Source organism: Lactuca saligna, chromosome 4, assembly GCF_052625555.1.
Source record: "Lactuca saligna cultivar CGN05327 chromosome 4, ASM5262555v1, whole genome shotgun sequence".
NCBI lineage: Eukaryota > Viridiplantae > Streptophyta > Magnoliopsida > Asterales > Asteraceae > Lactuca > Lactuca saligna.
Genome location: NC_136420.1, coordinates 143,915,904 through 143,987,992, shown reverse-complemented (window position 1 = coordinate 143,987,992; position 72,089 = coordinate 143,915,904). Strand labels below are relative to the sequence as shown.

Below are 72,089 nucleotides of genomic sequence, written 5' to 3'. Positions count from 1 at the left end.
TCCTGTAAAAAGAAAGTTAAATACAAGAAAAGAGTCTCAATGGAGGTTTGGAAATTAAAAAATGTTGACACGGGGCAAGTTTTCAAGGTTAATGGACATTGTTTGAAGTCATTCTATGAAGGTTTTGATTCAAATGGCCAAGATGTCTTCCATTTGGACGCCCCAAAGTGTTAAAGTGAAGTTTGGAGGCGTCTCACCAAAGACGTTAAAAAAGGGCATTTTTGGGAAGCATTGTTCTTTCGTCTTTTATAAACCGAATAAACTGATTTTGATTTTTTTTTTGTTTTGAAATTGTTCATTTTTGAAAAATTTCAAGCTTTATTCTCACCTTTGGTCCAAACTTTTTATTGTGTTTTTGAAACCGGGACTTTACAAGAATCGTTTTGGCCAAAAATCAAGTTTTTAGAAAAAATTCAAATTTTAAGGTGCAGGAAGTCATGCGGCCCGCGTGAAAATCCACGTGGCCTACGTAAGGTCATGTGCGGCTTATGTGCGGCCCATTCCTTGCCCGCGTAAAACAATCACCTCTAGCCCTGTTCAACACACGCGGCCAGCGTGCGGGTTCCATGCGGCCCGCGGGGCTGGTTTCAACACTTAGTATTTTTTGAGCTTCAGTTCACGCGGCCTTTACATGGCTCGCGTGTTTCGACCCAAAATTCTTTTGAACCTTCTGTGAACTCAAGAGGAAACCAAGAATGTTACACGCGACCTCTATGCGACCCGCGCTCCATATAAAAACTTGATTTCCCGGAGATCTACCGGTCGGAATCCCGGGAGACCTCCACCATTATTCACCATTTTTACTCCTCTACAAACCTCTATGCTCTACCCAACCCTCCGATTATGGTCATTTCTACCCTTTCCTTAAGCATTGAGGACAATGCTTGTTCTTAAGCTTGGGGTGGGGCATTTCCTTTTCTTTTAATTTTTCATGCTTTTTTTTGTTAGGTTGCATATCATATTAGTTTAAGTTAATTTGTATTCAATTTTTTTTTTTATAAAATTTCAAAAAAAACTTTTATTTTCTTCTTTTCCACTTTTTATTTTTGCATAACATTTAGCCTAATGCATTAGCATTCATGCATTTTCGTTGTCTGTTTATTCTCACCTCTCTTGGATGCCATGGAATAGGTTCACAGTTATTGTATCATTATTGGTCCAGGATCTTGTTGCTATCTCACCCATCGAACCGAGACCACTAGCTGCAGTTTGGGATTTCATACTTGGGATCAGATGTTGGTAGCTTAAAGGGGTAAGTGATCATGGCCAGGTAGTTTCATGAAGAATTATGCATACAATACTAACAACTGTAGGATATACTATAGAAACGGATGTTCTTAGCCTTGCGGTCACTACCGCTGAGAGGATCACACTTGATCATGTTTGAACTGCTAGAATGAAGCATTGGTGCTTGTCCCCGAGTAGAATCCATATCCGGTCTCTTTACATCACCATATCCTTTTTGCGATTTCTTAGGATTTTAGAGAGTTTTTTAGTCCATATTTGGACATTTTCATCATCTTTGAAAAAACACAGGTTTGAAAAGGACCTTACATTACATCTTTATGCTCCACACATGGTCATTTTCACACTTAGGCAATTCGGATTATATCACTAACCTTTCGGTTCCACTTTCACACTTTTGGGAACCTAATTTTAACTCAAAGGGTTTTCTTGTTAAAAATCTTGATTGTTAATACATTACCCTCAAGTATAAAAAAATGGCAGGAAAATTTCTAGTTGCAACTATCTGAGGAAGGTGACCGGTTCAATTATTAAACAAATTTTCCTACATTTTGGTCACCCCATGTTTGATATTCATTTGTATAGGTTAGTTTTATTGTATATAGATCGAGTTGTTTCTTTTCGCAAATTGGTGATGTTAGGGAGACTGTCGAGTCGGATACTACAGGAGGTTTGGGCCAAAATTAAGTGAACCGATTCCTACAACAGTGCCCGAGCGATTAAACCCAATTACACATGAGAGAAACCGGCAGACGTGAGATCAAAGTGTCCACTTAAAGAAGAGCTCCACACGAGCCCATCCAGCTGCTTTCTCCCTACTACATATGTTGTTCATTGTATGCATGTTCCAGTAGGGTTGCGACTGCTCATCCCTCCTTACTTACCTAAAGGAGTTGTCATGGATGTGGTTTGTGGTCCCATTGTCATCAGATGAAAAATTCATGAGGTAATAGCAAGATCAATTCTGACCATGTTGACTAACGGTGATCAGGTTCCACGGTTCTATCCATTCTTTTTGTTTTCCTTAGGGTAGTTCATCCCGAGTTCATTTTAGTCTTGTCTTACTTGAGGACAAGTAAGGTTTAAGCTTGGGGTGATTCGATAGCTTCATTTTATTTACTTCTTTTTATAGTTTTTTTAGCACATTTCATTCGCATTTTAGTTAATTTCCATGCATATTTTCCTTTTTGTTATTTTTATGACCATTTCGGGTACTTTCTAGTTTCTTGAGCATTATTGCATATTTTTTTGGAGACTAGCGGTGCGAGACTTTTGGGAGGCAATTGGACTTGAAGAGCAATGACGATTTCGTGCTTGCTGGCTGTGGAGGTGATTCATGGAGTGGGCTTGTCAATTGATTGAAGGTGTGGAAGTGTTGAGCTTTAAATTTGAAAGGGCACGAGAGAATTCTTGGGTGTGCAAGATCGATATTTAGGAGTTTGCGGAAGTTTTGAGTGATCTGGAAAGAAAAATTGGGCTCAAATTGAAGAAATATTGAAGAAAAATGGGCTAGAAGCTTATTGGACTCGAACTCGGCCAATGGATTAACTGTAGGGGCCCAAGACTTGAAGAAGCCCAAAAACCTGTCAGAGCCCGTGGCCCGCGTAAGATTCCCCGTGACCCGTGTGGATTCCTGACAAGGGCAATTTCAGGATTTCGCTAAGAGCTCTATATTGGGAAGGTTGGTGTGCCTGTTTAGCCTTATCTTGTAGGTCCGAGTTTGACTTGTTCTCTCTGAAGTTTGGAGTACTTTTGAAGGCCAAGAAAACCTCAAGAACATCTTGATTTCACCTCTTGATTATTGTAAAATGTTTGGTACAATCTCATCTAACTTTGTTCCTTTGAGTTTAGCCATGCTTGGCTAAACAAATCTTGGTTGATTTCTTGTTGAATCCTTTGAACTTTTGTTGAATGTTGAAGAATCCATGAACTTGTTGTTAAATCTTTATGGAAATGTTTTGTGTTTTATCATATTATCACTACTAGTATGTTTTTATTCATGAGTTTAAAAGTGTTTGTGGTGATTAGTTGGCTAATTTCTTGATTAAGTAAAGGATCCTCAAATTAGCAAGCAACAAATGATTTTTATGTTCTTTTTGCTTCACACAATCATAAAAACATTTTCTCCAACATGGTAGTGAAAGCAATTAACTCCTCTTGGATTTGGTGACTTTTTGGTTCTTAATGCTAGTTGACTTTCACTAATTAAATGCTATTTGGAATTAGTGACTTTGACTAAGGAAATTGTTATGAGCTTCTCTAGCCATTTCAACAATTAAGAAAAGTCTAGGTAATCTCAAGCTCCTTGGATTACTATAGCCAAATTAATGATTTAAATCAAAGTATTGCACCATTGGATTCTAATGATATGTTCATCAAAAGTCAAAGTGAAAAAACTTTAAGTCAACCATCTCTCCCTTATTGATTTTACATCAAACCCTTATTTTTGTTGAAATTGTCTATTTAAATCATAGTTAATTCTAGTTTGTTTCAAGTATTTCAAAACACCCCCCCCCCCTCCCCATTTTATTGTTATTGTTATTTTACAAGTATTTTTACAAAGAGATTTTTCATAGATTTATAAATTGAACCAATCTCCGTGGATTCGACCCCTTTACCACTATACTTTATTTTAGTGCGTAATATTTAGGGTTATTAATTTTGGTGGCCACGACAACCACCAAGGTGGAGGAAGTGAAGTATGATTTTCACTTCCACGATCCAATTGTGGAACATCATTTTCAAGAGGAAAGGTTATTCCAAAAGATTTGGGAAGACCATAGTTGTCTGAACTAGACATCTACACGGGAGAAATTCAAGTTAGTTGATTTCAGTCCTTAATATAACACCCAAATGAAATATTAAGGCTAGGAGCCAACATAATAGTTTACAATTTGGAAGAGGGATGCCGTAATCCAATTGAAAAATATTTGAAGGTATGTAAATGAAGATATATCAATTTGCACCATGAAAAATGAAATTGAACTTTTCAATAGCATGTTTAAATCTCGATTGTGCTTTTCATGTTTGTGATTAGGATGTCGAGGATCACAAACAAGGGGTGAATAACCATGCAAATTATCTTGGTACACTCAATGTTACAACTACCTAATCAATGTGTCGGTTAACGACACACGCTCCATTGATCTATAATTAACATCAAGCTACCCTTTGTCACGCATTGTTAGTCCCAGATTAGTGTGTCAGTTAACCACACATGCTCCACTAACAACTTAACAAGGTGCAAAGTTCAATTTCATGGGATAGCACTATATTCATATTTTTCCTAAAGTAACTAAGATTGAGAATTTTAATAAGGTTTAGTTACTTTATAATTATCATTATACTTATAAAGAGAATTAATGTCCTATCCTACCCATTCGGCTAACAACCCTCCACCAATCAAGGAAGCGGTGAGTGAGAGTGGACACCCATTAAACTGCCATTTTATATGCAGTAACCTTATTCCCCCTTATAGATCGACTTCGTGAATGAGGCCTACTAATGGTAAGACTAAATTTCCTTATACATACATACATATATATATATATATATATATATATATATATATATATATATATATATATATATATATATATAATTATTAAACTTATAATAATATAAAGTATACGAGTAGAATTTTAACATTTAAAACTCTAGGGTTTGGAACTAAGGTATTCAAAAGCGAAACTTTATAAATTCCAAAACTTGAAGGCAAGGTTTCAAACTTGTCAAAACTTTTCATTTCTCTAACTTATGAGTTTAATGAGGTTTTATGAAAAAAAATCAAGTTCCATAACTTGAGGACAAGTTATGGAAGACCTTAAAACCATTTAAGATGAATTTTAAAATGAGATTCTTGAAATTCCATAACTTGAGGAAAAGTTATGGAGTTCATAAAAAACATTTATGATAAACTTTTCATTTTCCATAACTTGAGGACATATTATGGAATTCATAAAAGGCATTTACATCAAATATTTCAATTAACACAATAATCTAATAATTTTTCTATGATCTAAATTAAACTCATAAGTCAAGATAATCCACATCAACTATTTACAAGAAATTAGTCTATGATATAAACTAATACAGATCTTGAAACTATGACAATTATGTAACGCTCGTAGATCCGGGCTAGTCACTTTAGAGATAATAGGGGTCGAAAATGACTTTTTGACAAAAGATTATTTAGAATAAATAATCTTAACCAAGTTGTAGAATATGTCTCAAGAGTTCCGTACATATAAAGAGCGCCTAAATCCGAGTTATAACGAAGAAGTTATGACCCGTCGAAGTTTTACGGCAAAACCGGCACGACACTAGGAGACGTAAAAAAAATGAATTTATGATAGAGCTTCTTTTAGCCTTAGTAATCTAAATGAAAGTCCTATAATATGTTAACCTGAGAGCATCCATAAAAAGAATGCCCAAATCTGACTTCTTATGAGGAAGTTATGATTTTTCGAAATTTCGGCTTAGCGGTGTACAGCTCGAAGTTCGAGTATTAGGTCGAGCGGTTTTTAGTCGACACAACCCAAACGAGAATCAAAGATCTCATTATTATTAGCGTAACGATAAAAAGACAGATGAAAATGGACATCGGATGAAGAAGTTAACAGATTTTAACGGACCAATCATGTCCCGGCCTGTTAAAAATATAACTTTAAAAATAAAGTCAAAATTAGCTGACGAAGTCTAAACGAAAGTTGTAGAGTATGTCTCCACCTACGCATGGATATAAAGAACGTCAAAAACGGAGTTCGTATGAACGAGTTACAGATTATAATAGCATATTTACGTATTAAAATAAAGTAGATCATATATACGTACACATATATATACATATGTATATATCATTAGAAAGGTATTGACGATGAGGTCATTATAAGACTAATGTTGAGTTTTTTCGACATTAGTTTAGTACAAATATCATTAAATACATTTAAAATAGTATTATAAATGGGTGTTTAGTTGTTTATATAACTAAAAGGTCATTAATTAAGTAAGTATGGAGGGTAGTTTTTGCAAATTCAATTAGTATAAGTAAGAGATTTGGGCTCTTATATTTCTTGCACCATTCTCTTGATTCAAGAGTGTTTCTATCCTTATCCCCCGAGCATTTCGGTCCCTCGTGATTCAACTTCTCTTTCTGTAGTTTTTAGTATAGTAAGGTGAGCGCTGAAGCGCTGCACGAATCTTTCTTATAAAGATTCGGCGACGAAGTTCTGCCCCTGCAGAGCCCGACTCCTAGCTAAAATCCCCTTTTAAGTAAGTTATGTTTATCCTATTTTAATATAGCTTATATTTAAAATTAATATTGTTATTATGAACTCATAATAAATATTTGAGTTATTATTATAATTTATATAAGTGTCATTATAATATCTTTTTAACTACTCGCGGTACGGGAATATGGTTTAAAAGGCCGCGTAGGATTGTTGGATTTCAGAAGTGCTATACGCCAAAATGGTCCTGCCCTCCGGTGTTTTATGTATGACCCCTGTCTGTACATAATGGTTGGAAAGTATTGTTTAAACGCTTATATAATAATAATAATAATAATAATAATAATAATAATAATAATAATAATAATAATAATAATAATAATAATAATAATAATAATAATAATAATAATAATAATAATAATAATAATTAGTCACGGTAAATATTGGACTAAAATCTAGTGGTAATAATACTAGGTTTCGTCGAAGGAAATTATTTTAAAGTAAATGAAGCGCTGTCCGAGTACCGAGTCACCACCTTCTCAGGTGAGTACATAGTTACTTTCATCTTACACACACACACACACACACACACACACACACACATATATATATATATATGAAGCATTTTATATAAATTACGTGCTATGTGTGCATATTATCTGAGTACTTGTTGTCTATGCTAGATAAACGATTTTATACATGTTTTAAATGATTTAAACTGTATATGTATTTTATATCTACGATAATGTTGGGGTAAAACATGGGTAGATGTAATAGATGGAATATGAGTTGGATGATGAGTTTAGAGGTGTTTTAAACCACGAGGTGAGGGTGAGGGGTGGACGATGTGAGAAGCCTTTTCCAAATGATGGCCCCGTCATTCATCAGAGTATGGATGACAACCACAAACTATTCTAGACAGTCCAATGGAACACTAGCATGCTCGCAACTGTAGGTGTTGTGAACGATGTGTTCACCCGGTGTACTGTAAACCCTGGCGTCCATGCAGACTTGGTGCCTAAACCTTGGTGATCATGCAGACTTGATGCCTAAACCTTGGTGATCATGCAGACTTGATACCTAAACTTTGGTGATCATGCAGACTTGATGCCTAAACCCTGGCGACTATGCAGACTTAGTGCCTAAACCCTGTCGACTATGTAGACTTAGTGCCTAAGCCCTGGCGACTATGCAGACTTAGTGCCCGTTATGTAAGCCGTGGCAACGATGGACTTCGTGCTGATTCCTTATGATGATCCTTAGGAATGAGTGAACGAGAAATAGCTGATTCTTAGGGTAGATCCTTAAGAATAAAGAAGATAATGTGGATGGGTAATTGGGTTGATTGCTTAATTGTTTAAACATAATAATTATATTATTGTGGGTTGAAAACCCTATGTACTCACCAGGTTTCCCAACCTAACCCACTCAGTTTCTTTGTATCACAAGTGTCGATATGAAGTTATATTACACTGAGAGATTTAAAAGAGATGTAGATCACTAGTGATAATGAATGTAAGTTCTGTTTATGCTTATGTTTATGTATTGACGATGACATCCCATATGTTTTAAAATGAATAAAAATACTTTTCTTCGAAAATGCTTTGATAGCGTATTTATCATGTTTTACTGGGAACAAATTCCGCAACAATTTTATTCAAAGAGGTACTCTGATTTTTATAAAGCATAAACAAAATCAGTCTTTTCTGACCGAGAAAATGGGGATGTCACAAATTATCTTTTAATTAGACAAGTATGATCATTACCTTATGAAAAAACACGTTTCATGGTTCAAAAAACAGTTTGGGGGTAATGATCCTAATCTAATTTCTGGCCAAAAGTCGAAAATCCGCCCACCGGAGCACCAACTCGGTGAGTACATGAACTGGACTCGTCTAGTAGGCCATTTTATGAGGGGACTCGGCGAGTCAGCCAGTGGACTCGGCGAGTTCACTGGGCAGAAGGAAAAAAATTTGATTTTTTCACTTTGAAAACTAATAAAACATCAAGTATAATAGAAAAGAATCCTAGTCTGATACCACTGTTGGGTTTTAGTATACTACAGCATCCTATGGTGCACATACAATCCTAAATGCTTTAGTTCTATGTTTTCTCTAATTATACATGCAAAATTGTTTCCAAAGCATTAAGCCTACAACTAGCATACAATTGGCATAAACAACATAAAATACTAATTAGGAGTTTACCTCTTGGTTGTGGCTTGTAGAACTTGTTATGTTTGGTCTTAAGAACTTAGTGCCCCAAGTGTTGCACCTCAAATGGAATCACAACACACCTTGGACAAATGATGACTTTTGAGAGAGTTTCTTGCACTAGAAATTGGCTCATGAACTTTTATAACATTAGGGCACCCAATTTTATCTATGGGGTCCAATATATATCTATATATATATATATATATATATATATGTGTGTGTGTGTGTGTGTTTGGAATCCAAGAGTCATATGTAAACCCTAATACATACTCTTGGGCTTATTATCCATGATCCATGATTCAAGTGGGCTAACTCTTTATGGATCCTTCCATAAACTTAGTCCATCATGTATCATAAGCCCAAACCATATATATATATATATATATATATATATATATATATATATATATATACCTAATTTACACAATTAGTCCCCATTGATTTAATTAGTCTCATTTGATCACGAAATTAATTCCAAATTAATTCTTGATCAATACTAATTAAATCATATTATTTCATATGAATATATTAGAACTTATAATATATTAATAAATCATAACTAACCTCTTCTCAAAAGTCTATCCTATCAAATTGTCCTGGTGATATGCAACCTAAATGGACCATGCTACTCTCGGGTCAAGTACATACCAATAATAGTTATGGGTTTAGACACATAATCCAATAGTACGCCCGACGTAGGAACCATTTTTGCAACAATTTATAATTTGAGACAAGAAGGAAATTACTTGATTTTGGCTGGGTGTTACATTAATACTATTTTGTCCTAAACACTTAAGATATATTTATTTACATAAAAAAATAATACATTCTTAATCAATAATTTCCTAAATATCATTATTTTCTTCCCGGTATCTTAGGCCTATCCAAGATCTTTAGCACATTTCAAGATCTTACGTATTCAAATTTTATGCAACTTATTTCAAACATCACACCATACTTATTAATTTGGTTATGAAATTGGTCTATCAATTTTGACCAAAACAATTTGGCGTCATCGGTGGGATAAGTGGTGTTATTATATTTTTCTCCTTAAAATTACTCAAAAAGCTCGTTTTCGGATTTTCAATTACTTACACATTTTGCACTAAAAATGTATTCTTTACCTAAATCCACTTCTAGCACTATTACATCCATCTCCATTGGTCAGAGCTTACCCCTACCTCCTGCTATTAAGCCACAAAGATGGAATGTCGAGACCCCTAGAAGGACTATCCTAATATCTTCACCGGTCCAATATTCATGAATTGTGGCCCAAGAAATACCAGTTATGGTCTCAAATAATGAGATCATATCCATGCTGACTAGAATGGACCGACATATCACTGAACAAAGTGAAACCAACAAGGTGTTGGTTGAAAGAATTGAGAGATTAAGCTTAGAATCGAGAAGGCCTATGGAAACTAAACAACCCTGTCACACCCCCAAACCGGAACGGCGGAAACGTTCGGGGCAGATGACTTCATATGGTAATGTAACAAATGAATACATAGTGAAGAAAGCAATACAACCATCATATATATAATTGAAAGTTTGCATTGTTAAAAGGTACATGTTCAAAACCAATTACAATATGATGCCAAAATATGAATTTAAACTGGCGCCGCAGCGTCCCTTCTTCAAAAGCTGTTTGTTACCTGTAATTATTGAATCCTTGGGACATACAAGTAGTTTTGAAAGAGTAGATCAACATTTAAGCTGGTGAGTTTCATAAGTATTAAATGACAATGGTTGTATGAAATGAAATGTTTTGTTTTTGTTTGTTTGTTCCTAGAAAATCCCATATTTTCTACTAGCATGAATGTAGCATTCTATCAAGACCAATGTTTGTTTCTAGAAAATGTATGCACGTATAAAATTTCCAATACATCTGAAAAACCCCGTAAATCAATGTGTTTTTAATACTCCATGTGAGTTTTATAACCATGTTATTGACTAGAATTGCCTATACACAACGTTCTTCAGGCATTGGAATGTTTTGACGTTTGTCACCCTAAATGGTGTACTGTAGCTAACAGTGAGGGTGCGGGGTTGTCAAACCCGTATAGATCTATACACAAACACCATGCTCCCCCTCCAAGGGATTCTGGTATATAATACAGGACTTGAAATGTGTACTCGAACGTACGTGAAGTTAATTTCTCACAAAACTTAGTATAAAAACAGATTTACTTGTGAAAATGTTCGTTTGTTCTTGTAGGTGAAAGTAAACTTCTTGAAATAGTGTTTCTAGTATGTAACAGTTCATGATGTTCTCGTAAAACTATATAGGTATATTTTTATGTAGAAGACAAGTTTGTAAACAAAGCATATATATGTATATGGTTATATATATATATATATATATATATATATATATATATATATATATATATATGTGTGTGTGTATAAATTTTAAAAGATGATTTGGTATGTTTCGTAACTGTTGTTCATATTCTTACGTTTTTATTAGAAACTTTGCATGAAATAATCCTTAAGTTTGATACTAAAGACCTTTTTGTACTTATCACTTTAGTAAAAATGGTAATTAAACATATTTAAATGATTTTGTTTTAACTTCCTTAATGTATAAACATTGCTCAAAAATGTTAGAAAGTGTTAATAAATCTATATACCACTTTTGATAGTTTTACCCTTTACTGTCCCTGTTTTTAGAAAACTCATAGAAAAATCATCTTAAGTCTAGTCCAAGTGGGGGAGAATTGTAACATCCCGATTTCAGGTATAAATTTAGTTAAAGAATAATTGGTCTTATGACCTACTCGGCGAGTTGGTTGCCCTACTCGCCGAGTAGCAGTGGGAATGGATCGCGTGTTTAGTGACCTACTCGGCGAGTCCACCAAAGGACTCGGCGAGTAGGAGGTGGCAGATGAAACCCTAAATTATGGGGTTTTACACCCTATTTAAAGGATCATTGGTCTCCACCAGCCTCCCTTTATGCTTTTTATCCCTCTCAAACCCTAAAACATGTGTGTGTGTGTGTTCTTTGGTGTCCAAGCTTGGAGGAGTAACCTTGGAAGGAAGCATTTGAAGAAGCAAGGAAAAGCAAGGCCAGGAGCTCGGGAAAACTAAGGGATTGCATCAGACATCACTCTCTGGAAGGTAATAGGCTATTCCTTAAGCCCTTTTCACTTTGAAACTCCCTTGGATGGGTGTTATGAAGGACTCTCCATGTTTAAGCTAAGATCTGAAGTTATAACGTCAGATCTGGACTTCCCTTAACCTCTAGATCCATAAAGTTCCCAGATTGTGCAAGGTTGAAACCCTCCCAAGGTGTAAAACTCCATTAAAGAGCTTAGATTGATCATTTCGGTCCTTTAGAGTCTTGCATGTACGTAAAGATTGCAACTTTACGTAATAAACGTGCCTTAGGAGCTTGGATCTGTAATTTGGGGCCTTGCCATGGCTTAAAGAGCATCTGCATGGATTAAGATCTGCATGGACTCGTCGAGTTGATTAAGGGACTCGGCTAGTCCGTTGAAGATCGCCATGAACTCGGCGAGTTGGATGAACAACTCGGCGAGTTCGTTGAAGATTGCCTTGAACTTGGCGAGTGTTAGGAAACTCGGCGAGTTGGCTAGGGTTTCTCCCAAAATCTTGGCCACATATAAACTCGATGAGTTAAAAGGAGACCTCGGCGAGCAAGTCGAGGATTCCACGACTTCTCGAACTCAGGAAGAACTCGGCGAGTCGGCGACCTGCACTCGGCGAGTCGAGTCAACATAGACTGTTGACTCTGATTGTGGACTTTGACTTGGACCAAGGGGTTGACCAATTGAATTATGTGGGTTTCTGGGATTGGGAGATTTATGAAAAAGGTCGTGTGGTACTTTTAGGTGGTGAAGTTCGTGTTGGACCCGGGAGTTGAGCTTTCTTATTTCCGATGACAGTTGTGAGGTGAGTTATCCTCACTATACTAAGGGGTCTAAGGCACCAAGGCTGGCCCATTGGATTTGATATCCTAGTAGTTATTGTTATGTTGAGTTTGAGTTAGTAATGCATGCCAGTTGATGTGCTAGTCGGGTAGATTTGTAGGACTGCCTGTGATACCGATTGATTACCTGTATGTGCATTTATCTGTTACATGTCGACATGTTATGTGGGGTGGGTTGAGGTTGTACTGCTCCGTGCGGTAGCCAACAAACCCGAGAGCATTCCAGATACGAGCTGAGGGCCCGGTAGGCATTCCAGACTCGTACTGAGGGCTCGATGGCATTCCAAATATAAGTTGAGGGCCCGGTAGGCATTCCAGACTCATACTGAGGGCCCAGGGGTAGTCCAGCTTGTAAAGTTGTGGACCCAGTGCATGCTATTGTGTTTTGATTGATATGATATGCTAATGTTGATATTGCTATGTGAACTGTATGTGTATCGGTATTTTGGGGGTAACTCACTAAGCTCTCGGGCTTACAGTTTCAGCTTATTGTTTCAGGTACCTCAGGGGATCGCGGCAAGGCGAAGGCATGATCGTACAGCTCCTCCTATTGTGTTATTTTTCTGGGAAAAACTCTGATATAAATGTATTTTGAAAACAAAGTTGTAATGTTTTGATGAATTCAATGTGTTTTTGAAAATTTAAATTTGGCTTAAATCTTGAGTGTTACACAAAAACTGAATCCATCACCTCTGAGAGTTTATAAAATGAGTCTACTTTGTTCCTAATTTTTATTATGATTTTAAGTGGTCTCAAACTAGTGTGAAAATGAACATCTTCACAGACTGGTCCGAAATCACTTCTGAAATGACAGGCAATTTTATAAAAATCTCCATAAATTGTAGAAAAATCGTATGAATGCATGCGAGTAGTCCTTAGAAAGGTATAAACTTGAAATATTTTCATATTGTACAGTTTTGAAAGATATTAAGTTTAAGATGGTCAAAACAGTCCGTGAACAGGACTCAACTTTTCTGTAGAAAGCTGTCATTTAAATTTAAGTTATGTTTAGTGTTCTAACTTGTATCCCCCCCCCCCCCCTAAAACTTGAAGAAAACATGAAAATGTAGGGGTATGAACTCACCTTATGTGAATACTTGAAGAATGGAAGGTTAAAGATGAAGAACTTTTGGGTGTTGGTTTGATGCTCCAAAACAGCCACTGTTTTGGCTATGTTGCTGTCACGAAAACTTCACAACAAAAGAGTAAGAAAAAGGGTAGTTTACTCACTGTTTTGAATCTATAATTTTGAGTAGCCTAACAACTAACTCCCAGGGGTATTTGGTGGTAAAAATATCAAGCAAAAAGAAGGTGTAGATGGGTGAAATGGTGGTTGAAACACAAAAGGGAGAGCAACCCTTTAGTTCATGGTTTTGATGGCTTAGGAAGGAAATTCTTGTGCTTGAAAATGAGATGAAGGTTGAGAGTAATTCCCTGGAGCATTGGTTGGTCACATGAGGGTAAAACGAAGAGGAAATTTCGTGGATATGAAGGAGGAAAGAGTGGAAGAGGATAAGGGGACAAAACATAGACTAGCTTGTGATGGGATGTAAGTTTAAGTGATGTGATCTTGTCTAGCCACTTGCATGGGTGGTTGCTTAGAGATAGAGTTAGTTAACTAACTAACTACTAGTTATTTAGTTAGTTAGGAGTTCTAGTTAAGGAGAGGGAAGGTCTTAATCTCGAAAATTAGAAGAGGGATTAATAAGCCTTCTTAGTAAAATATCTTAAGTGATTAAACACTTATTAGTTAAGTTGGCACATATCTCCACCAATTCTCTTAGCTTAATTGATTTAGAAATCATATTCCTTACATGAAATCACTTAAATCATGACCCATTACTAGTCATTCACTAGATAATAATACATATGTACAAATACATACATGTATACTTAGTATAAAATAACAATGTAGTTTTTGTGTATTTGAACTTTAATGTTTATGTTTTATTCTTTTTATTCAAAAACACTTAAATACATTCTAATTATACCTTATAATAATTCATTTTATATTTTTATTTATTTAAATATAAAATTTATTGACCAATGTATAATTTCGTGACATTTAACCGGTTAACCATATCGTTAAACACGTTTTGTCACTTTAGTTCGTATATTTGTCAAATTTAGATCCTTCACATCTATTAAGCAAACGTTTTACATAGAACCTAACTTACTTATCAACTAGAGACATGTTGATACAAAAATTAAGTTTGTTGCATTTAAATGATGTTATATGCTAATTTCACAAATCGGTGATGGTTCGTAGTCATACATCATAACGAAATTTATCAATAGTTACTTGTTTTATATTTCACAATAACTTATTTAAATAAAAGAGGTTAAATTCCTTCAACCATTCTTGATAAAATACTCATATTGCTTAATAATCAAAACATAGCATCGCACGATCGTTCCTATTTTTACCAATTGTTACAAACCCCATCTCCATTCTTGATGCCTGCCCTATCTCCTAAGATCTGGTGGGGGATATTTAACATCCGTTTAATATTCAAGATCATGGGATATGTCCAATCAAGGCAAAGGAATTCAGGCAACTTGAGTACATGATCTCAAGTGTACCAATTGTTATTTAACCAATACTAGAGGTGTCACCTGTTAGCTATAAGGGTTCAAGATTTGCACCCTCGATATGTGATATTGAAGTTCCAAAGAGGTTTCAGACGCCCAACATGAAGATGTATGATGGAACCATGAATCATGAAGAACATATAGCCCAATACAGAGAACACATGAATATAGTTCCAATCCTTCAACATCTTAAGAAGGCTTGTATGTGCATGGGTTTTGGTTTAACCATGACATGATCCACACTAAATTGGCTCCTAAATATTCATCCTTACCAGATAACTTCTTTATCGCATCTAATTAACTCATTTAACAATAAACTTTCTTGTAGTAGGACTTTTGAAAACTAGCAAGTGACGTTTATAGAGTAACCTAAGGCAATGATGAATCCTTGAGGGATTATGTTAGTGTGTATGAGAAATAAGCATTAGATATTTCACACCCAGATGTTACAACAAACATAGAAGCTTTCAAGATGGGACTAATGAAAGATTCCTCATTCTACAAGGATCTTATCATGACCCCATGCAAGAAACTAGATGAAATCAGGAATAGAGCACTAAGATTTATCATGCTTGAATAGGAAAAGAAGCTCTACAAGAACACAAACATATCCCATGACCATCCGAACACAAAGAATGAATCTTCTTCCTAAAAATCCTATAGAGCTAAACCTTACTCAATACTTGAGAATCATAGGGTTAATGCTCCGGAAGACAAAGAGGGAAATGAGGATTATCCTAAGATATCTTACTATTATTTTTCTGTTAAAATTTAAGGTATGCTATGTGCAATGCAAGATCTTGGGGATAATGCAAGATGGCCCAAAAAGAATGACAAAACCCCATGATGGAAAAAAAATCCAAGTGGTGTGCTTATCACGATGACTTTGGACATCTTACCGAAGATTGTTTCACCCTCAGGAAGGAGATTAGTTACTTGTCGAGCAAAGGACATTAAAAGGAACTCTTGGGAAAAAGTAAGGATATGAATAGCCAAAAATCCCAAGATCCTGAAGTTATTCGGCAAAGACCTAAATACAAATATTACTAAGTTTTAGTATTCATTTGTATTCATAAGGTTATATTAACTATTTCCAATATTCTTCATTAATCCCAAAGAATATCAGGTTCCATCAAATAAGGAATGACCAGGTAAGATCATACTAGAGGCAAGATCTGTTTGGTATATAAATATATTGTTTGGAAAATCCACTTTACACACCTCACTAAGATCTTGCCTAAACACCACACCTGTAAGTAGACCAATCAGTATTATAACTGGAATACTGATAAATCTTATTTATAGGTTCATAACAAAAATAATGAACACAATATAAGTTACACTTAACAAGTGTAGTAAGTGCAACTTACCTTACAGGGCTGACTAGAGAAAACTCATAAATTTCCCGAACGTAACTTCAATGTTTAATCCTTCCTTTATTGGGTCTTTCCAACATTAGAACATCTCACTAAGATGATCCAAAATGAGGTATCGAAACCTGAGAGTGAGAGAATAGTTTAGAGCAAGGTGTGAATTGAAAGATGAGGTATCGAAGCTATTTATAGCAAAAATCTCGAAAAGCACGTCGGTTCCTACTTGGCCTCATCTGATTTTGCCACGTCACTCAGGTGGTTGTTAGGGTCTTTGGCTCTCCTGTTGCCATGTGGCAACTTGTAGAGCTGCCAGCTACCATGTATTTTCTCATTTTCTTCGATAAATAGTATATTTCACATACGAGCTCCGTTTTCTACATTCTTTATATCCACGATTTTGTAATTTGATGTACTACAACTTTCCTTTAGATCTTAACAATTAAATCTCAATCTATCTTTATTTTATATATTATAAGCAGACTGGATGCTTTATATCTTTGAAAAATCTTAACTTATTCATATGGTGTCAGGTTGTGGCGGTCTTTACATCTATGGTTTCGTAATTTCGTGAACTACAACTTTCATCAAGACTACTATAGCTAAAAGTAATCTATTTTCACTTTGATATTTATAAGGAATATACAGTGAAATGATCTTACAAAATTCATAACTTCTTTATATGACATCAAATTTTTTGCATTATTTATACTCACAAGTTCGTATTTACAACCACTACAACTTTAACACAATTTTTTGCATTCTTTATACTCATATGGATTATTTATTCTAAAAATATTTAAATTATAAATGTTATTTAACACAATTTGTTATTTTTATAATAGGATTCTATACAAATATTATATAACCATAATATTTATCCATATAACATGTACATAATAAATATACAAATAACATAAACACATATTATGTAAGAACAATTCTTATTTATTTTTTTATAAGAAAACTTACATTATTAACTAACGTAAATAAGAACACTTCGACGTAATGCTTAAAAAACGTGGGCGGTACAATTCTCACTCACTTAGGATGATTTCGTATCAGAATCATACATCAACAAAAAATTATGGATATCGACTCCTCATATCACTTTCTATTTCCCAAGTAAGGTTTAGCCTTACAGTATGCGTCTATCGCACCAGTACTAAATCAATCATATTGTCACAACTTCTTTGTTTTATGATCAATAATCTCTTCAGGTTCTTCAATTAATCTTTTGTTTTCATCGACTCTTAATTTTGAAAGTGTGATCATATCGGGTTCTCCTCCCAATCACTTCCTCAAGTAACATCCATGAAAGGTGTTATGAATATATTCTAGTTTAACTGGCAGCTCAATCTTGTATGCTTGATTCCCTATCTTTTGAAGTATTTTGAATTGCCTAATAAAACGCATACTTAGTTTCCTACATTTACCAAATCTGATAAGTCCCTTCCATGGAGAGAATTTAAGCAACACCTGATCACTAACCTCAAATGTTATAAGTTGACGCCTCGGATCTACATAACTTTTCTGACGACTTTGAGCAACTAACATTCTTTATCAGATGATTTTCACTTTTCAACGGTTTGTTGAACAATTTCAGGCCCCACAAAGTCCTTTTCTTCGGCTTCTAACCAGTAAGAACGTATACGACAATTTCTTCTGTAAAATGCTTCATAAGGAGACATCCTGATGCTTGAGTAATAACTATTGTTGTAGGCAAATTCTACTAATGGTAAGTGGTCATCCTGACTATCAACGAACTCTCAGCACATCACCACACCATATCTTCCAATGTTTGGATAGTTCTTTCACTCTGTCCGTCGGTTTGTGGATGATACACATTGCTTAAACACAATTTCGTACCCATCTCTTCATGCATACTCTTCTAGAATCTAGAAGTGAAATCGACCGTTTTTGTCTGATACAATCAATAAGGGTACACCATGAATTTTGACAATCTCTTTTGCATAGGTTTCTGCTAACTTTTCCATAGATCATGTCTATCGTGCGGCTAAAATGTTCGCACTCTTCGTCAACCGGTTTGTTATAATCGAGTTCATGTCGTGACTTTTTCTTGTCTTCGACAACTTGGTTGTAAAATTCATGATAATGTCATCCCACTTACCCATGAGTACCGGTAAAAGTTCTAAATTTCTATATGGCTTCTGATGTTGTGCTTTAACCCTTGAACATAGGGTTGTCATGATGTTAGCATATATTATATTGACCCCTTTTATGGCTCTATTTGTAAATTCAATAAAGGAAAGGGAATGAAAATATTGGCAGGAAGAAAGGGAGGGGAAGGAAAATTTTCTTTATTCCTTGTTCCCGGGTTCGGAGGAAATGAGAGGAAAATTTTAACTTTTTGTGTTCCTGAGTTAGGAGGGAAAAGAAAATAAGCTTAAAGATTTTATTTTCCCTCACTTTCCTTCCATTAATGAAACTCGGGAACACGGTTTCCTTTCAACATCCCTCACTTTCTCTCCATTTTATCCATATGCATCCTTAAATAAAACTCAGGAACAAGGCGTAAAGGAAATTCATTAGTCACCAACAAGAACATCATCATTAGTCAAGAACATACCCATCTTCATCGATCGAGATTGAAAGACCTGGAAAAAAATGAGTCTAAGATTTTCCCCTAAAATTTTAATCTTGGCAGAAACCTAAACCTTACTAAACTTATAATATCTGGTATAATGGTAATTTTTAAATACGATAAAAGAGTTCAATGATAAATCACATAAAAAAATCTTCATTGACTTAATATATAGGGATAATGACTTAGGAGGGTAATTAGGTTTCTAGTATGTCTGTATTATGTCACTAAGGTTTTTTTTGTGCGTATTAGACCAATATGAGTGTTATTACCGTTTAGAAATAGTCTTGTTTACCGGTTTCTTCCTGTTTAACCAGTAAAAATGACTATTTCTAAACGGTAATAACAACCATATTGGTCTAATATGCACAAAAAACCTTAGTAACCTAATACAGACAAACTAGAAACCTAATTACTCTCCTAAGTCATTAACCCTAATTTTAAAGACATTGAGAATATATGACCATCAACAGTAAACTAGTTCGTTTACAACTCGCGTCGTCCCATATCGACTAGAAGAAGAACCTGCTACTCCTCTATATGGCGAAACTCTTCATCTATAGTCGTTCCTTCGAGGACATCCGATAAAATTGGAATGATACAAAAAAGATTAGCATGACCCCTACGCAAGGATGACATGCACAAATCAAGAAATGGTCCAAATTTTTTTTAAACCTTTCGTCGTATTCTCTAAAACCCTAATTCCCTTTTCAAATGCTAATAAAGTTCAGTTGCAATTCTTAGGTTTCAGTAGATGAACTACTGAAGTCATGATAAGACAACATGTGGATTCCATGGTCAGATTGATCTTCTTGTTGATGTCTTCAACCATTTGTGACAACTAAGGGTGATCTTTCTTTCTATAAAGTCTCCTTTAAGTTTTTTACTTTTCCTGTCATTAAGTTTCAGGCTTTATAAACTTCCATTTATGTGTTGTATATAGTTGGTATGTGTTTGTTTATGTGCTGATTTTTTTATTCATTTTGAAACTTCAGTTTCTTACTTCATGTTGTGGTTTTGCTGTTTTAATTGATAATATGCATCATTTGCTAGTCCCTATTGGTTTTACATTTTCATTCGTTATCAAATGTAGACATTGATGGGAGGTATCAAAGTGAGATTGTTTTTGTACATATGGATGTGTTCATGTAAACATTTAAATGACAAAAAAAGAAGTTATTGATAAAATGTTGCATATTTATGTAATGAAGATCATCAATCATATGAGTTTTTGGACTTAAAAATTCTTGAAGGTTGTATAATAAGTTTAAATGGAAACAACTATTTTTAGTCAAGTCAGTCACATTGATTAGTAAGCATGTTTTCCAAATAATTGGGATTAATGATTTAGGAGGGTAATTAGGTTTTCAGTTTGTCTGTATTAGGCCACTAATGTTTTTTGTGCGTATTAGACTAATATGATTGTTATTACCGTTTAGAAATAGTCAATTTAACGGTTAAACGGGAAAAAACCGGTAAAAATTACTATTTGTAAACGGTAATAACAACTATATTGATCTAAGACAAAAAAAAAAAATATTAATGATCTAATACGTACAAATTGAAAACCTAATTACCCTCGTAAGTGATTATCCCTAATATATACACAAAACAAAGGTTCACTCCTCAACTCTTAAATAAACTAGTTGTGATACTTTTAAGGACGATAACTAGACATATACTAGACAAATCTAAAGATACGTTACTATCTCATAATCACATCTAAGTTAAATATTGAAAAAGGACAATAAAATGAATACTTTGCGACTTTGTGTTTGTCTTCATAAGAAAACTAGCGTCTAGCTGTAAAATGTAAATTGTTGAGTTCTGTGGGTGGGGCAACTTCTGTTAGTTGTTAGAGCAGCTCGTCAGATGTTCACAAACAAGACGAAATCTTGGTTGCAAATTTCAAGAAATCGTTCCACTCAAATCGACCTTCCCCAGTCTTTCACTCCCAAATAAACCCATTGTTTTTTCACCTACTGTGAATGCGAGGAGTACGCGCATCCGTCCATTCTTTATATAGAATCGAATACATTATTCTGTCATATCATCATTCGAAAGTTTATAATTTTATATTTCTGAATATTTTATTTTTATTTCGTTTCAGAGATGTGCAGAAGCAGAATGTTGTAATCTAAAGCCATCTTCCTGTAAACAGTAGACACCACCCAGAAGATCCCTCATAAAAACCAGAGATTGGAGACGAAAGGGATACTCATACACTCACCGGAGAAATTTTAAAACCCCCATTTCGTTTTCCGTTTCTTTCGTTAAGATGGCATTGATAGGAAACTCATTCAAGGTAATTTCACAATCATGCATCGTATTTTCTTAGTTTTCTCCTGCGATTTATGTCTGGAAATGAAAATGTGTTTGGATTTTGGCTCGAATCGAACAATCTCGCAGACGATTTCATTCCAGCTTTGAATCTTGGAAATCCGATTGTTAAGATAAAGATAATGTTTTTATCTTTTTTTTGGCAATTTCTATTTGTTTAAATCCAACCTCATTTTGTAGTTGCACCAGAACAATTCCCTTTCGGGGATTTCAAGAATGGCGCAGTCACAATCGTTGAGAGTATCAATTCATCTTCCGAAGGTAGTAGCGATGATGAACTCGAACACCCGACTGGAAAGAAACGTCACCGTTTCAGTGGAGAGCGTTGTAAACGAGTTGAATGCTCCGACGGCCGTTGAAGTCGTCGACCCTACATCGAACCAACATCCCACCGCCGTTGGCGGTGGCGTTGAGGACGCGTACGGCGAGGATACAGCTACAGATGAGCAATTTGACACCCCTTGGTCTGTTTCCGTTGCCAGGTGATCACAAATATCAGTGAAAAGTAAAAAAGATGCAAAATTTTCTTTCGATTTGTTGTGAAATTGGTAAATTTGATCGCTTTTTGTAGTGGGTATTCGTTGCTGAGAAACCCACGTCACAACAAAGGTTTAGCATTCAGTGAGAAAGAAAGGGATGCTCATTACATACGTGGGCTACTTCCTCCAGTTGTTGTTAATCAAGATCTTCAAGTATTATTCATTTTTTTCTTGATTTTTAATTTTACAAAATGGTTGAAAATGTAAAAAGAAAAAAAGTTAATACTATCGAATATCGATACCCAGGTTAAAAAGATGTTGGCTAACATCCGACAATATGTAGTACCTTTGCATAAATACCAAGCCATGATGGATCTTCAGGTACCCATTTAAGTATTTCATTATTATATTAATAAAGAATACAATTTTTTTTTTTTTACTTTTTTTTTTATTTAATTAGGAGAAAAATGAAAGGTTGTTCTATAAGCTACTAATCGAAAATGTTGAGGAATTTCTCCCAATTGTCTACACTCCAACAGTTGGTGAAGCATGCCAAAAGTACGGAAGTATCTTCAAAAGGCCACAGGGTCTATTTATTAGTTTAAAAGACAAGTGAGTTTGTGTGTATGTGGTTTCTATTTCTTATATTCTTATATCAATTAGATCTATTTAATTAATACTTTTGGTAAATTTTCAATTTAACCATTTATAAGTTAAGGTTATTTTTTGGAGTAGCTGAAAAACTAACTGCAAGCTGATAAAAAAAATTAACGATTGGTAAATAGCTAATATTCTAGCTGAAATATGTAAAGTGACATAAAATGGAATATAGGAGATTTGAGATTTTTTATAATTAATAAAGAGTATATTTGGAAGTTTAAAAAAAAACTCAATAAGCTCATTGAAATTCTAGTCTGAATGGTTTTTTAAAAACATATATTATAAGCTACTTTTTGATTTGTCAAACTTGACAATCTAAACAAACTCGAAAAACAAACTAGCTATGGCATGACAAACATTGGCTAAACCATATAAAAGTTTCTGATATTTTCCAAATTAACCATTCAAAATGGTTAATTTGGGAAAGAGATAAAAATGTTCGAAACTTTTATGGTTTGAGTGTAAAATAGAAAGTACTAGGTGTGAGACCCAGATTTAAAAAAAAAATTTAATATATTTTGTTAAGTATGTTTAATAATTTACAAAACTGAATTTGAAAAAAATATCAATATTAGTCGTGAATGAATCAATTTTTGCAACGTTTCTGCAAATTATCGTAAATTCAAAATTAATTTGCCGAAAATTATGTTTTTCATTTAAGAAAATTGATTTTAATTTAAATTGAATTTAATACATTAATTGACAACTTACGAGAGAATTTTTGGAGATATTTAAGTTTTCTTATTTTCTTTATTATATTTTTAAATTAGATTATTTTATAATTTAATAACAAATCCAAAAAAACCACAATTTGCCAAGTGAATTTAAATGAAATTGAAAAAATTAAAAAAATGTGGTGACAATTAGTTGATGACATGTGAAAAAAAAAAACATTGATACAAAACTAGCCGAAATATGATGGCAATGGTATTTTTGTAATTTGAACTTTTAACTAATTATCTTTTCATAGGGGAAGGATTGTTGAAATACTAAAGAATTGGCCTGAAAAAGATATTCAAGTGATTGTGGTGACGGATGGAGAGAGAATATTGGGATTAGGAGACCTCGGTTGCCAAGGTATGGGAATACCCGTTGGGAAGCTATCTCTTTATACTGCTCTCGGAGGAATTCGTCCTTCATTTGTAAGTTCTCAAAGATTATAAAACATTATGTTTTTATTTACTTATTTATTTATTTCATGTAACGATCGCTAAAAATCATGTATGTTTAGTGCTTGCCTATAACCATAGATGTGGGCACAAACAATGAGAAGTTGTTGAACGATGAATTCTACATTGGTTTGAGGCAAAAAAGAGCAAAAGGGCAGGTTGACTTTTTACGTTTTGCTAAAAAAAAGTTTCAATAAAAAAAACTATAGATTATTGAGGTAAATTATGGTTATATTGTAATATAATTATATTTGCTAGGAATACGCTGAACTTATGAATGAGTTTATGTCTGCTGTGAAGCAAAGCTATGGTGAAAAGGTTCTTGTTCAGGTTAGTAACATTTATAATAATAATAATAACAATATATTAAATAAGTATTCAAGATTTTCGTTCTACATATTGATTACATACTCCAACAAATGATTCTCAATTTTTTTGATCTTTGTTTTGTAGTTTGAGGATTTTGCTAATCACAATGCATTTGATCTTCTTGCAAAATACAGTTCCACACACCTTGTTTTCAATGATGATATACAGGTATATATATATATATATATATATATATATATATATATATATATATATATATATATATATATATATATATATATATATATATATATATATATATAGGCATTATGATTTATTACATATTTCTATTATTGGAAAATATTTATTAAGATTTTGTGATTTTGTTTTAGGGAACAGCATCAGTGGTTCTTTCGGGGCTTATTTCTGCATTAAAATTAGTTGGTGGATCTTTGGCTGACCATAGATTTCTATTCCTTGGAGCTGGAGAGGTAAAAAATAAAATAATAATATTTTTTCTACATTTTTTTTGTCAAATTTTATTTTTTAGATATGTTTAAATTTGAGCTTTTATTTATTTACAGGCTGGCACAGGCATTGCTGAACTCATAGCACTTGAGATATCAAAACAGGTAAAAAAAATTGACCACTTTTTGATGTGATATTTAACAAATTGATCACCAATTTTGCAAAATCGTTCTTAAATAGATTTATGTTTTTTAATATTTTTTGTCGCCTTTTTGGTAAGAGGCAATTTCACAACTTTTTGAGATTGACAAACTAGAAATTGGTGGTTATTTTTTTGTGCTATTGGTCAAGAAGGTGGTCAATTTTTAAAATACGACATCATAATTATTCCAATAAACAATATTTTACAAACACAAAGAGAGAAAAAAAAAAAAAAAAGAGATCAAATGATATATACGTATTAAGTTATTACGTAATCATGTAGACAAAAGTTCCATTGGAAGAGACTCGCAAGAAGGTTTGGCTTGTTGACTCTAAGGTAAAGATTAAAAAACATGAAAAACTCTTTTCATATCATCTCGTTTTGAGTAAATTATTAATTAATTTATTTATTTTTAATAAAAATCGTATTGTTTTAGGGGCTAATTATTAAATCCCGGTTTGACTCGCTTCAACATTTCAAGAAACCGTGGGCCCATGAACATGAACCTGTTAAAGAACTTCTTGACGCTGTCAAGACGATCAGGCCAACTGTGTTGATTGGATCTTCAGGGGCAGGACAGACATTTACTAAAGAAGTTATTGAAGCTATGTCGTCTCTTAATAAGGTAATCGTTTATTTATAATACTAAAATACCCAAACTACCCTCCGAGTAAGCCTCATAAATTATCGGTTTTTCAGAAACCTGTTATTCTTGCTCTTTCCAACCCAACTTCACAATCTGAATGTACTGCTGAACAAGCTTATAACTGGAGCCAGGTTTGACTTTTTTCCTACAAAAATTTGACCTAAAATTTTTACCCTTAATAATATAACTTTTTTTTTTTTTTTTTTCAATTTTATAGGGTCGTGCAATATTTGCAAGTGGGAGTCCTTTTGCTCCTGTTGAGTATAATGGAAAAATATATGTATCCGGACAGGTTTTTGATCTTTTTCTTAAACCCTAAAATTAGAGTTAATCACAAAAAAAAAATGACCAAAATAGGAGGTGTATTATAATTAACAAAATTCTCACTTTTTTTACATTTAACACGAAAAATAACCACTTTGCAAATTGCAAAATAACTTTATGAATGGTCCCCACCAAGAAAGAACCTTAAATTATTGTTTTTTTGCTAAATGACATCATTTCGCAAATTTAAGGTTTTCTTTTTGTAGTGGGGACCAATCATAAAGCAATTTCGCAATTTGCAAAATCAATATTGCGAAAAGGGTGGTTATTTTGTGTTACATGTGAAAAAGTTGGTGATTTTGTTATCATACACCTCCTATTTATGTCATTTTTGTTATTATATATGTTGACTTTTTGTGAATTGATTATTGTTGCAGTCGAATAATGCATATATTTTCCCTGGATTGGGTCTGGGGTTGATAATTTCTGGGGCAATTCATGTTCATGATGATATGCTTTTGGCAGCTTGTAAGTTTGCATAATGCAAAAAGCTTCTTGTTTGATGTTTGTTATTGTTTGTTAAGTGATATGTGTGTTTGTTTTCAACAGCTGAAGCTTTGGCTGAGCAAGTTACACAGGAGCATTTAGACAATGGATTAATTTACCCTCCGTTTACTAATATACGCAAGATTTCTGCTCATATTGCTGCTAAAGTTGCAACCAAAGCATATGAACTTGGTGAGATCACCCTCTAATCGCTTCTTTTTTCTTGTTTGTACATGTTAGATATGTGGAGTCCATGGATTTTCTCTCTAAAATAGCCCTTATATAGAGAGAGGTGGATGAGACTCTGTGTAGCTTATGTGGGACCCTAACATGCGTTAGACTATGGCTATGTTTGACAGACTAGCTGATAGTTGAACAAAATAGTCTACATCTGAACAAAATAGTCTACATCTGAAAAGCTAGCTGCTAGCTCATGAAAATGACATTTGGCAAAAGTAACACATAACCTATTGAAAAATGTGAAATGTCATAAAAAGGGAATGTAGAAAGAATGATTTATTTTATGATTAATAAAAGTATATTTAGAAGAACTTTAAAAAAAACACCATAAGCTCGATTAAACACTGGTCTCAGTAGTTTTTTAAAAAGTTAGCTTATAAATTATTTTTTTTATTTATCAAACACGACAATCTAAAAAAACCTTAAAAAACATGTTAGTTGTGGCGTTTCAAAGATAATCTTGTATCATGTATTCATGTTAATTAGATATGTGGAGTCCTGGATTTTCTTGCTTAAAAGGCATTTTTCGAAAAAAAAAATTCAGGACTCTAGATATCTAAGAGTATGATATAGTAGTGCTAAATTGAAATTGTGTTTTTTTTTTTTTTTTTTTTTTTTTTTTGGGTGTGTAGGTTTGGCAAGTCGGCTTCCTCAACCAGAAAACTTGGTAGCTTATGCTGAGAGTTGCATGTATAGCCCTAGCTATCGAAATTATTGTTAGGTCTTTGATAAAAGAATCGTTGATTCGGCTCCTTATGTTGTTTTAGATAGAGTAGTTTTGTATGTTAATTGTGTCATCTTTTGAACCCTCTATATGCTTTTAATATTACATTAGACTGAACAGAAAATGACCATTATTAGATACCTTAGATTATAGGTCCTTTTACACAAAAATGAACATGGGTGGTGTCATTTAATAGGACAAATACCTTTTTGGCTCTACACAAAATGACTTGGTTTTGTAATTTGTCAAAATTTGAATTGTGAAATTGTTTTGAACACAAAAAAAAGGGAAGAAAAATGATAAATGTTTTTGCAATATATGAAATATATGATAGTTCTATGCTTCTTTATGTTGTGCTACCTTAGTCCGTATCACAAAGATGACTTTAACATATACAAAAACAAAAACCTGTAAAATACAAAAAAAAAAAAAAAAATACGACAAACAAAGGTGGGTGAATAATAAAAAAAAAGGAATAAAAGAGACTAGAATAAAAGCAATAAATATGTATCATCAATAACGATTAAAATCAAAAATCATACGAAAAGTGATGCTACCCATCTACCTTGATGTTTACCTTCCACACCATCTATCTAAATTAGAATGAGTATAAAAGATAGAGTGAAACTATTGGTTAACTTGTCAAACATCCAACACCACTATAAATCTATAATTGATTAAGATAGTGCTTTTCAAACATTATTTTAGGTACCATCATATTTTGTTACAACTCGACATCTCATTTAGATTATTAAACATCATATAATAACTTTCATCATTATATTAAGGAATAAGTGATGCAATATAATGTACTTGTTGAACCATTTAATATAATATTAAGCTCATTATATTTGAAGATTGTGTAATATTTACATTATATAGTTTCTACTATAAATATATTATGTTAAAGAGTAAAAAACATATTAAAATAAGATTAATGTCATAAATCATAAAATGACAATCAATAATATTAAAAAAAGTTATTATACTCGATATTTCAATCGTTTTTGCTAATGTTGACGGTCGGAGACAAATTTTTAGTGTGACAATATTATTTTTTAGTTTTCTTTACACTATTGGAATATATTTCAATTACTGTCATATTTGATTTAAGGGTAAATTACACGAATAGTCCCTATGGTTTTGGGGTAATTTGCACGTTTGGCTGTAATTTGTTTTTTTAACTTGGAAGGTTCTTACAGTTTTGCTTTTGTTGCGCGCTTGGTCCCTGTTTTACCTAAAAAGACTATTTTTCCCTTGATTTTTTCCCTGTCTTACCTAAAAAAACTATTTTGCTCCTGATTTTTTAATTTATTGAAATAAGGTGGGGTAGATAAGGTACGGTAAGGTAATAGGGAAGTGGGGTTAGGGGTGTTTTTATTTAAATAAATAAATAAATCAATGGCAAAATAGTATTTTTTAGGTAAAACATTGATCAAGTGTGTAACAAAAACAAATAGTAAGAACCTTCTGAGTTAAAAAACTAAGTGAGCGATCAAACGTGCAAATTATCCCAAACCATAGGGACTATTGGTGTAATTTACTCTTGATTTAATAGTGGATGTTATCTCAATGTTATCTCAAATTATGTCATTTGGATATCAATAACGTAAATTCAATTTTAGATATTTTATACTTCATCCGTTTCAAATTACTAGTCCATTTTTGACTTTTGAAATCTTTTATCTAACTTTGATATTAAATATTTTTATGAGTATTATATATTACTTGATAAAACTTATAACAATGAAAAACCATTTAAAATATAACACATTCATGTATTTTGGATCAATGATTATTTGTCAAAAACAAAAATATTTAAGATCAAAATTAAAGAAAAAATACTTCAAAAATAAAAAATGAATTATCTATTTGGAACGAAGGAAATATATCATACGATTCAATTTCATCTCCCTTACTAATAAACAAAACCGGTTATCCACGTGTCATACAAAAATCGATTTCCTCCCAATGTAAATTCCCAATTATACCCATCCTTGGTATCACGTATCACGTATCATGAGAATCGGATTCAGAATCTTAATTTAAATTGGAATTTCACAATCTGAATATGGCAATATGGCAATTTCAATGTGCAAATCCGAATATAGATGGAAATCGAATGCACTATTCAATCAATTTTTGTTATATGGCCGATTAAATGCATCTTTTTATGGTATAAAGATCAATCGTATCAATTTTCATTATTATTTCGATTTCATGTTATTATGTTCAATATATAATTCAAACATAGGAATAACAATTATTCTTTACTGCATTGTCTTCCACGAATCAATAATCATTCTTCAATCGGCCATAACAATCATTCTGTAAGTTTCTTATTTTTATCCAATTCTCTGTTTTTTGTTTATTCTGAAGTTGATATTCTTGAATCAATCTTCGTTATATGGTCGATTAAGGACATTAAAGCCAGTAATTCTGTAAGTTTCTTATTATCAATTATGGTTCTGATTGTGTATATGTAGGCCCATGATTCTCGATTGCTGTGTTAATTGCAATAATACGATCATAACAACTATAAAAAAACTTATGTTCTGTTCGTCTATCGGTCCTGTATCTCAGTATTGAATGTACGTTATTGATTGGTAAACATTTTACGCTCTGTTTTTTGTTTTTTCTGAACTTCATATGCTTGAATCAATTTTCGTTATATGCTCGGTTAAGTACATTAAACACAGTAATCTGAATATGACAGCATTCATTAAGCACAGTAAACTGAATATGGACATTCAATAGGGACTTTATGGTCGTTTTGATATGCTTGAATCACTGTTTTTTGTATGAATATGCTTCAATCTGAATATGACAACATTTATTTATTTTTTTGTATGAATATGAATGTTTTTTGTGAATAGTGTACAAAAATCCGACTTTGTGAAATAAGATTTGCATTATATGTTTGGTGTTAATTGTTTATATTAGTTTGGAATTTCAAACAATAATGTTCATTTTTACACTGAATATGGACATTCAACAGGGACTTTATGGTCGGTTTGATATGCTTGAATCACTGTTTTTTGTATGAATATGCTTGAATCTGAATATGATAGCATTTATTTATTTTTTTTGTATGAATATGAATGTTTTTTGTGACTGCTTACCTCCTACAATAAGTAAGAATTTATAATTAAGTTCAATGGACAAAAATGCCCTCGCCAATTAACTTTATGTTATTAATTTATTAAGATTAAGATAAGATTAAGATATTAACATTCAGATTAAGAATTTATGTTCCTGTTATCTAAATCAGTTTCTCAAATTTAAAGATTTGTTATGCGACTGTATATTTATATCAACACTTTTATTAACAATATATATATGCAATAAAATTTGAAAAAAATACATATAAAGGCATTGTAGTTTTATTTTTCATGTTATAATTAAGTCCAATGGACGAAAATGCCCCTGCCAATTATATAGGGGTATATAGTTTGTTTTACCATGTTTCTGAAAGAAACTGGGTTTACCCCTTCTTTGTTTCAATTCTTTGTTTCACTTTTAATTACCGGTTTTACCCCTACTTTGTTTCACTTATCATTATTATTTTTAAGTATGAATGTTGTATAGGGGTATATAGTTTATGTTACCATGTTTCATTCGGATTCTGTTAGCATGTTTCTTTTAGATTTTGTTTTCTTTGTATGAATGTTTCAATATAACCATATTGTATTATTCAATTTGTTCATATATTATTAGTACTCCATACACATAATTCTAATTATTTTGTGTACTTTTTTGTTATAGTGACAATGGCAGAAAGAAAGATCACTTTGATTAAAGACTTAGACAATATGAAGGATGATTACACACTAAAAGTGTCTATCATCCAGCTGTGGAAATCGCTTTCAGATGGTAACCCCACTATTGTCAGATCAATTGAGATGATACTCATGGATGAAATGGTAAAATCTACTATTCTAATACCATTATTCAAAACCATTTTTTTAATTTGATCATTCTAATAATATTATTCAAACTCAATCATTGAAGATTTTATCTTCAATTGTGAACAATTTATATTTATTAAAGATTCCCTTTTTAACATTATATAATATTCTTACCCTATGTCAATTTTAGTTATATGCCCGATTAACTACATCTTTTTATGGTATCAATATCAATCGTATCAATTACATTTAAGTTTCATTGTTGGGTCGATTGGATTTTATTATGTTCAATATATAATTGAAACATACGAATAAGATTCATAATTTACTGCATCGTGTTCCAGCAATCAACAATCATCGACACTTCAACAATCAAGCATCATCGACACATTGTCTTCCAGCAATCAAGAATCATTCTTCAATCGGCCATAACAATCATTCTGTAAGTTTGTTATTTTTATCCGATTCCCTGTTTTTTGTTTTTCCTGAACTTGATATGCTTTAATCAATTTTCGTTATATGCTCTATTAACGACATTGACGACAGAAATTCTGTAACTCAATCATTGAAGATGTTATCTTCAATTGTGAACAAAAATGCCCTCGCCAATTAACTTTATAATTAAGTAAGAATTTATAATTAAGTTCAATGGACAAAAATGCCCTCGCCAAGTAACTTTCTTATTATCAATTGCGGTTCTGATTGTGTATATTTATGCCTATGATTCTCGATTGCTTTGTTAATTGCAAAAATACGATCATAACAACAATAAAAAAACTTATGTTCTGTTCATCTATCGGTCCTCTTTCCCAGTATTGAATGTATGTTATCGATTGGTAAAGAGTTTACACTCTGTTTTTTGTGTTTTTCTAAAACTTTTTGTATGTAGTTAAACTTAATATAATATATTTACTTGAATATGTTATATACATACATATTATGTAGTGACTAATTAACGAGGGGATAGAGAAGGTTAGTTGATGAACTCACATTAGTCATTTCGTTTGTAGGGTACATGGTTTAGGGAATAGAGGATGCATGCTTGCTAAAATGATTTGAACTCATACTTTTAACACTACACATGTTCCACACTACGGTTACAGACTATAACCTTATTGATGTATGCCTGTTACTCTGGATTTTGACACACCAATTCAGAAGGCATCTCTTTTAAGTTGAAGCGGATCCACAATCCCTTCAAATAAAAGTGTTATATATCAATCTAACAACCAATCTTGTTTAAAAACTTATGTTGGAATGACAGATAATTGTATAATCATTTTTGAAATTTCTAAGATTGTTAATATTCATTATCTTAATGATTTAGTTTTTTGGTTTTCCAGTACATGTTTTGTGGAAATTACCCCTCTTATCAAGCATAATTTTGTGTTACTGTTAATTATTTGAGCCGTTTCAAAGACTTTGAGTTTTTACTTTTTAAAGTATTCAATGCCCATGTAATTGTCTTAAATAAATTAATGGAGCAGTTTTGTTTGTTTTTTTATGTTGTCTATTTTCTCCTCAATAACATTATAAAAAACAATTTGATCGATTATGAAATTATGACTATATTTAGACAGCTAAAACTTGGAATACAATACATTTATCTGTATTTTGGGATTTTATAATATTTAATCTTGAAAGTCAAAGAAACAATATTGAATTTAATACTTGAGAATAACATACATGCATTTATAAACACAATCTACTACGTCTTGCCCAAAATACCCTTAGAGTCTTCAGGGAATATTTTGCTTCTTTTACAGTAGTAAAAAATGAAACTATGTTGTTATCTATATACAAATATCATTGCATCCTACTATGTGACAAAATTGCCCCTGTCCATCCATATACAACTTGAAAGACTTAGCTTATGAAAGTCTGCTGCAAGGAAGGTATATGTCATATAACTTTGAATTGGAATTAGAGATTTCATTCCATGGTTGCCAAAAGGATAAAATTCAGTTTAATTTTTCTTTTTATTGATGAAATTACCAAAATTCCCTTCCAAATACATTTTTCTAACAAATTTATATGTTTTAAGTATCGTTGTCATCGAATTTGAAAGAGGTATAGAAGGAACAATACAAAAGAAAACATTTGCTAATAAAAAACTCAGAAAAAAAACCTACAATGGAGTCCAATTATCGGTTTTTTGTTTTTTATGATCCTGATATGCTTGAATCACTGATGCTATCATTCTTTGTTTTTTATCTTTTTATATGCCTACTACTCCAGGACATATTGGTAATTTTCACATCAGGGGTATATAGTTTCTTTTAATATGTTTGGACTTGATATGCTTGATATATCATAATCTGTAACTATGGAATTCGAAGTCATTCATCAAAATCATCCTCCCTAATAGTATCTTTTCCAACAATGCTTATCTTTATATAACATAATAAACATTACTTCCAATAGTTACAAAGTAAAATAACAGAATGAAAGAAAAATGTAATCCAACAATACAGTACAAAAAAATTTATATGTGCAACAAAATTCGAAAACATTACATATAAAGGCATTGTACTTTTGTTTTTCATGTCATACGTAAGTTGAATCGACAACATTTTTTTTTAATTTCACAATAAATTTTAATATATAATGTTTTTGTATAAAGTTATATATTTTGTTTCATTTCAGATAACAACTACTAACATGGACTCCTTTAAGACTAATAAGAAGATAAAATTAAATAATTTCTATCTGGATAATACAAAAAAATTACATTCGTACACTACATCAGTCGGTCAAATTCCAACTTCTACAAATGTTACTAACCCTGGTGATAACGGTACGTTCATTATATATTTTACAACTTTCTTTATCAATGTTTTTAATCTAAATTATAACTATTTCATGTGTGTATATTTCATTATGCAGATTCAAATAGGAACATCTATCATGTTCAGGCTACAGAAAAAAAAAGAATAAGAAAATTATACTTGGACAATAAAAAAAAAGGTTCGACCAAATGAATCCATACAACTACATCAACATCACATCTTTTTAAAATAAATGAAAATGATAATTTACTTAATTTGTTATACACTTTTCTTCTTTATTGTTTATTTAAATTTAAATTTAAATATCTAAATTGAAAATTCTAACATGCTCATTTTTTGTATCATGTCTTTTTTGTATATTAATATTCATAGAATATTTTCTTGAGTTACATTATTATTTAAAATTTATCCATTTCTTGTCACAATTTTTTTTTGCAGCCAAATTCAGAGAAGTTGTGCATCGAAATAAAAACCGATCGGCATCTACATCAAGTGCCAATGTTTCAAAAAAAATCAAATTTCCAAACGTCTCCTTCACATCTAAATGTTACAACTCCGTTATCTAACATTTCAAATGGTAACTCATTTATATTATCCTTTTATTTTATAATATATATTATTATTGTATCACATTTATTGTATCACATTTAGTCATGAATATTTCCGATAACAGTTTTCAATCACGTTTACCAAACATCATATTGGATTCAAACGGTAACATACTTGATTGCTTATACACTTTTTTTTTTCTCTTTTTTAAATTTGTAAAATATAAATTCTGTCATCCATATTTTTTTATATTATCTATTTATCATTATTAGTATTCATATACTATTTAAAAATTTACAAGATTATTTAATATTTATCCATTTCTAATAAGATTTTATTTCCAATCAAATTAAAAGGAGTTGTCGATCGAAATAAATTTGTATCCACATCTACATCAAGCGCAAATATGTCAAAACAAACAATGTTACGTACTCCTCCTTCACATTTAAATGTTAGAAGTCCGTTATCTAACATTTCCAAAGGTAACTCATTTATTTTTCCATATTTTTTTATAATATATGTTGTTATTGTATCATATTTGATAATCTAAATTTCAATCTTCTTTTCTCAGTCATCGATATTCCCAATAACAGTTTTCAGACACCGTTACCAAACATGAAATTGGATTCAAACGGTAACGTACTTGATTGCTTTTATACCTTTTAACTTTTTTTTTTAAATATATGTAATAAAATTTATTACATCATAGTCTTTTTATATCATCTCTTTATCAATATTCATATTTATATAATATTAAAATAATTATTAAACAATTTTACATTTCTGATAATCATTTTTTTGTATATGAATTTAAAGGAGTTGTACATCGAAATAAAAGCACATATCGATCAAAAACAAGTGCAAATACATCAAAACAAGCAATGTTACAACCTCCTCCATCACATTTAAATGTTAGAACTCCGTTATCTAACATTTCCAACGGTAACTCATTTATTTTACCATTTCATTTTGTAATATATATTATTATTGTATCATATTTAACAATGTATACTTTCAATTTTTTTCCGCAGCCATGGATATTTCCAATAATAGTTGTCAATCGCCGTTAACAAATATTAGACAATTCTCTGTATTTTCAAATGGCGACACATCCAACAAATCATCTACAATAACATCAAAATCGTCTTCAGTCCTGTTAACTAATCCAAATAATAAAGCAAAGAAAAAAAGGGCAAATTTAACTCCTATTCCAATATTTGGTTTGAGATCCGATCAAGACAAAATCGATGGTCAAAATGATCAAAACATATACAACGGTATATCAAAAGGTAATTTAGATACAAATATAATATTTACATTTGTTCATTCAATGTTTTTCACTTATATAAACTTACAAACTTAACATCTTTATGTCAACCTTAATTGACAGATTATTTGGATCATGGTGATCAGATTGTTGTATGCCAAACATGTTTTGCAAAATTATGGAAAGATGAATCTATCAAATATAAAAAAAATGAGAATCAAAATTATTCTTTATGTTGTGGTTATGGCAAAGTTGAACTACCAGCTTTAAAGAATGAACCTTCAACCTATGCCCATCTTTTTACATCGGGAGATTCTAAAAGCAAACACTTCATGAAGAACATCCGTTCTTACAATTCTATGTTTTCTTTTACGTCAATGGGTGGAAAGATTGATTCCTCAATCAATAGAGGAAAGGCTTCATACATTTTTAGACTTAGCGGTCAAAATTATCATAGTATCGGAAGCCTTTTACCGGAACAGGGGTTAAAACCAAAATTCTCTCAGTTGTACATATACGATACTGATAATGAGATCGCGAATAGACGGACATGTTTTGGGTACACTTTTCACAATTATCACATTAATAGATATCTTATTCATCAACATTATATTATTTATTTATCTTTTGTTTATATGTTCATGTTACTTGCAGTGGAGAGAATCAACGATCTACGTCAAATTCTTCTATCCTTGATAATGATATTATACAAGATTTGAAGTTGATGTTGGATTCAAATAATGTCTTGGTTCAGTCTTATAGAATGGTTATGGATTGTTTTCATCAAAACCCTCATGTTGATATCAAGTTGAGACTTATTGGAAGAAGGGACCATGATGGAAGGATATACAACCTACCATCTGCTTCTGAGGTTGCTGCTTTAATTGTTGGAGATATTGGTGATTCAATTGATAATAGAGATATTGTTGTTCAAACGTCATCAGGTTCTCTACGGCGTATTAGTGAATTACATCCATCATACCTTCCTCTTCAGTATCCACTATTGTTTCCATATGGTGATGATGGTTACAGGGTTGACATACCACATCGAGGTGTTACACCAATAAGCAACAGCAAGAGGCCCAATTGTACAATGAGAGTTTTTTTCTTATAGAATACAAGACAGGGATCAATATTTTTCACTAATTCTTAATTCAAAAAGGTTGTTCCAACAATTTTTGGTTGATGCTTATACTATGATTGAAAGTGAGAGATTACATTTCATAAGGAGCAAACAACAAATTCTTAGATGTGAGTCTTATGAAAAGTTACGTACTCAACAGAACCTAGGGAATAAAGATATATCCAATGTTGGACAACGTGTAATCTTACCTTCTTCATTCACTGGTGGTGCACGTTATATGATGCAAAACTACCTTGATGCCATGTCCTTATGTAAATGGTTTGGATATCCTGATTTCTTCATAACCTTTACATATAATCCAAAATGGCCTGAAGTTAAAAGGTTTCTTCAAAACACTTCACTAAATCCTGAAGATAGACCTGATATCTTATGTAGGCTATTCAAAATAAAGCTCGATTCTTTGATTAAAGACATACGGGAGAATAAAACTTTCGGCATTGTTCAAGGAGGTAATAAAACTTGTATTTCTTTCTAATAGTTTTGTTATAATGATTATTTAGTTTGTTAATATTTTTGGTTATTTGCAAATATATTTCATCCAGTACAAAGATTATCTTATTTATAAAATTAATTTGCAGTGGTCTATACGATTGAATTTCAAAAAAGAGGTTTGCCACATTGTCATATTTGTCTGTTTATGCATGCTGACTCCAAGCGGCCTACTGTTGAATATATAGATCCGATTATTTCTGCTGAGATTCCAAATACCAATGAAGATCCAGAATTGTATTCACTTGTAAGTGAATTCATGATACATGGTCCTTGTGGAGCTGAAAATATGAATTGTCCATGCATGGTTGACAAGCAATGTTCGAAAAATTTTCCAAAGCAATTCTGTGATCATTCTTCGGTTGATGTCAACGGTTATCCCTTATATATGAGAAGAAACAATGGATATTTTGTCGAAAAATCAGGTGTCAAGTTAGACAACAGAAATGTTGTTCCATATAACAAATATCTGTTGAAAAGATATCAGGCACACATTAATGTTGAATGGTGCAATCAAGGATCTTCCATAAAGTATCTGTTTAAATATATAAACAAAGGTCCAGATAGAGCTACAATTGTTGTTGACATCAACGCTGATTCTAATCACGAAAAGGTTGTCGATGAAATAAAAGATTATTATGATTGTAGATATATATCTGCATGTGAAGCATCATGGCGAATATTTAAATACGATGTTCATTACCGATATCCTTCTGTGATGCGACTACCTTTTCATCTTCCTGATCAACAACAAGTCATATATGCCGCAGACGATGATATTGACGATGTTCTTGAACAACCTTCAGTTGCTGCTTCTATGTTCACATCTTGGATGGAATGTAATAAAATTAATAAAGATGCACGAAAACTTACATATGTTGAATTTCCTACAAAGTTTGTTTGGAAACCTGATGATAAGTTGTGGAAGCCAAGGAAAATTGGACGTTCAATAGGAAGGATTCACTCTGTTTCACCTAAACTTGGCGAAGTGTACTTCTTACGGATTCTTTTAAATAAAGTGAAAGGTCCAAAATCATTTGAAGAAATTCGCACGGTAAACGGTGAAGAATTTCCTACTTTTCGAGATGCATGCTATGCTTTGGGCCTCTTAGATGATGACAAAGAATATGTTGATGCAATTAAGGAAGCGAGTCATTCAGGAACTGGTTTTTATCTTCGTTTCTTGTTTGCTACGATGTTAATGTCTAACAGTTTGGGTAGACCAGAGTTTGTTTGGGAAAATACATGGCAACACTTGTCAGATGGTATTCTTTACAACCAACAACGTAGATTAAAGTCTCCAGGTATTATAATTTCGTATCATTATATGTAAAAACGGATTTTATATATTTTAAAGTAGGTGTGACACCCGTGTAATACACGGGGTTTTTAAAAAAATAATATAAATTGGTTAATATTATATTCTTTTTGATATATTGTTCATTTTTTACAGGTTTATCACTCAACGAGGATCAACTCAAAAACCTGACTTTGTTCGAGATCGAACAGATTTTACTTCGTAACAACACGAGTCTTAAAAATTATAAACAAATGCCTTACCCTGATTCCGACACAGTTTCTTCTTCAACAAATCGATTATCATGGAGGAGCTGGAGTATGACATAACGCTTTTAAAGAAAGAGTTTGATAGTATGTTTCATGCATTAACAAACGAGCAACGCAATATTTTTCTTGATATCATGACTACTGTCAATGATAATAAAGGAGGTGTGTTTTTTGTTTATGGATATGGTGGAACAGGCAAAACCTTTCTTTGGAAGACGTTATCTGCAACAATTAGATGTAATGGTGATATAGTTTTAAATGTTGCTTCAAGTGGTATTGCATCTTTATTATTGCCTGGAGGTAGGACAGCACACTCTCGGTTTATAATTCCGTTGAATCTTACCGAGTATTCTGTTTGTAAGATACCGCCTGATAGTGAACTCGGCAGATTAGTAAGAAAAAGTTCATTGATTATTTGGGATGAAACACCTATGGTCCACAAACATGCATTTGAAGCTTTAGATCGAGCTCTGAGAGATGTATGTAAGTTTGATAAGTCTACCAACTCACATATTCCATTTGGAGGGAAAGCGATTGTTTTTGGAGGAGACTTTAGACAGATTCTACCTGTTGTTCAAGGAGGTAGCAGACAAAATATTGTTAATGCTTCTTTAAGCTCTTCATATATATGGCAACAATGAAAAGTCCATAGATTAACAAAAAACATGAGACTAACCGTTGGAAAGGATCCATATGATATTCGAAAAATACAAAATTTTGCAAAATGGCTTTTGGACATAGGAGAAGGAAAAGTTGGTGGTTTGAACGATGGTGAAGCGATTATTGATGTTCAGGATGATATTCTAATTAGTGATCCACATGATCCTATAGGTTCATTAATTGAGTTTGTATATCATTCAATCTTGGAAAACTTCAACGGTACGAGTTATTTTCAAGAAAGAGCTATACTAGCTCCAAAAAATGAAGTTGTCCAACAAATCAATGATCGTTTGTTAGCATTGTTTCTCGGAGACGAAGTCGAATATTTAAGTTCAGATACTCTTTGCCAATCAGAGTTTGTTCATGATCAGTTTGATCCCAATTTATACTCCCCGGATATTTTAAATGGTCTTAACGTATCAGGTTTGCCAAATCACAATTTAATTCTAAAAGTCGGTGTTCCAGTTATGTTACTAAGAAACATTGATCAGAAAAATGGATTATGTAACGGCACTAGACTACAAGTGAAATCTCTTGGCAAACGTGTTATTGAGGCAATTATAATATTTGGAACTAATATCGGAAAGCAAACATTTATTCCAAGAATGTCTTTAAGTCCATCTGAAAAAAAAAATCCTTTCAAATTTCAAAGAAGACAATTTCCATTGGCTATATGTTTTGCAATGACAATTAATAAAAGTCAGGGGCAGTCGTTATCAAAGGTTGGTCTGTATCTCAAGGATCCTGTTTTTTCACATGGACAACTGTATGTTGCCTTATCTAGAGTTCAGAGTAGAGAAAGACTGAAATTGTTAATTTTAGATAAGAATGGTAGACTTACAAACAAAACTTCAAATGTTGTGTATAAGGAAGTTTTTAGGAATTTATAAATGCTTCTAACCCATTAAATTCTAACAATTATGTTTTTTTCTGTTTTTTTGTAACATTTTTTTAAATAATTTTTTCTTTATATAGCATTGTAATCCATAATATTCACTTTGTTTTGATATTTCATTTTCAGACTTTAATAGACGCCACATGGTGTTTTTTGATTCCTCCCTCATTACAAAAATATTGATTTGTCATCACACTTCATAAATCATTCACATATTCAAAGATGTATTTTAGTTATCTTCATATTTAACTTTCGATGGATTGATTGCGTTTCTATTTAACATATATTCAAATTTATATACTTTTTTACAAAATTATATTAATTTTAATTTTAAATAATCATTACAAATAATGCTAAACAAACTTAATTCTTATTAATAATATAAATATGTTTTCCAATTTTTGACCCGTGGTTTCCACGGGTTGTAACCTAGTATTAAAATATAGATTATTGAAATCCAACAAGTAATGTGTGGACAACCGAAAATAAACATATTGAGTAGAACTAATTTATTTATTTATAAAGTATAAACTACCTAAAACATAAATTGAATTGGAATTTTGTTATTTTAAAGTGAAATTCATAATTTCATATATATAAAACATCAAAATTATAAAATAAAATGGGCCAGAACATATCTATCAAGCCCACGTAAACCACAATCACATTAAACCCTAGCGCTCTTCTATTTATTCCATCCACCGGCCACATCTTTCTTCAACGGCGAAGCATGGTTTTAGGTTCTAATTCTTCCTTTTTCTTTTTATTTATGTATACTTCGATCTATATTTTCTTTTTGTTCATATTATTCGCCATTAAGATAATCTCTAAAGCATCTGATATTTAACGAGTAGTTTACTTATTAAATCTGGATTAGTTAAGAAGCAGAGATAGTGTGTATCGGCGTTGTGCTATTTGATGCACTTTGACTGAAAGAGTTCTCTGCGACATTAATGTGACATGGGAAAGGTGGGCAGTTGTGTTCCATTTTTCTCAATTGGAATCTTCAACAATCATTTTTCCCACATTTTCTCTTCTAATATTATCATACTAATCCACTAATTTTTTTTCTTGAATTGTTAAGTTGTGGGATTTTGATTTAGGTTTTAAGGCTAGAATACGGATTTTCAACAAATTTGTTGTGTTTATGCACTTTCAAATAAATAGCGTCCAATTATTTTAGGTTCTATATATTTGTTTTTTCTGTCCAAGATCAAATTAAACATTTGACGTTAAATCATTCAAATAAGGTTTTCTTACTACAACCAGTTTTACTAAGGTTTTTTATGGTTATGATTCATTATTTTGATGATTTGATACAAGGTTGTTATGACGTACTTCGTCATGTTTTTTAGTGATATGTTTTTCGTTTTATGGTTGCATAAATTACATCAATGGATCAAAATCCAAATACCCTTTCACCAAATCTGAACTCAAACCTAAAACATGTTATATTTCATATGGTATTTGCTTGATATTAGTCTTAATTTAATTTTACTCAACGATGCAATTTCTTACCTCACATTCATTGTAATTCCATCACGATGTTTCTAATGAATTGTTTATGGGACTATGATAAAATTTTAACAAAACATTTTCTGGTTTTATCATTTTGTATTTCAAACACAAGTCACATTTATTCAATGACAACCACTTGCTATCGTTGGTAGAAATTGTTGATGAAATTTAAGCGGGACAAGTCGAAATCAATGTTGTTTTTCTTCATATAAACTTTTTTTCAGTATGAAATTTTATGACCATTTTTCTTAAAAGTATGTTTTTCATATCATTTTTCACCAATGTTGATTTTTGACGTAGTGCACCATGATTCTGCTAATGCAATTTTCTCATGTATTGTCCGACTATATCGACCCTTTTGGGTATCTTTGGTTTTCTTTTTTCTACTGCCTAAGGCTTTTTCCATTTGGTTTCGGTATCATTCCCTACCAATATTCTCTACCGATGTTTGTGTTTGGATTTTTAATTTGAACGATGATGAACCAAAAATGTTTTGTTGGAAATTTTTTGAAATAGTTTTGATGGAAGGCCAATTGTGTCGAACGTTGGGTAAGTAAAATAAAATAAGACTTGTAGTTAGCGAAAATCATGCAGGGTAGGAGTTGATTAGGTTTAGGATTGAGGAGGGGTGTTTTGGTTTTGATCAATTGTTGTAGTTTGCGTAATTGTGTAGAAAGAAAGAGATGAAATTGCTTAAAACATGTTTTAAGCTATGTAATTTTACGTTAAAAATAAGCAATTTGAAAATAAATGACATTAAGTGGTTATAATATGACCATTGCCTTTGGCGTTCCTTTGAGTTGCTTTTTCGACTACAAAAACCTGGGGATAATCTATTGGCATTCCAATGACGTTGAGGATGTGCCACTAAGGCACCCTCTATTATAGTATAATAGATGTTAATCACATATGATTAACCTCGACGACTCCGTTCAGCCTTATTAACAACGGTAACTTCTCCTATCAATCAGCACGTGCTTAAAACCTGTTCCAGCTCTCTTATGCAACGTGTACAAGAACTGTTCATAGTCACAAGTTTACCAAATAATTAGGACATTAGTTGTATTCTGCTGTATATATTCCTCTGTTGTAATCAATGTTGAGATAAGGAATTCAGATTCAATTTACTTCTAAAATACTTCAACTATATATGGTATTAGAGCTCAGATAAATTATTTTTCTCTCCTTCTTGGTGTTCCTTTTCCATGGTGACAAATCAGAACATTTTAGGGCTTGCTACCAATTCGTCTTTTCAAATCCCCACAATCAGCATAAAGCTTGAAATCTCCAACTATTGTCTATGGCGTACCACTATTGTATCAGCCCTAGAAACTTTTGATCTTGAATCCTTTGTTCTTGATCCCAAACCACCGGCTAAAACTCTTACGATCGAACATGCAGATTCAACACCCACCATTGAAGCTAACCCAAAGTACCAATTATGGAAAAACGTGATCGTTATTTGCTTTTGTGGCTGAAATCCACCCTCTTCGAAGGCCCCCTGGTGATTGTTGCTCGTTCAACCTCTTCTCAACTTGCTTGGACAAAACTTTCCAAGCCCAAACCAATGCTACACGTGTAGGCGTGGGATGATGGTTTATAGTGTAGACAACAATGTGAAGGCCACCTCACCCCAAAATCGCTTTGGAACTTGAGATGAGCTAAGAATTGTACAAATAATGCCTAGTATATGTCTGTGTTTACATTAAATATTTTGTTGTGATGTTCCAGGGCATGATTATTGGGAAATTGTTCCTTGTTCGTGTAAAAAGGAGAGGAGAGAAGACTCCTTATATTCCATAGCATTGTTAGCCTAAAATACTTTAATGGATCTTGAAAACTGAGTTTGAATCATTGATGCAAAGGTAATGTAAAACTCAGGCATTTCAGAATGATATTGCATAAGATAAATCCATGTAAAGCAACTAAAATCATCAATAAAGATAACAAAGTACCCTCTGCCACATATCACAATATTGACCGCTTTGGGCTCCCGACACGGAAACTTCCCAGGGGATCACCCATCCTTGAATTGCTCTCGTTTGGGCATATTTAACTGCAGAGTTCTTATGAGATCTACTACCTTCACGACTTTAAAACGCATTGTGACAAGAAAGATATCCACACCCTTTATAAGGAAATGTTGCTATCTCCTTCCAAGCCGATGTAGGATCAGGTGCAACACACCTTCACCCCCATTATAGGGTTTGACGTCCCTATCGATCATATAGACTCGTGCCCCAACTCTGATACCATTTATAACACCCCCCCTCAGACACGTATCACAATATTGTCCGTTTTGGGCTCCCAACACAAAAACTTCCATGGGGTCACCTATCCTTAAACTGCTCTCTCCTCGAAACGCTTAACTGCAGAGTTCTTATGGGATCTGCTGCCCTCACGACTTTAAAATGCGTTGTGACAAGGAAGGTATCCACACCTCTTATAAGGAAATGTTTCCTTCTCCTTCCAAGTTGATATAGAATCAGGTGCAACCCACCTAATTGTAACACCCGTAAATTCGGGCTAGACAATAAAGTTATTATAAGCCATAATAATGACTTTTAAATAAGAGATTGTTTAGGATAAATAACCTTAACTGGGTTATAGTATATATCGTAAATAGTGGGTTAGAGGTAGGTTACTTCTTCGCCTTAGTGATCTAAACGGAAGTCGTAATATTAGGAAAAAGCGAATTTGTGCATATATGTAACGTCTAAATCTGACTTCTATAGAGGAAATTATGATTTTTCTAAGATTTCAGCGTAATAGTGTGCGCATAGAAATTGAGTTTTAGATTAGTTGATTTTTGGCCTAAACAATCTAAACGAGAGTTTAAGATCTCATTGTTAGGATTCCACTGATATAAAGACAACCGAGAACAGTCATCAGATTAGATAGTTATGAATTTTTAACGAATTTTAACCGTCTAAACCTATTAAAAATATAACATAAAAAAGTCAGAATTAGCCGACGGAGTCTAAATGAAAGTTGTAGATCTCACCGACAGCTTTCCAAGGATATAAAGAACGTGAAAAACGTAGTTCGTATGAAGATGATACAAATTTTTAAAGATTTGGAAATTCACACGTGAACGCAAGAGGCGCGGCACGCACACCTTCTAGAAGGACCACGTAGCCCCAAACAATGATGGACACATATCACGCTCGGAGGGTATGAGTGCCGACCAAGCCTATGCATAACGCGCACTTGGTTGGGTGCGACGCACACTTGTACTTAAATAGAAGTTCGGGTGCTCATTTCTTTCCATCTCCTCCAATAATGTCTGTCGACTATCCCTCCTATAAACCCCAATTTTCTTTCGTTATTAGCCTGCGACGAAGCCCTACGAAACCCCAGAGTACGTGTTCGAGTAGTAGCCTTTGAGTAGGAGACCTTGAATCAGAGTTCTGCTCACTTGTACCCTGGTTCTGATCCATAATCTGTAAGTGAGCTACACTTACTCTGCCCTCATGTAATTTATAATTATAGTTATATTCGTTGTTATGAACCCAGAATTAAGTTTTATTAGTGATTTCAAGTAATATATTGATTGATCTACTTACAAGAGAGGTGTCTAGAATGGTCATGTTCGGCTTGGTTGTCGGATTTCAGAAAGACTATATGTCGAAATGGTCCTGCCTCCCGACTGTGCTGCCCGACTGATCCTTATTTGATAGAACTATCAATATTCATTAGAACGATTGATAATTCTAGATTCTCTCTAATTGTGTAGAATATTAGACTAAGATTTAGTGATAATGATACTAGGTCACATCAAAGGAAAGGTTAGTTGCTAGAAGTGAAGCTCTGCCTGAATTTCGAGTCATCACTTTAACAAGTGAGTGTATAGTTACTTTCAAACTTACGCATATATATATATATATATATATATATATATATATATATATATATATATATATATATATATATATAAGTATTGTAAATGCTTAACTGCTATGTACGTTATCCTTGTGTTTAATGTAGTTGTACAAATATGATTACTACTTGATTTATTGGTATGTTTAACATACTTAATAAGATGTTGTAAGTCTTCATTTATATTTATGTTTCTTGTATCAGATATGACATCCCAGGTTTTTAATAAAGTAATGAAAAATATTCCTTCAGGAATATATTATGGGACAAATCCCACATTTGTAAATTAAAACTTTGATTTTAAAATAAGCATAAACTGATCTTTTTTTGCCGTGAAAATGGGGTGTTACACACCCCCATAGTAGGATGGGGTGCCGAACTTGATGTGTGTGAACTCAACTAGTTTTAATCCTACTTTCAATTATAAAATTTACACACAAAGGCAGTGGACCTATCAATTGTGGTGTAGCTAAATATGTAGCGTATCGAACTCAGGGAACGAAAAATTAAAACTAAAAACTAGAATTAACGAAAAACAAGTAATAGAAAATAGGGGTTTCTCTAGTTTTGCAATACTAGAAAAATTTAACTAAAACTTAACTACTCAACTAAAAGCTGAAAACACGTAAAAACAAACTAAATTCAATGATTAAAAGGGTTTCCGTTTAGGTTCAACTCATTTACTCCTATGGTTAATTTTTATGGTAATATAATAGATTAATTATTATTGGTTACCGACTCTGGTGATTAGATTCGTATTCACTATTACTAATCCTTAGAAAACATACCAGTTCAAGCAATGGCTAGTTGATGAAACTAATAGATTTCCTAGGTTAATTATTCGGGTTAAATAAGACTTGTAGTTAGCTAATTAAATTTGGGGATTCAATTAACCTCTTGTTGATGGTGTATCATACAAGTTCACACATTAATTTACCCATTCTCTAATTAATCTTAGTTTCATGTTCATTATTCCTAGGCATATAGTATTGTGTTCACATAAATTATATGAGATAAGCAATTAAGAGATGTTCATGCAGCTTAATCACTTAGCAATTAACAGAAAATAGTTATGGCTAATGCATAAGGGTCTTTAACAAGCTTAATTTAACAATATCACCAACTAACAATTAATCAAAAGAGTAAATTAAACCATAAGATCAAAATTGTCCTCCCCAAACAGAAACTAACGAAATTAGTTCATGATTTCAGTGTATGAAAGCTTAAAAACGAATTCAAATAAACCTAACATAATTCTATTCAAAGGTAAGGTGGAAAATTAAACCTAAAGTGCCTTAATCTCTTAAGAATGAAGGATTAGGGTTCTTCAACGTTTTCCAAAGCTTCAAGGGCTTCCTTGATCGCCAAGTGTTCCACCAAAAAATCCAGAAAAGTCCTCAATTCGGGTTTGTGAAGTCTTTTTATAGTTTTCTCAAAACAGGGGCTACTCGTCGAGTAGACAACTAACTCGTCGAGTCCCCCTTGAGGAATCCGTGTACGGCAAGGACTCCACATATTGTTTCGTGAACCTTCGCGTCTACTCGATGAGTAGACGAACCTACTCGCCAAGTAGCTTCAGAATTAAGCCTTTTTTCTTCTTTCTTTCGTTCCTGAGCTTTCGTTCATATCTCCTGCTTCCTTTTGCTTAAGAGCTTCTTTTTTGGACTGAAAATATAATTTGAATTATATTAAGTATCTTTTGTCCATAATATGCAATTAATTAGCCAATAAATGATAAAAATCCAACATAAAAATATAGCTAAATATGCAAATATCAAAATACCCCACACTTGACTTTTGCTTGCACCCAAGCAAAACAGAAATTAAACACACTAATATTACATAGACAATCCCAATCCAACCCAGCCATTACGTCAAGACTGCAACGCATACATTTGTGTCTAAATAATTTTCCTAAGTATCCCCCTTCATTCTAAATACTCAGAATCCTCATAAACACTCGCCCACTTTTTCCGAACAATGCTCATTTTATGCATCCCTCCGAATCCATCCGTAGAAAATCTCCTAGTCTCAAGGTGTTTTTGGTTGAGCAACCCAAGCATACATATTCTAAAAATTACAATTCTTCGATACCACTATGGAGCTTTTTGGAATTCTTCATTTTCTTGATAATTTGAACCTTGATTTCTTTGAATTCTTCAAATTCGCCACATTTTTGATCTCCTTTGATTTTTGGGTATCTTCAAATTTTGAACTTTTGGAATTTTGATCTTTTGATGTCCACTTTAACTACTCTAAAATTCTTACAACTTTGCTTGTAATTCTCTCTTTTTTTACATGTAACTCACTTTTTTTTTCACTCAATACCTACATGCTTAAGGAAAGGCGCTCAACTTCAACCTTTATTGATTAAGATAGTAATTTTCCTGGATACATTTCTGGTACATGATGCTAAACATATTGCATCCCTCAAACTAAGCGAGGTTGTGTTTTTGTTCCATGATTTCACTAGAATAAGGGAGGCCACAAATGCATTATAACGTATATTGGCTCAACTAAACATTTGGATCTTCATGCAATCATCAAACATAACACTAGCATGATTCCTAATTGCTTTACCAAAATTTTCTAAATTAATCCTAGCAATTTTTATGCAAAATTTCAAAATTTTCAAAATTTAACTAAACTTTTAACTAATGTAACAAACCCCCTACCCCACACTTAATTTATGCAATGTCCCCATTGCATATTATGCATGATAAATATAATAAGAAAATAAAGAGAAGTGGAACAAACTCCCCTGGGGTAGTAGTGGCGAGGTCGGTATTTCTTCTCTTGTAACTCCTCTTCAAATGACTTTAGACATGGGAAGAACTCATCCATGCCTTGGGTGTCATATCTTGTGTGGGAAAGCTCCAAAAAATGCAAGAAAGATACTCAGAAATCTTCAGAAATCAAACTCTAAGGAATATAAGCGAGACCCGTAGTGAATATGAGCAGAATACAAGCCTTGAGAATGAAAAAAGTGATAAACTCGTCGAGTCTATACGACAACTCGACGAGTAACAACATATCAAGTAGAAAAATCGTGGAATTGAACTTGAATTCGTCGAGTAGGTAATGTGCACTTGGCAAGTCCATCGCTGAGTGAGAAATATAAATACTCTGCTTTTGGGTTCCGTTTCTGATGTGGCTGGGTATGATAACTCAGTGTGTTTTCTTCATTTTTCTTCAACAAATAACACTCTAAGACCCTCCTTGAGAACGAAATCGACCCTAAACTCATGCACATTCTCATCTAGACCCGATCCTCACTCTAAAGTTGACAATTGAGACTCTTTCATGCATCTAATCCTTCAATATGAAAAGAAAACAATCACAAGTGATAAAAGAAAACAAATTCCTACTTAAACATCCTACAAGTTCAACACCTAAAACAAAGAAAAGTAAATAGTCTTAAACATCAAAAACACAATAAAATAAAGCATCAATCTTCATCCTCGTCTTCATCTCCTCCGGCTCCACTTCCGACCGCTTGGTTTCTTCTCGCTTGCACCCTTTCATCCCAACTTGACACATACGGGAATCCGGGCTCGGGCCTTGGTGCAAAATGCATGTGTTCAAATAAATAAACAAATGAATCATTGGCATAGTTCACGCCCCGCCCGAGGTCGTCTTGGTATCTTCGCAACTCAACATTATACCAATCCGTAGGTAGCTCCTCATCCACCGGAATAACCGGTACATCTTGTAGCACTCGCTCTCTCCTTTGTCTCACTCTCCTTCTCGGTTCCTCCGACACTAACGGTTCATCCTCATTTAGAATACTAACATGCCCCCTCCATAATCCTCAATGATCCTAGCCCTCCTGAATAATGTTGTGCTGAAGGGAGGACTAGGAATCATAGTCAATGCACGTGCCTCTTGTCGGTCCAAAATACCATAAGTTCTCGCAAGCCTTGTAACAAACATGTCACCATTGATTTTTGAAGTCACCCGCTCTTTGACTGCCCCCTCTGCCAAGTATTTTGCCATGCAATATAACAAATCACAAAATACATTAGGAGTGATAATACTCCATATATAAAAGATGTCGAGAGTGGGGACTTTATCTTCATCCTTTCGCATGTTTATAGTTTTCACGATCAGATGATGTATTAAGCGATTAATTGGGGAACGAATGCTCCCCTCTTGTGCGGATGAAGGAATTTAAACCCAGTTGGCAATGGTGGTCCACCAAGTAGAGGCAACCACATCCTCAGACAAGTTTTTATGGCACTTCTCGAAGAATGACTCAAAAGTCTCGGACATGATCTCATTCTGATCATAAATACCAAGCCTCCATGCCAGCTCTGCAATGCTGCACTGGCGAAACTCTCCTCCAAGGCAGAATGAAATAATATTCGGGGTATAGTAGTCATCACCACCCCGAAAAGAGATGGTGGCAAAGAACTCCCAGCAAACCTCTTGATACACGGGTTCTTGAAGCTTGAACAACCAACTCAACCCGTCACAGATTATTTTTACCCCATTAACTTCACAAGACTTGACGAAATAATGGTTCAGTGCTTCTTCCAACCCAGCTTGCCCTATCCATGACCAGTCCAACTCATTAGGAACATATATTTCCTTTCTCTTCAAAGCCTCCAGCTTGCTTTTTGCACGTGTGAGTGAAGACTTGTTGGTGATGCTTGGAAAAGTCAACCATGGGATGTCCGCATAACCGCCTCCTTGTGAACTTTGACCTCTCCTAGACATGGTTCCTGCACAACAAAGAAACAAGGAAACCACAAGCAGTTCATCCTACTCGCCGAGTCCATGAACATATCTGGACTCCTGCAGTGCTGGACTCGCCGAGTCCACAAGCATCCTTGAAATTAACCAGCCAAATCCATTAACTTTATCAGAACAGATCTGGACTCCTGCAGTTCGTCCTACTCGCCGATTCGGTTCGTGGACACGGCGAGTCCGTGATGCTGATGCCCAATATTCTGCCATTTTTAATACTTTCGGTATTTTGCTTGTGGTTTTCTTGTTTCTTTGATGTGCAGGAACCATGTCTAGGAGAGGTCAAAGTTCACGAGGAGGCGGTTATGGGGACATCCCATGGTTGACTTTTCCAAGCATCACCAACAAGTTTTCACCCACACGTGCAAAAAGCAAGCTGGAGGCTTTGAAGCGAAAGGAAAGATATGTTCCTAATGAGTTAGATTGGTCATGGATAGGGCAAGATTGGTTGAAAGAAGCACTGAACCATTATTTGGTCAAGTCTTGTGAAGTTAATGGGGGTACAAATAATGTGTGACGGGTTGATTCGGTTGTTCAAACTTCAAGAACCTGTGTTTCAAGAGCTTTGCTGGGAGTTCTTTGCCACCATCTCTTTTCGGGGTGGTGATTAGGGGTGTAAGTGAGCCGAGCTACTCGTGAGCTACTCGGGATCGACTCGTTAAAAGCTCGACTCGAGATCGAATTAAACGAGCCCGAGCCGAGCTCGAGCCTAAATATGAGGCTCGTTTATTAAATGAGCTCGAGCCGAACTTCAATTAATGGGCTCGCGAGCCTAAACGAGCTTAAACGAGCCTCTTTATATATATATATATATATACACACACACACACACATACATACATACATACACACACACACACATATATATATATATATACACACACACACACACACACACACATAGAGGCTCGTTTAGGCTCGATTAGGCTCGCGAGCCCACTAAATTATTCATGAGCCGAGCTCGAGCTTCATTTTAAGGCTCGAATCGAGCTCGAGCTTCCTCAAATTAAACGAGCCGAGCTCGAGCTTTGTCAGGCTCGGGCTCGGCTCGGCTCGTTTACATCCCTAGTGGTGATGACTACTATAGCCCGAATATTATTTCATTCTGCCTTGGAGGAGAGTTTCACTAGTGCAGCATTGCAGAGCTGGCATGGAGGCTTGGTATTTATGATCAAAATGAGATCATGTCCGAGACTTTTGAGTCATTCTTGGAGTAGTGCCATAAAAACTTTCCCGAGGATGTGGTTGCCTCTACTTGGTGGATCACCATTGCCAACCAGGTTTACATTCCTTCATCCGCACAAGAGGGGAGCATCCGTTCCCCGATTCATCGCTTATACATCGTCTGATCGCGAACACTATAAACATGCGAAAGGATGACGATAAAGTCCCCACTCTCAACATCTTTTACATATGGAGTATTATCACTCCTAATGTATTTTGCAATTTGTTATATTGCATGGCAAAATACTTGGCAGAGGGGGCAGTGAAAGAGCGGGTGACTTCAAAAATCAATGGTGACATGTTTGTTACAAGGCTTGCGAGAACTTATGGTATTTTGGACCGACAAGAGGCACGTGCATTGACTATGATTCCTAGTCCTCCCTTCAGCACAACATTATTCAGGAGGGCTAGGATCATTGAGGATTATGGAGGGGGCATGCTAGTATTCTAAATGAGGATGAACCGTTAGTGCCGGAGGAACCGAGAAGGAGAGTGAGACAAAGGAGAGAGCGGGTGCTACAAGACGTACCGGTTATTCCGGTGGATGAGGAGCTACCTACGTATTGGTATAATGTTGAGCTGTGAAGATACCAAGATGACCTCGGGCGGGGCGTGAACTATGCCAATGAGTCATTTGTTTATTTATTTGAACACATGCATTTTGCACCAAGGCCCGAGCCCGGATTCCCGTATGTGTCAAGTTGGGATGAAAGGGTGCAAGCGAGAAGAAACCAAGCGGTCGGAAGTGGAGCCGAGGGAGATGAAGACGAGGATGAAAATTGATGCTTTATTTTATTGTGTTTTTGATGTTTAAGACTATTTACTTTTCTTTGTTTTAGGTGTTGAACTTGTAGGATGTTTAAGTAGGAATTTGTTTTCTTTTATCACTTGTGATTGTTTTCTTTTCATACTGAAGGATTGGATGCATGAAAGAGTCTCAATTGTCAAGTTTAGAGTGAGGATCTGGTCTAGATGAGAATGTGCATGAGTTTAGGGTCGAGTCTGTTCTCAAGGAGGGTCTTAGAGTGTTATTTATTGAAGAAAAATGAAGAAAACACACAGAGTTATCATACCCAACCACATCAGAAACGAAACCCAAAAGTAGATTATTTATATTTCTCACTCAGCGATGGACTCGCCGAGTGCACATTACCTACTCGACGATTCCGAGTTCAATTCCACGATTTTTTGCTTGATACATTGCTACTCGTCGAGTTCCCGTATAGACTCGACGAGTTTATCACTTTTTCATTCTCAAGGCTTATATTCTGCTCATATTCACTATGGGTCTCGCTCATATCTTTCCCACACAAGATATGACACCCAAGGCATGGATGAGTTGTTCCCTTGTCTAAAGTCATTTGAAGAGGTGTTAAAAGAGAAGAAATACCGACCTCGCCACTACTACCCCATGGGAGTTTGTTCCAATTCTCTCTTTATTTTCTTATTTTATTTACCATGCATAATATGCAATGGGAACATTGGATAAATTAAGTGTGGAGTAGGGGGTTTGTTACATTAGTTAAAAGTTTAGTTAAATTTTGAAAAATTTGAAATTTTGCATAAAAATTGCTAGGATTAATTTAGAAAATTTTGGTAAAGCAATTAGGAATCATGCTAGTGTTATGTTTGATGATTGCATGGAGATCCAAATGTTTAGTTGAACCAATATACATTATAATGCATTTGTGGCCTCCCTTATTCTAGTGAAATCATGGAACAAAAACACAACCTTGCTTAGTTTGAGGGATGCAATATGTTTAGCATCGTGTACTTGAAATGTATACAGGAAGACTAATACTTTAACCAATAAAGGTTGAAGTTGAGCGCCTTTGCTTAAGCATGTAGGATTTTTAGTGGAAAATAAGTGAGTTACATATGAAAAAAAAGAGAGAGAATTTCAAGAAAAGTTTGAAGAGTTTTGGAGCAATCATAGTATGAAGATCAAAAGATCAAAATTCTACAGAAAAAAAGTGAAGATACCAAAAATAAAAAAAGGTGGTGAATTCAATGACATCAAAGACAACTTATCAAAGAAGTGAAGAATTCCAAAGAGCTCCATAGTGGTATTGAAAAAAGTTGTAATTTTTTCTAGATTATGTATACTTAGGTTGCTTGACCAAAAATTACCTTGAGGTTAGGAAGTTTTATGCGGATGGATTCGGAGGATGCATAAAATGAGCGTTGTTCAAAAAAAGTGGGTGAGTGTATATGAGGATTGTGAGTATTTAGAGTATGGGGGGGGGGGGGGGGGGTTCCTTACGAAAAAATTTAGACACAAATGCATGCGTTGCAGTCTTGACATAATGTATAGGTTTGATTGGGATTGTCGTATGTGATATTGGTGTGCTAAAATTCATTTTTGCTTGGGGGCAAACAAAAGTCAAGTGTGAGATATTTTGATATGGGCATATTTGGTTATAAAATTTATGCATTATCTTAATACTTTATGTTGTTTTTGTCTCATTTAATGAAAAAAGGTGATAAATTAGTTTGGAATTAATTTTTCAGCAACAATGACATGCTCGGATGGAATAGGAAGCAGATTTAGCAATTGAAAACTTGGATCTTGGATTTTGAAGAAAGAAGGATGTTGCTGGACAGCTTGACCCCTTGTCAGTATTTTGGCCATATCTCATGAACCGTAACTTCGATTGACGAGATTCAAAATATTATGAAAATTAGACACAATTTCGGATGAATTTCGTGTTTTGAGAAAATTCTGATTCCAAACGGACTCGACGAGTTAGGACTCAACTCGACGAGTCACTTCGAACTTTCACGATTTTGGAGTCGCTGACTTGCTGTACACGGGTTTTAAGTGACGGACTTGCCGAGTAGGTCACTGGACTCGACGAGTCACCTCTGTTTTGTTAAAATCTATATAAAGGGCATTCCTGCCCGATACCCTAGCATATAGATGAACCCTTGGAGGCCAATTGTCGACTAAAGGTGCTGCTGGAGCCTGGGAAGCTAAGGAATCAACCCTACATTCAATTTTAAGGAGAATCAAGGCAAAATCAAGTTTACTCTTTACCTAATCTCTTGTTTGAACTATGTTTTTACCAATTGAATTCGTTTTTGAGCTTGTTTCTGCTGTAATCATAAGCTAAAACTCATACCTCCTGTTTAAGATAGATGAGTTTGTGATTATGGTTTGATTTTGTGGTTGGATTAATTTAATTTGGCGAACTTTGTTTTATTAAGCTTGTTAAAGTCCCTTATGCATTAACCATAACTATTCTCTGTTAATTGCTAAGTAATTAAGCTGCATGAACATCTCTTAATTGCTTATCTCATATAATAACACATTGCTATATGCTTAGGAATAGTGAATATGAAACTAGGATTAACTAGAGAATGGGTAAATTAATCTGTGAGCTTGTGTGATACACCGTCAACAAGAGTTTAATTGAATCACCAATTTAATTAGCTAATTACAAGTCTTATTTAACCCGGATAATTAAACTAGGGAATTTATTAGTTTAATCACTTGATCACTGCTTGAATTAATTTGTTTTCTAAGGATTAGTAATAGCGAATGTGAACCTAATCACACTAATCGGTAGCCAATGCCAATTAATCCATTGTACTTGTCATAAAATCAACCATAGGAATAAATGATTCGAACCTAAACAGAAGTCTCGTTAATTATTGAATTTAGTTGATTTTTATTTGCCTAGCTCTTAGTTTCTTAGTTTAAGTTTTTGTTAATTGTTTAAGTTTCTAATCTTGCAAAACTAGAGAAAACCCACTTTCTATTACTTGTTTTATTTAGATAATATTAGCATTTATTTTAATTGTTTACCGTTCCCTATGTTCGATACGTTACTTACCTGAGCTAAACTACTAATCGATAGGTACACTACCTTTCATGTGTTTGTCTTTGTGTGAGATTTATTTTGCATAAAGTTATTTTTAGGTAATTTAGTTATTAGGATTAGTTAGGGGGTTTATTTCGGTATGCTCCAGGAGCATATGATTGTAAAAATTTACATCTAAAACGTCTTACTTTGTCGAAGATTAAAACTTTAAAATCCAAGTCTTCCCAAAATCGGGATTTTCCAGAAATTAAGGGTGATATTTCACCAAAGATCGAAAATTGTAAAGGATTAAGAGCTAAAGTTGTTACCTTGTTGGTTGAATTCGTAAAAGAAGAGAAGAATCAAGATGAAGGCTTGAGAGAGTGCACGTCGAGTATGCGGGTGGCGGCTCGTATAAATGGCTGAACGTGTTTGCAATTTAGGGTAAAAACCCCTCTTTTACAGGATGTAATTTTTTTTTTCGGGTAAAATATGGACTCGTCGAGTAGGCGGACCTACTCGGTGAGTAAATGCCTGATTCAACGATTTTTCGGGATTTCTGAAATGGACTCACCGAGTATACTTAGAGACTTGTCGAGTTTTTCATTCTGTGAAAATTTGCAAAATAAAATGTATGCCACCCCACACTTGAGCATTGCTTGCCCTCAAGCAATCGTTTTAACACAGAAGAAGATTGATAAAAACAAATTCTAAGCAAAATGAAAATAAAAAACGAAAAAAAAGAAGAAAAAGAAAGCAAACTCTAAACGCGGGTTGCCTCCCGGAAGCGCTTCTTTTTAAGGAGTCATTAGCTGGACTCCTTTCCGCTTACGTTGCTATAGTCCCTTCCAGCAACAGCCCTTCTTCAAGTTCTTCATTTCTCGAAATTCCTCTTCATATCTTTTCACCCTATGACCATTGACCTTGAAAGGAGTTCCATCTCTTAATATTAGCTCAATAGCTCCATGTGGAAAAAATTTCTTTACTATAAATGGACCATCTCATCGTGTCTTAAGCTTACCCGAAAATAGTTTGAGCCTTCAATTAAAAAGTAACACCTTTTGTCCTTGGTAAAAGTCCTTCTTACCCTTGAGTCTTTTGTCATGCCAATTCTTGGTCTTTTCTTTGTAAATCAAGGAACTAGTGTAGGTCTCATTCCTTAGTTCTTCAAGGGCATTTATTTGCATCAATCGGTTGTTTCTAAGTTCAGCCAAATCAAAATTGCACATTTTTAAAACCCAAAATGCCTTATGCTCAATCTCAACTGGCAAGTGACAACTCTTCCCATAAACCAACCGATATGGTGTAGTACCAATAGGTGTTTTGAAAGCTGTTCTAAACGCCCATAATGCATCATCAAGCTTATCCGACCACTCTTTTCTATTACTTCCAACCGATCTTTCTAATATTCTCTTCAATATCGTATTTGTAACTTCAGTTTGCCCACTTGTTTGAGGATGATACGATGTTGAAAATCTATGGTGGACACCATATTTTTGCAACACCTTAGCTAATTGATCATTGGCGAAGTGGGTGCCTTGATCACTAATTAGAGCCCTTGGAACTCCAAATCTTGAAAATAATTTCTTGAGAAAATGTACCACTATGCGAGCATCATTCGTGGGTAATGCTTGTGCCTCCGCCCATTTGGATACATAGTCGACTGCTACCAAAATGTATTTATTTCCCTTTGACATTGGGAAAGGTCCCATGAAGTCAATTCCCCAAACATCAAATATTTCACAAACTTGAATGCTATGTTTGGGCATCTCGTTGTGTGATGAAATGTTTCCCGACCTTTGGCATGAATCACATTCTTTGACAAATTTTGTAGCATCTTTAAAGATATTAGGCCAATAAAAACCCGAATCAAAAACTTTCTTGGCTGTATATTGCGCTCCATGATGTCCTCCGATGGGTCCGCTATGACAATGCTCCAAGATTTCCCGACTTTCTTTCCCGGATACATATCTTCTTATCATACCATCAGCGCAACTACAGAAGAGGTATGGCTCATCCCAAAAGTAATAGTTGATTTCTGAAAAGAACTTCTTGTTTTGTTGGCGGGTCAAGTCTTTTGGGATGTATTCACTATCTAAATAGTTAGCTATATCTGCAACCCATGGAATCTCTCCTGCTATGACCAATAAATGCTCTTCAAGAAATTCATCTCTAATCTTGTTTTCTTCTAACTCTTCCAAGTGCAGGTTTTCCAATCTCGATAGATGATCAGCAACCACGTTTTCCATCCCCTTCTTATCTCGTATTTCAATGTCAAATTCTTATAGTAGCAATATCCAATGAATCAACCTTGGCTTAGCATCTTGTTTAGCAAGAAGATACTTAAGGGCAGAATGGTCGGTAGAAACTATGGTTTTTGACAAAACCAAATATGAGCGAAATTTATCAAATGCAAAAACCACTGCTAGTAGCTCCTTTTCTGTATTAGTGTAGTTCTCTTGTGTTGGGTTCAGGGTCTTACTTGCATAATAGATTGGCTGAAAATGCTTGTCAATCATTTGTCTCAAAATAGCTCCCACCGCAAATTCACTAGCATCACACATTAGCTCAAAAGGAGGACTCCAACTTGGAGCTACCATAATAGGTGAAGTAGTCAACTTTTCCTTCAAGAAATTAAATGCTTCAAGACATTCTTTAGAAAAGTTGAATGGGGCGTCCTTCAAAACAAGTTGAGTCAAGGGTCTTGTGATCTTCGAAATTTCTTTAATAAAGTGCATATAAAACCCCGCATGGCCTAAAAAGCTTCTTACCCCCTTGGCATTTGTTGGAGGTGGAAATTTGGCTATAGTGTCCACCTTTTCTCTATCCACATCCATTCGCATCCTCGAGGCCTTGTGTCCTAGCACAATTCCTTCCTTCACAATAAAATGACACTTCTTCCAATTAAGGACAAGGTTGGTCTTCTCACATCTTGCTAACATTAGATCCAAGTTCGACAAGCAATCTTCAAAAGAGGAACCAAAAACCGAGAAGTCATCCATAAAAACCTCCATAAAATTTTCGATCATATCATGAAAGATAGCCATCATGCACATTTGGAAAGTAACTGGTGCATTACATAACCCAAAAGGCATGCGTCTATATGCAAATGTTCCACTCAGGCATGTAAAAGTGGTCTTCTCTTGGTCTCGTGGATCGATTGGAATTTGAAAGTAACCCGAAAACTCATCGAGAAAAGAATAATAAAGATGACCGGAAAGCCTCTCAAGCATTTGATCGATAAAAGGCAATGGAAAGTGATCCTTGCATGTTGCCTCATTTAGCTTCCTATAGTCTATGCAAACTCGCCAGCCGGTTACCATCCTTGTTGGAAGTAATTTGTTGTTTTCATTAGCCATTACTGTCATACCTCCTTTCTTCGGAACCACTTGGACCGGACTCACCCATGGGCTATCGGAGATCGAATAATGATTCCGACATCTAGTAATTTCACCACCTCCTTTTTCACAACTTCTTGCATGTTCGGGTTGAGTCTTCTTTGGTGTTGCAATACAGCTTTTGATCCATCTTTTAAGTTGATTTTGTTGGAATTAATTCATTGTTTTCATTAGCCACTACCGTCATACCTCTTTTCTTCGGAACCACTTGGACCGGACTCACCCATGGGCTATCGGAGATCGAATAATGATTCCGACATCTAGTAATTTCACCACCTCCTTTTTCACAACTTCTTGCATGTTCGGGTTGAGTCTTCTGTGCCGTTGTAATACAGCTTTTGATCCATCTTCTACGTTGATTTTGTGGGAACAATAGGCCGGACTAATTCCTTTTATGTCGGTTATCTTCCATGCTATAGCACCTTGCCTCTTCTTTAGTATACCCACAAGGCTCTCCTTTTCATGTTTGGCCAAATCAGCAACTATAATTACATGTTTTTGTTGGCCATCTTCAAGAAATGTGTACTCCAAGTGATCTGGTAGTGCCTTGAGCTCAGTTTTTGTGTTCTGAATGTTGAACATGTCGAGTCCAGTAAAGGGACTCGTCGAGTCCGATGTAATATTCGCGACTGTTCGGGGTTCTTTGAATGGACTCGCCGAGTTGGTCGAGGCTACTCAGCGAGTTGAGCTTTCTGTACTTTTGATCAGATCGTTATAATCAGCTTCCTCGAGCAGTCTTTCTAATTCCAACAGGTCCCTTTCAGCATCAAACTCTTCTTCAAGTGAGACGATGTACTTGCTTGGTTTATCTTCATTCCAATCTTCCAACAATTCTTCCAACATGTCAATCGAAAATGTGGTGTCATCACTACTCCTTGCATGCTTCATGGCTTGATCAACTCCGAAAGTGATTGATTCGTCTCCTACTCGAAGGGTAAGTTTAGAATCTCGCATGTCTATGATAGCACTTGCTGTATTAAGAAAATGTCTTCCTAATATGATCGGGACTTGGGGATCTGCTTCCATGTCTAAAACTATAAAGTCCGCGGGGAACACAAACTTGTCCACTTTCACCAAAAGATCTTCACAAATTCCCCTAGGAAATGTAACCGTCTTGTTTACTAGGTGTATTGCCATACGAATGGGCCTTGGCTCCGGAAGATCACACTTTTTGAAAAACGAGTAAGGCATGAGATTTACACTTGCCCCTGAATCAGCCAATGCATAGATGGTAGCTAAATTTCCGAATTGACAAGGTAAGGTGAAGCTTCCCGGGTCACCCTTCTTCTTCGGTAGTTTGTTCAACATGGCAGCTGAACAATTCTCATTCAAAACCACTTTCTTCACTTCTTCCATCTTCCTTCTATTAGTTAGAAGCTCCTTGAGAAATTTAGCGTATTTTGGCATTTGAGCAACTGCTTCTATGAATGGTATATTAATTTGTAGAGCCTTTATGTGTTCTAGAAACTTCTGGTAGTCTTATTCGTTCTTTTCTTGTCTAGCTCGGCCTGGATATGGTAGTGGAGGCTGATATGGCTTAACAGGAGGCTTAATTTTCTGATTAGGTGTTAGACTCGTTGAGTCTATATCCTGGACTCGACGAGTAGAGTCTGGGTTCACCTGGGTCTGATTTTGGTTCTGCCCTTCTTCCTCCTTCTTTTGTACCAGCTTCGGATCTTCGTTCTGAGTAGGGGCCAGAGGGTTATAATATCCCCACTCCTAGTTGTGACAATGTTTATATGTGTGCCTTTCGGGTTACTTTTGGGATTGCTCGGAAGTCCACCCGGTCTTCTCTCATTCACTTGTTGTGCAATTTGTCCAAACTGTTTTTCTATGTTGAGAATAGATGCTTGCTGATTCCTTAGCAAAGCTTGTTGATCTTTCATCATAAGTTGGTGTTCTCTCAACATATTTTGTTGATCTTTAAGTGTAGTATTAGTATCATTGTGTCATTTCTCGGATGTGGCTATGAATCTTGTAAGCATCTCTTCCAAATCAGCTCTCTTTTCCATAACCGGTTCCTCCTTTTGATAGAAACCTCGTTCTTTTTGCTTGTATTTCTCCTCCTTTGCTTTTTTGTACTCGTCATACGGGAGCCATTCCTTCTTCGGTTTTCGCCAATTATCATCAAATCTATCGCCACTTGAATAGAATACTTAAGCCTTCTTGTTTCCATTCTCATCCAAATCACAATCTTTAGTGAGGTGCGTTCCTCTACAATTCTCACATCCTACCCGGATAGCGTGGATTGTTTGATCCATCTTAGTCATCCTCCTATCTAAACTATCTAGTTTAGCCATTATTGCCGCAATGCTATTGTTAACAGTGTTCACCACCCCCTGCTTACTTCATTTCTTGGGTTATGATATTCTCTAGAGTGTTTACAGAACTCCTCAATTAATTCTGTGATCACCGGGTGTGGCTTCTTGGTGAGCGGTCCTTGCGAGTCAAGAAGCTGCCTTGTAGTCACATTGACCCCATCATAAAAAAAGGAGACTTCTTTTTGGCTATTAAGATCATGATGTGGGAAATTCCTTAATAGACTCTTGTATCTTTCCCATGCCTCATAAAGGGACTCTCTAGCTTGTTGTTCAAAATTGGCAATAGCTTTCTTCAACTTGGCTATCTTTGAAGATGGGCAAAACTGGTCATTAAATTCTTCCTTCATCTTAGCCTATGTAGTGATGGATCCGGGGGGAAGTGACTTAAGCCAATCCTTTGTAGCACCTTTGAATGTAATTGGAAGCATATGAAGCAACTTGGTTTCACGAGGCACATTTGGAACATTAAAATAACTAGCTACATCATTGACTTCATCCAAGTGTTTATAGGCATCTTCGTGGTCTTCTCCGTCGAAGGGGATCTCCTTAAGTTGAGCAAGTATGTGACCCTTAAGCTCAAAAGTGGTAGTCGCAGGAATTGCGGGTTGCACAAGTCCCGGGCCGGTATCATCTCATATCATCTTCTTCCATTCGACCATGGGAACTTCATCGATGTTCGCCATGGTGTTGTCAAAGTCACCTTCTTGATCGCTTTCCTCTTCGTATTCGGTTTCGTAGTCGTATTCGAATTCGGCTTCTTTTGGATTGTCTTTAATATTCTCTAACTTGCTTTCTTCGCTCTTTCGACTGCTGGTCTCTCCTGGCTTCTTGTTATTTTTCTTCCCAAAAACCGTCTTCAAGCTAGTCAAAGGTGACTTCTTAGGTGTATTTGAGCTTTCAACATCATTGCCTTTGTTTTTCCTCAAAGCGGATTCTAGGTCTTCAAAAGGAGGAACCAAGGGTGAGTTGGATCCTCTGGTCATGTAAGTCCCGCAAACGAAACAAGAAAAACGCGTAAAAAGAACAAAAATAAAATAAGACTAAAAATTGTGAAACAACGATGGACTCGCCGAGTCGATTCGACTGCACTCGGCGAGTTCAAGGCAGAAACAGAAAAAATTCTAATTAAATTTTGATGAGTTTAAAACAAACTTGGAGATCGATTAGATCTATGAAACAGGTAGAGAAACAATAAGATAAACAATTAAGAACAAGCTAATGGATCAAAAGGTGTCGAATGATTTAATAAACAATCCTCAGAAAAGCTCGATAAAGAACATCAACTGTAGAGGATTTTAGGGTTTACAAATAATCAATGAGAGTGACAACCGTTACAATACACATACATGCATGCATATATTTATAATACAACCCTAACAGATTTTCTAAGAAAAAGAAGGCTATTCTAGATAAGCACGGATTGACAAGCCCAATCCGGCTGTAAAACATGAGGGCCCAAGACGCAACACATTAATCTTCAACAATCTCCCCCTTTGCGTCTTTGACACAGAGCCTTCATTCCCTTTTAACAGCAGATGGCTTCTTCACCATCTCAAAAATCCTCGGTATAATAGCCAGAATGTGATGCATGAAGGTAATATACCATCGAAGCATATCAGTGAAGGTCTTCTTGTTTGCTGTGGAGTTCTGCTTGCATTGGTGAATGATGTTTATGATATGCTCCAGACAGTCTGTTGAAAACAGATGCTTGTCTACCAAAGCAAACAGGAACTTGTGCTTGTCACCTCTTGTGAAGATGACCGTCAGATTTGAAGAGTCAATTTGGCCTAACTTCATTTTGTGAACGTCTCCTGTCTTGGAAGTAGGCTTGACAGTCGGTTTCTTGTTCATTATTTTTGCTATTTCCTGATCCATAGTGGCGAGCTCATGGATATAGGAAGCCAACAGTCTTTTGAGATGTTTTAGAATTGGTTCATACTCTCTTTGATTGGAGAGAAGAATGTTGTATAGCAGAATCCAATCATGAGGATTCAGACTGGGAAGATCTGCCAGAGAAATGAAATGTTCTGTGTTGGCCGTTCCTCTGTTGATTTTGAAGTTAACATTCACAAATTTCCCAGCCTATGTTGGTTTCAGTACCTTGACTTTAATTATCTTCTGTGCACTCCATGTCAAGTACTGTGGTTGACCATACTTCAAATAGAAATCTATTAACTCTCTGTCAACCTTCAAGTTTGGATGAGGGACATCAGCAGTGACATCGAAGCAATGAAATGTAAAAGCTTTTCGTGTGATCGGCATGTCAAACTGCGAGTCTTTGGTATTCTCACACTCAAAGGATGCAATCGGTTCCAACCAATATATGGAGGGAAACTCAATCGCTTGATTGATGAGTGTGCCTCTGTCCCATTCTGGGAACAGAGTCTTCTTGGCTTGTAAGGCATCCTCATCCTCCTTGAGTCTTCTTTCTTTGGCCTCTGCCTCTCGAGCTATTTTCATCGTTTCATCCAGCTCTTTGTCCCTTTTCTTTCGTTGAAGAGCTTCAGCAATAGTTTCATCGGTATCTGACTCGCTCTCAACAAGAAATTGTTTTCCAGAACCCGAAGCTAAATTAACCTTCGGTTCTGTCTTTGGGATACCCTCTTCTCCCCCTTGTCTTGGAAGAACAAGCTTCTCCGAGACACCCTTCATTTCGCTCAAGATATTAATTGCAGGAAGGAGTTTAGCCTGGAGATGCTGTCTGATGGTAAGGGTAAGAAAGGGGTCATGAGTGTCAAGGACATTCGTCAACATATTCTTAACATCACCAGCGCAACCTTGAAGAACAGCCCGCTGAGTTTTCAGCAAAGAGATTTCTTGTTGAGCCTGGGCCAGTTGGATCTTCTGAAGGTCAATAGTTGCCTGATGCTTTACAAGATCTTCTTTTAAGGTGCTCTCTGCTGCTAGAGAAGCAAAACGTGAATCCAAAGATTTGAGAAAAGAGGTGGATTCAGTTTTGAGGTCAGCATGCAGAGCCTCAAACTTGGAGGTTTCACCCTGAAGGGTAGCGGAAAAGGAGTCTACAGACGTCTGAAACTTGGCCGCATTAGCATCAACATGTGCTTTGAGAGAGTCAAGAAAGATCTGAGTTGTGTGAACAACCTCAGAGACTTCCTTAGTAGCTTTGGAGCATGAAGCTGCTGAGTTATCAATGGCATCAGTAGAACGGTCTAGAGCATCAGTATACGTCTTGATCGCAGACTCGATGAAGGCTTTGAGCACCACACCCCCATAGGCTTTATTGTCAGCCAGCAAACTGTCGAGTTTGTCATGGATTTCTTGAAGCTGCTGACTGGTAATAGGGGTATCAGCATCAGTATCTGTGGGAATCCGGTAAGGGCTATAATAAAGAGAATCGTACTCTTCATCATCACCGCCCAAAGTAGCATCAGAGTGTGAGGATGGAGAAGGTGATTGAGGGATGTTGATGACTAGGGTTTCAACCACAGTAGTAGCCCTTGTATCATATACATTGACTGTAACTGGTGGCTGAGAAGAGGTGGTAGTAACCGATTCGGTGATGATGGGAGTGGGGATAGAAGAGGTAGGGATAGTAACAGAGAAAGGAATGGTTGGTTCTGTTGTAGTGGGAGGGATGAGTATAGGAACAGAAAGTGGGACCGTCTATTTCGGTGATGGGAGTGGGGTAGGAATTTTAGGAGAAGGTGGTGGAGTGGGTGCTTTTGTAATTTGGGGAGATGCTGGTGGAGAGGGAAGATGAGTGACTGCAGGAGAGGATGGTTGTTGAGGAGACTGAGCAGGAATAGGCTCTGTTGGAGAAGCATGAGGGGCAGCAGCCTCTGTGTCAGATTGGTCATGTGGAGCATAGCCAAGAGAAGGGGATCCTTTGGCCCTTTTAGCCATCTTCTTAACTTTCTTGGATTTGGACCGAGAAGGTTCATCTGCATCATGTTTACGCTTGGAGGATCGTGGCTTTCGCTCCTTTTGCGATTCAGATTCTTTCTTCTCCTTTTTCTCCTTTTTACTAGCCCTCTTGCCTCGGTTGGCAGGTTGATCAAGGGCTTCCAATGCGACTATTTGTTCGTCGGACAGAACCCTTGGAGGCAAGGGAGTTCTGGTGCTATAGTCCGCCATGATCTGGCTGTGAGGCGTGACACATCTGTACATGGATTCAGGGATTAATCCATAATGTTGAAACTTACTTGGATCAGAAACGATAATCTTCTTCGTGTGGTAAGAGGCAATTGAAGCCAGAAGAGCATCCTTCATCACAGGGATTTCTAGAGAATCCATGGCCTTCTTCGTGATGAGCGTCCAGAAACGTCCGCAAGAGATCTCGGAGTACCGGGTGGTGGTGTTTAGACTCTGAACGACTTGAGACCAGATTATGGAGCCATAATTAAGGTTGATGTCGTTGTAAAGACCATAGAGAATGGTGAGAAATCCTTTACTCGTGGTATCAGAACCACCACAACGTTCCGCTAAACCCTTGATTAAAAGGGTAAGCAAGCCATTCCATTGAGAAGGAAGACATGATTTCTTGACCTTCGCGATTGTTGTAAGAACATCTGTATAGCCCATCTCGTACATCATCGAGAACAGTTGGGAAGTAGTGACAAAATCCGGTGAGATGACGGAAGAATCAACTGCAAGCCCTAGAAGAGAGCAAAACTTGGTTTTTGAAACAGAGGTTTTCTTGTCATGGATGGTGAAGTAGATGCGATCTTTATGTTTGTCATAACTTGCTGTTGTGTAGACTTGAGAAAGCAGGGACATCGGAACGGCTTCCACCTGCGTGAGTGCCAACAGCAATGGGGAATATTTGAGACATTCCACCATATGAAGCATGTACGCATCATATAAGAAAGGGGTCATCTCGATAATCATATTCTGATTAGGCTTGATAGAAAGCAATGATGAAGAGGCAGTTTGATCTTGTGCAGAAGAAGAAGTCGCCATTGTTGAATTGAAGAAGAAGATGAACAGTGGAAACGTTTCAGAGAGAGAGATTATGTGAGTGGTAAATGCCAAAGAACACGATCACCCCTTATTTATACCGTTCACCGGAGAGAGAAAATCGTGATGATGAGGGAACCAAAACGTCGCCTGAAAAAGCGCGATTGGATGTTATGGTTTATCCCAGGAATACGTCAGCACACGTGGGTGTGAAACGAATCAACTGCACGCGCTCAAATCATAATTTTGTACCATTTGAAATCCCTTGTGCCCTTGTTTGGTTACAACTGTAACTTAAAACCACATACCAAACAACAATCAGAATGTTGGAAAAATTAATTTTCGTGCATAAGAGTGTGAAAGATAAAGAAATAAATCAAAGGTGTTTGAGATGTGAGTGTTGTCTATGAAGAAGACAGAAGGCGGAAGATTCCGGGCAAGAATCACTTCCTTCAAAGCCAAGAGAGACTTGAAGTGCTTGTGCGGTTTCCCTAGAAATACGATCAATTGTCTGTTAAGAAACAATGAAAGGCATCTTTTGAGTATAGGCTGTGGGGTGGCTGTCCTCTAACCGAACATCAAGTCTCAACATAAAACTGAGTGTTGGCAGAGGTACGTGTGAGACCGATGTGATCTGTTGAACAGGTAGGTGGGAATTATCGAGTGATAGGTATGGGATAAACAGAAATCTCAAAAAAAATAAAGTGGACCTCTTTGGGAAGAAATGTCTTAGGTAGAGACGATTTCATAAAAGATCACACAAACAGAAAATGAGATTTCCAAGTAACATTTTGAGTATAACACACACCGTCAATTCATTTTAGGTATTGAATGTTGGGTTTCACTAGGAACGTGGTAAACGAATCCAAGATCATAAACACAGATGTTGTGTAACCATAAGCTTCAGTGGTAAAGACCGAAAGCATCAAGGGTTACTTTAGGGAATCAAAGGTAAATGTAGAATTTGAAGAGGTGGTTAAGAGACCGAATGTACCTTCTGCTACAAAAGAGGGACAAAGCAGAGCAACTCATGTTTCAAATGAGAAGAGTAAGGTAGCTCTAGACTGAGTGTTAAAAAAAATAGCCTGATCGGGAAGAAACGATAGGTATGGATCGAATCATTAAGGCTTACTCAAGGTCATAGAGGCTTGTGACAACATACAACAGCATGCTTCTAGGGACGACTAACTAGTCTGAGAGAAAAATAGAACATACCTGGGTGAACACTATCGAAGGTGATACTTGAAGTTACCTGCACAACGCTAATACCAACCAGAACTTGCGAGTAGTTGAAAATGAGTAAGAAAACGGAATAAAAAGGAAAGATAAAATATTTTTGTGATTTTGGAATGTTTCTGAAAAAGAAATAAAAACAGAAAGATAAAATATTTTTGGGATTTTGAAATTTTTCTGAAAAAGAAATAAAAACAGAAAGATAAAATATACAACATAAAAAAAAGTGATGAAGCAGAGATAGACCGAGCGATCTGTGTATTTTGGTGACATGAAAATTTTAGAACAGAGAGGAACCGAGCGGTCTGTCTATTTCGGTTCCAGTAGATCACCAGAGCAGAGAGAGACCGAGCGGTCTGTCTACTTCGGTTCCATTAAATCTTCAGAGCAGAGAGAGACCGAGCGGTCTGGCTATTTCGGTTCCTGATTCCTAGTTAGAGATTTGAGGATTGGGGACTGACTCTCCTACCATCATACCTAAGCCTTGAAGAATTTTGTTGAATGTCGCTTCAGGAAGAGCTTTGGTAAAGACATCAGCCAACTGATCAGTGGTTCGAACAAAGTGTACTTCAACGTTTCCATCTTCCACGTGATCTTTGATGAAGTGATACCTCAGTGCGATGTGCTTGGTCTTGGAGTGTTGCACTGGGTTATGACAAATCCTGATTGCACTTTCAGAGTCACAATAGAGTGGGATCTTTTTCATATTAAGTCCATAGTCTCGGAGTTGACTCTGGATCCAAATCACTTGAGAGGTACAGGAAGCAGCGGTGATGTATTCTGCTTCAGCAGTAGACAGAGACACGCACGTTTGTTTCTTTGACTGCCAGCTAACTAACTTCCCATCGAGGAATTGGCAGCCGCCAGTGGTGCTTTTCCTGTCGAGACCACAACCACCAAGGTCTGCATCTGAGTAGGCTTGAACGAAGAAGCCTGAGTTAGAAGGATACCACAAACCTAAAGAGGTAGTTCTTTTGAGATAACGTAATATGTTCTTCACTGCAAGCATGTGAGGCTCCCGAGGATTTGCCTGAAACCGAGCACAGTAACAAACAGAAAACATTATGTCAGACCTGCTAGCAATAAGATACATTAAAGAGCCTATCATTTGACGATATAGTGTAATATCAACAGCCGGTTTATCCAGGGATGGGGTGAGCTTAGTGCCGAACACCATTGGGACTTTGACTTTTGAATCTCTCATCATGCCAAATTTAGCTAAGAGAGTCTTTGTGTAAGCTTCCTGGTTGATAAAGATGCCTTCAGGTCCCTGTCTAATATTTAAACCAAGGAAAAAGTTAATGGGACCCATCGAGCTCATTTCAAATTTAGTCTCCATCAGCTTCCTGAATTCAACTGTTAGGCTAGGATTCGTGGAGCCAAAGATGATATCATCGACATAAATTTGAACGATCATAAGGTGGTTACCTTCCTTTTTGCGAAAGAAGGTTGGGTCAACCGAACCTTGTTTGAATCTGGACATCTTTAAAAATTTAGTCAGCGTTTCATACCAGGCTCTCGGTGCTTGTTTCAGACCATACACGGCTTTATCCAAAATGTAACAATGATTGGGATACTTTTCATTCACGAATCCAGGAGGTTGCTCCACATACACAGTTTCTTCGAGATCGCCATTGAGAAATGCGCACTTGACGTCCATTTGAAAGACCTCAATGTTTTTGTGAGCAGCATAGGCAAGAAATATTCTCAATGACTCCAGCCTAGCTACAGGAGCGAAAGTCTCTTCATAGTCAATGCCTTCCTCTTGACAATATCCTTTTACAACCAGACGTGCTTTGTTTATTATAACGTTTCCTTCCTTGTCGAGTTTGTTCTTAAAGACCCATTTTAGACCAACAACTGAGGCACCTGGAGGAGTTAGAATAAGACGCCAGACTTTGTTCCTTTCAAATTCATTCAGTTCGTCTTGCATAGCTTGAACCCAATCGGAGTGATCAAGAGCAGTATTAACTGTCTTTGGTTCAACTTTTGATACGAATGAGTTAAACATGCAGAATTCGACTTTTGAGAACAAGGATGCTTGTTTTGCCTTGAGTTGTGATCGAGTCAGAACTGTTTCTGAGATATTACCAACAACTGGAGTGACAGGATGATCTCTGGTCCATTTGGTGAGAGGAGGGAAGTTTGGATCAACAGATGGATCTAATTCAGCATTTATCATTTCTTCTGGTTCGGACAGACTGTCGAAGTTGTATGTGACATCCCCATTTTCACGGCCAGAAAAGACCGATTTTGTTTATGCTTTATAAAAATCAGAGTACTTCATTTTATAAAAAGGTTGCGGAATTTGTTCCCAGAAAAACACGATAAATACGTTATTAAAACATTTTCGAAGAAACGTATTTTTATTCATTTAAAACGTTTGGGATGTCATCGTTAATACAGAAACATAAGCATAAACAGAACTTACATGTATTTACACTAGTGATCTACATCTCTTTAAATCTCTCAGTGTAAAGTGACTTCGTATCAACACCTGTGATATAAATAAACTGAGTGGGTCAGGTTGGGAAACCTGGTGAGTACATAGGGTTTTCAACCCACAATAATATAATTATTATGTTCAATCAAAGAATCAACCCAATTACCCATCCCCATTATCTTTTTTTTTTTACTCTTTAAGGATTTATCCTAAGAGTCATCTATTCTTCATTCGTTTATTCCGAAGTCCCTTACTTCCAGGGTTCTAGGACTGGCACTAAATCCATAGCTGCCAATGTTCGTTCATAAAGCACTAATTCCATAGCTGCTATAGTCTATTCATCGGGTACTAAATCCATAGCTACCAGTCTTTATCTAATAGGTACTAAGTCCATAGCTACCAATGTTCAACAGGTACTAAATCCATAGCTACCAACGTCTAACAGGTACTAAGTCCATAGCTACCGGTGTTTGTCCCATAGGCACTAAGTCTATAGCTGCGAATGTATACTCACATCATCTTCTATCTATCATCATTTATCTACCCATCATCATACCCAACATATTCGTATATATAAAATACGTATACAGTTTAAATCCTTTAAAACATGTATAAAACGTTCATCCAGCATAGACAGCAAGTATTCAGATAATATGCACACATAGCACGTAGTTTATATAAAATACTTCATATCTATGTGTAAGATGAAAGAGACTATGCACTCACAACACGTAAATTATATAATAAATACTTCATATCTATGTGTAAGATGAAAGGGACCATGCACTCACAACACGTAAATTATATAATAAATACTTCATATCTATGTGTAAGATGGTGACTCGGTACTCGGACAGCGCTTCGTTTACTTTAAAATAATTTCTTTCGACGAAACCTAGTATTATCACAAATAGATTTTAGTCTATTATTCGCCGAGACTAATTAATAGTCTAGCTATTATTACTATTATATAAGCGTTAAAAAAATACTTATATAACCCATAATAATAGCCCAAGTATTTATTATATGTTCTTAATAACGTTAATATAATTAAATAAAAACTATATTAAAAATAGCGTAGGCGTAGCTCACTTACAACGGGTTTTATAGAAAACCAGGCTTTGCTTGGAGCAGCGTTTCCGAGCCGAAAAGCTCTTCTTCTCGGAGCCGTCGAGCACTCCGGGGCTTCCGCCTCGTGCTAGGGAGGTTCCCTAGGCTTTTCGGGGGATTTCGGGGCTAGAGAGAGGTTCTAGAGAGAGAGTAAAGAGAAGAAAGAATGGAAAGGTGTGAAGAAAATGAGGGTGGGAGAGGTGGTATTTATAGGGTGAAAATGGCTGAACTTGGTGCCACATGTCACCATCTAGTGGCAAGACTTGGGGAGAAAGCAATGGCCAAGATTGTGCCACATCACCCATTTTCGCATAGCACACTTCCGACTTCTAAAATCCGTAACTTTCACATACGACCTCTGTTTTTGACGTTCTTTATATCCACGCGTAGGTAAAAATAATATCTACAACTTTCATTTTGACTCCGTCGGCTAATTCTCGACCGATCTTAAATTTAACAGTACGAGGCGTTTAGACTGTTAAATGACCGCGAAGAATTCGTAACTCCTTCATACCGACTCCGTTTTCGTCTGTATTTTTACCGTTGAGTTCCTATTAATGAGATCTTGAACTCTCATTTAGGTCACGTAAGCCAAAAACCGCTCGAACTAAAATTCGAGTTTCGGGTCGTGCACTGCTAAGCCGAATCTTAGAAAAATCATAACTTCCTCATACGAAGTCAGATTTGGGTGTTCTTTTTATCGACGCTCTTAGTTTAACATATTCTACGACTTTGGTTTAGATTGCTAAGGATAAATCTCGCTCTATCGTAAATTCACTATTTACGCTTCCCGGTGCCGTGCCGGTTTTGCCGTAAAACTTCGACGGGCCATAACTTCTTCGTTATAACTCGGATTTCGGCGTTCTTTATATGTACGGAAACCTTGTGACATATTCTACAATTTGGTTAAGATTATTTATTCTAAATAATCTTTTGTCGAAAAGTCATTTTCAACCCATATTGCCTCTAAAT

At 35.1% G+C, this 72,089-nt stretch overlaps 4 protein-coding genes, 1 long non-coding RNA gene and 3 other non-coding genes across 9 annotated transcripts; 7 read left to right on the top strand and 1 right to left on the bottom strand.

The window, feature by feature from the left end:
* Positions 1–19,770: 19,770 nt before the first annotated feature.
* On the top strand, positions 19,771–19,876 carry LOC145044404 (U6 spliceosomal RNA). Its single transcript, XR_013681358.1, has one exon. It is a non-coding gene; the product is annotated as a U6 spliceosomal RNA (small nuclear RNA).
* A 1,143-nt stretch (positions 19,877–21,019) lies between these two features.
* On the top strand, positions 21,020–27,405 carry LOC145042905 (NADP-dependent malic enzyme, chloroplastic-like). 2 transcript variants are annotated; one of them, XM_078991426.1, is made up of 19 exons: positions 21,020–21,205; positions 21,319–21,513; positions 21,738–22,030; positions 22,120–22,240; positions 22,334–22,408; positions 22,488–22,639; positions 23,658–23,829; positions 23,919–24,014; positions 24,115–24,186; positions 24,310–24,393; positions 24,558–24,656; positions 24,750–24,797; positions 25,118–25,171; positions 25,272–25,460; positions 25,535–25,612; positions 25,699–25,773; positions 26,183–26,273; positions 26,355–26,483; positions 27,164–27,405. In XM_078991426.1, exons 2-19 carry the CDS (start codon positions 21,487–21,489, stop codon positions 27,250–27,252), a joined length of 1,944 nt encoding a protein of 647 aa, XP_078847552.1. In that variant the 5' UTR covers positions 21,020–21,205; positions 21,319–21,486; the 3' UTR covers positions 27,253–27,405. The 2 variants fall into 2 exon arrangements, with proteins under 2 accessions (XP_078847552.1, XP_078847551.1); XM_078991425.1 differs by having other exon boundaries at positions 21,021–21,205; positions 21,729–22,030.
* Positions 27,406–36,964: 9,559 nt separating this feature from the next.
* LOC145040228 (uncharacterized) lies at positions 36,965–39,608 on the top strand. The gene is made up of 4 exons (XM_078988185.1): positions 36,965–37,361; positions 37,491–38,705; positions 38,855–39,016; positions 39,127–39,608. Exons 1-4 carry the CDS (start codon positions 36,965–36,967, stop codon positions 39,606–39,608), a joined length of 2,256 nt encoding a protein of 751 aa, XP_078844311.1.
* Positions 39,609–39,632: 24 nt separating this feature from the next.
* LOC145040227 (uncharacterized) lies at positions 39,633–40,617 on the top strand. The gene is made up of 2 exons (XM_078988184.1): positions 39,633–40,181; positions 40,603–40,617. Exons 1-2 carry the CDS (start codon positions 39,633–39,635, stop codon positions 40,615–40,617), a joined length of 564 nt encoding a protein of 187 aa, XP_078844310.1.
* Positions 40,618–41,178: 561 nt separating this feature from the next.
* On the top strand, positions 41,179–43,840 carry LOC145042904 (uncharacterized). Its single transcript, XR_013680799.1, has 2 exons — positions 41,179–41,262; positions 43,442–43,840. It is a non-coding gene; the product is annotated as an uncharacterized LOC145042904 (long non-coding RNA).
* On the top strand, positions 41,404–41,552 carry LOC145044742 (small nucleolar RNA snoR135). The gene has a single exon (XR_013681685.1). It is a non-coding gene; the product is annotated as a small nucleolar RNA snoR135 (small nucleolar RNA).
* Positions 43,841–59,768: 15,928 nt separating the features above from the next.
* LOC145040226 (uncharacterized) lies at positions 59,769–60,500 on the bottom strand. The gene has a single exon (XM_078988183.1). The coding sequence runs from the start codon at positions 60,498–60,500 to the stop codon at positions 59,769–59,771; it is 732 nt and encodes a 243-aa protein (XP_078844309.1).
* A 1,106-nt stretch (positions 60,501–61,606) lies between these two features.
* Positions 61,607–61,713, top strand: LOC145044545 (small nucleolar RNA R71). Its single transcript, XR_013681494.1, has one exon. It is a non-coding gene; the product is annotated as a small nucleolar RNA R71 (small nucleolar RNA).
* Positions 61,714–72,089: the final 10,376 nt, after the last annotated feature.

Coding starts and splice junctions, on each gene's coding strand:
- LOC145042905 (XM_078991425.1), top strand. CDS start 21,487: ATGGCATTGATAGGAAACTCATTCAAG. Junction 22,409..22,487: donor AAGCCATGATGGATCTTCAG/GTACCCATTTAA, acceptor TTATTTAATTAG/GAGAAAAATGAAAGGTTGTT. Junction 24,187..24,309: donor GTGAAAAGGTTCTTGTTCAG/GTTAGTAACATT, acceptor TTTGTTTTGTAG/TTTGAGGATTTTGCTAATCA.
- LOC145040228 (XM_078988185.1), top strand. CDS start 36,965: ATGATTGAAAGTGAGAGATTACATTTCATAAGGAGCAAACAACAAATT. Junction 37,362..37,490: donor TTTCGGCATTGTTCAAGGAG/GTAATAAAACTT, acceptor ATTAATTTGCAG/TGGTCTATACGATTGAATTT. Junction 39,017..39,126: donor ATTATCATGGAGGAGCTGGA/GTATGACATAAC, acceptor ATGATAATAAAG/GAGGTGTGTTTTTTGTTTAT.
- LOC145040227 (XM_078988184.1), top strand. CDS start 39,633: ATGAGACTAACCGTTGGAAAGGATCCATATGATATTCGAAAAATACAA.
- LOC145040226 (XM_078988183.1), bottom strand. CDS start 60,500: ATGCCAAAATACGCTAAATTTCTCAAGGAGCTTCTAACTAATAGAAGG.